Below are 72,089 nucleotides of genomic sequence, written 5' to 3'. Positions count from 1 at the left end.
TCAGTTGTTCCACTTTATTGCCTCATTTAGATTTGCTCAAGAAAACCATAGAATTTATTAATTGCCTTTTGTATCACAGACCAACAGTGAGACAAAGAAATATGGTTTTGATTTGATTGATCATTCAATTGTGAATTAAAATAAACGACTACTCGTGTTGGACAAGTTGTGAAATTAAATAAATAGATTCATGATGAACTAAATTAAATTATATAACAAAAGCACATGCTGAAAATTACAACCAAATGAAACAAAAATACACAATACAATAAAATAGTATGGCAAGCAAACAGAAGCCTGTGTGATACCACAGTGTTCTTAAAATAGATTAGCCACTTCACCGTGGGTGCTGGAGGAACGTCGACTTCTGTCTTTCAGGATACGACGGTTTAGTTCAGCTAATGCAGAAGCACCTTCTGTTAGCTTTGGCGAACCAACAATGGCAGCAATCTCTCACATAGGAAGAAAATTATAGACACAAGCAAACTGATTGTATAATTCTGGAAGGAAAAACTCTGTACCAAAACCAAGGGAGATGAGTCTCCTTTTATATACCATAGAGGAGAGAGAAGGAGCCTCCAGCCATGAAGGCTTGCAACTAATGCTCATGAAGGCTGGCAACTAATGGCATTATTCCTGCAAAACTACTGGAGTAATAGACCAAAACTGATGAGAAAAAATATATGAGATATATTTTCTGTATACACAAGGGTGTATATCTGCAGCAGACTTAGCCTAAAAAGATTAGGTTGGTGGACCACCAATTCGGCCCAGTCCAAACCTAACCTATTCCAGCAAGTCTCAAGCCTCAAGCCCAAGTCCCAAGATCTACGATCTATGATCCACGACCCACAGATCACGGATCACGAATCATGGACCACGGACTTGGACCCGGTCCGATTCGGGCGGGAGAAAGGCGAGCTCACGCGCGTGTGGTAATTTTAAACAATTTGGACAATAGTCTTGGCCCAAGCCCATCCTTGAAGCATCCATAACTTCATTCCTTTCGAAAATTTGGATACCCCAAAGGGCTCACACCCTTATCAAAATCTTGAGGTTTAAATACCTATCAAAGCTTTCCTCTACAATCAATGTGGGATTGGTAGTTATACACAATTCCCAATATCTTATTCATGAGGCCATCTTTATAGACAATTTTTCATTCAATTCTTAATAGTTTTTGGTCATTCTTTTGGTGGTGTAAAGATCTTGTTACAAAGAATTTGAACCCATTTAATCCCACATCAACTAATGGTTGGGACCTACTTTAATTTCACACTAAAGTCACCAAAAAATCATTTTTTCCAACAATCCCCCACATGAATAAAAATTGACCAAATAAAGAAAATGGACAACGTTTACAACAAAGACTCGAAGAGAGAGCGCACAGACTAACCTTGCATTAGAAAAGGTAGTTGTTGGCCTTGAACCTTGCGTAGTTAAAGCCTATCAGATTTACCAGCTGACCAGTGAACATGATGTCTTGAACTGTTCTGCCATTTGTGTAAACCAAGACAATAGACCTCACACAGGAGTTAGTCCAACCATTATTCTTGTTCTCACTGGTGTGTCCGATGTGGCCCTGGAATACTAGCTTGGTTTAGTGAGTGGCTTTAAAGAAATCGGCCTTACCAATTCTTAAAGAAGCGGCCCCACTTTGCACTTACATAGGTGACCTATATAAGGTATCTCATTATACCACGATTGATTATTCAAATCACTTAGGTCATTAAAAGCATTAACTTAACCTTCCACCCCCACAGGGTATCACTGTACAAAGAAATGGGCAAGAGGATTTACCTCTTCAGTGACTCACCCGTTACACAAAATTATGTTGTCCCTTTGAACCTAAATCTTGGGATCTCTAGTCAACTAGGTTGGGTTTTTTGTTTTGGTAACATTACTAAAGGCCTTAACCCCATTCCTCTTGACGACGTTCCTACTAACTCTCGAGTTAACCTTTTGGATAGCGAATCCGTAATGTTGTCCTTAGACTTTACATAGTCTAGAGAGACAACACCATTAGAAAGTAATTGCCATATCGAATTATGTCTACGACGTATATGTCTAGACTTTCCATTATACATATGACTCTATGCCCGTCCAATCGCCAATTGGCTATCACAATGAATATAAATAACAAGCACATGTTTTGGCCAACGTAGAATATCCTCAACGAACTGGCGAAACCATTCAGCTTCTTCAGTTGCTTTATCTAAAGCAATAAACTCAGATTCCATCGTTGATCTCGATATACACGTTTGCTTGGAAGACTTCTGCGGACTCGTCTTTTTCCATGCCCCGCCTTTCGGAAAGGGTTGAAAAGAAGGCCTCACAGTCCCGACTCCCACGGTTCTGAATCTAATATCACAAAGTGCAATATGAAACTGATAGTCACCAAAGAGTCCAAATCCGGCAAACCTTTTTGGAAAATCGATTTTAAATCAAATAATGCCAAAATTGGACTGCTTTGCCAGATACAGAGTCGCCACCTAAATATTTTATTTTTGGAGAAATTTAAGAAATCCTGACTCGTGCCAAAGGCCACGTGTCCGTCATCACCAAAGTTGCCTCAGCTTAGGAACTTAGGGACAAGAGGAGAAGGTCCTGAAATAAGCACCCCCGCTCGCCCGATCAAAGATCGGCCTCTACTAATCATGATATGATGTTTTATAAACATTATGTACTCTTGTTCCGGTTATTAAACTAACATTACTATGTGATGCGCACAAGCAAGTATAAACTAGTTTGTAAGACCTGGAACAATTCAACTCATGTTTGTTTGCGAAAATGGTTTGAAATTGCCAGCTCAAGTGGGCTTAAAGATGCAGATTTGTCACCAAACATAATGGGCTTAAAACATGATTTGCCACTTAACAAAGTGGGCTTAAAACGCGCATTTGTTGAATCCTTCCAATTCAAACAACAAGCCTTCATCCACAGGCATTCATGCAGTTTAGCATTTAAGCATATAGCCTCATGGCAAGCATGCTAATCATGGCATCATGGCAATCATACTTATGCAAGTATGCTAAAGCATAAATCTTACCGAGTACTCCAAGCAAAAACAAAAACTAGTTAGAAAGATGCATGGTCCTAACTATGTTAAGTGTCTAATGCAACGCATGCAAAGAATGCAATTAATAGGCTCGGCTACTAATATGACATATGGATCGATTTGAACAACATGTGATTAAACACGTATTCAAAGAAGTATTGAAATGACGATGCAGTTTGAATGATGTGCCGAGCCTCGGTACATGCAAGACAAATGAATAGATGCAAGCATGCAAGCATAAGGTATGCTAATTGAAAATGTCTCTAATCTAAGCATCATAAGCGATTAAATAAAAGAGAGAAAGATGTAGGGTTGGAAGACATACACACACGCACGCACACTTATTACAACATTATGCCCTCGCGAAGGAGGGTCCGAATGAATAAGCTATCCAACTAGCTACGCTAATTAGGGCTAAGCTAATTATTACAACAATTGAAACGAATTAACTGACTTATTCTAAGCTAATTAAATATTGCAAATCAAAGTAATTAGCTAAATACTAAGCTAATTAAGTACAAAGCAATTAAACTAATTAATTAGCTACCACTAATTAACTAATCAAAGAAATTAAATGGCCTCGGTAAGCGAGGGATGCACGCATGCTCGGTTTCTCCACCTGAAAAAAGCCACCGCCCTGCCACTAAACGCCTCTGTTTGCACATTTGAACACCAACAGTGCTGGTAATTCCCAGAATGCCTCTGCTCCAACTTACCAACACACTGTGCAGTTTTCATTGGTGGCCGACATGTGGCCGGTCGGCTACTGGTGGTGGCCGGTCGGCTACTGGTGACATGAACTCCTCTTTTTGCTACAACATAGAGCAAACAAAGCAAAACAGTGTATTTTCACAAGTTTGTGTGTACTATTTACACTCTTTATCATCAAACAAGCTCAAAGGAGTGAAACTCTTAGCTCTCAGACCATCAATCAAACAATTTTCATGCATAATGGCCAAAGAACCAAGTTTGTACAAGTTTAATGAGTGCAAAACAAGACTCAAAAAGACCACCACCCTATCATGCATGATCAAGGGTGATGGTGACCAAGGAAAGTGACACATTTTATCATTTTGAGTATGAAATGTCCCATTTTCCTCGTGTTCGAATTAACGTCCAATTCGAACACATGCAATGCAACACGAAAGATGCTTACCTTGCCTCTTTTACTTGTTCAACTTTGTTTACTCATTTTAATTACCGATTCATTCTTTAATCAATTAAGTCCATTAGTGAGTGTCCTCTAATGGAAAGATGGCTCAAACCATAAGTTACTTTGGGTATGAAAGAGGCATTACACTGTTGGTAATGAACCCCCTAAGGGATTAAACCCTTAGTTATAACACCTCAACTCCACACTTAGGAAAACAAGTGGTTTGAAACCACTTTCAAAGAAAACAAAAGAGTGAAGAATGGAGGGAGGTTGTAGAAATTTTAAGTGCTAAAATAAAGTGCAAAACAACACTAAAACATGCTTTCAACTCAAAATAATGGTGATCAAAACATTAAAACACTAAGCTAGTGAAGGAACTATAACTATGCAATACAAGCCTCAGCTGAATTAACCAGCCCAAAACGACACTAAAACAGGTCAAAACAGAGGCAAAAACATACTGGATTTAAGCTAAAGTAAGCTAGAAAAACATACTAACTCATGAAGCTAACTAGGCATGCAAACAAGACACAAGGAGGGGAGACTAACCCCTCCAAGTTTGGACTTCAAAACAAAGTTTTTACCACTGAAAAACCTTTGAGATTTAATGGTTAAAAGGCCCAAAAAAGTTATTTTGAAAGTGATGAAAAGATGCCACAATAGCTTAACAAGCAAAGAGACAAAAATGGTGGACCGCCCCCTAACTCAAGATAGCCTTAAACCACCATTTTTAGGTCATAAAAATAGAGTTTTTTACACTTCAAAACTAGCCTTAAAACAGTTTAAAAGGATGGAAAAATAGGTATACAAAACAAGTATAAGCGAGGTAAGTTCTATACCTTTGAAGCAAAGCACTAAACAGCCATAAATTCAAGCTCAAACCTCCTTCTAGAGCTTAAATTAGGTCCCAAGTTATCTTAGCCCAAAGGTAAGAGTATTTGGTTGAGGGTTAGTGTGCAAGAGCTAAGGACTTGTAAGCAAATATGCACAAAATATCAAAAGAGAGAGAGAGAATTCTAGAGAGAGAGAGAGAGAGAGATATTTTTGTTCTAAAAATGCTAACCCTAAAAATTGGGGCAGGAATCCCCCTATTTATAGAAAAACACCCCTTGAGCTTATATACATCCTACCATACATGTGTATGAAGATGCAGCTCAATGAGCAACAACTGGCACAATTGTCAAGAAATATCTGGAAAAAGAGACTGGTGGCCATCAGCCACCACTGATAGCTGACCGGACACATCCATGGCCAATAGACTCAATCCATGGCGGACAGCCCTGGGGAGTAGCCGACAGCCCTGGGGAGTGGCCGACAGGTCACCAAGAGGTCTAGACACCAAGTTTTGGTCTAAAACAAGGCAGAGAGAGAACAAGGTTCAAAGGCTCAAAGAAAGGCATTCCACTGAGGACTTCAGGCGCTCAAAACGAACACAAACACACAATCATCGAGTGCACAAACAATGACGTCTAAGTCTTGAGGACGGTCAAAAATGGGGTGTCTACAACTTCCAAGACACGGCTGCCCCTCCGAGGGTAAACACATAACCACTAGTGGATTTGGAGTCCTTTATATTAGATATCCAATTAGCATCACTATACCCTTCTAGTGCCGCTGGGTATCTGGAATAATGTAGCCCATAATCCCGAGTGTAGCGTAGATAACCTAACACCCGCGTAATACCTCTTCAATGAGTGGCATCCGAATTACTCGTGTATCTACTAAGCCTGCTAATTGGATGTTCAAAGAAACATGATGTTCTATTCTACCCATTATAAGCAAGTAAATAAAAGGGAAAAAAACGTCGGGTTGGAAGACATACACATTATTACATGTTTGCCCTTGCGCATGAGGGTTCGAATGAATGGACTAGCTAAGCTAATTACTTAATTAATTAACTATTACAAACCAAATTAAACAAACTAACTATGCTAGCTAAACCATTAATTAACTATTCTGGCTAATTATTACAAATTAACAATACGGATGCAACCAAAGAAATAACTAAGCTAAGTAATTAACTACTTTAACTAATTAGCCCCGGGAAGTAAGGAATGCTTATGCATGCATGCGGATTTCCACCCGAAAAAATCCAATGTTTTGCTGCTAGAATACCTATGTTACACAGTTGAAAAATTGCACTATTTTTCACCTCAACTTCTTCTCTGCTCTGCTAGAAAAAAGACACTACCTGCCTTGAAAAAGTGGCCGGCAACACAGAAGCAGTGGCCGACAGGCCACTATTAGTGGGTTGCCGTCTAGAAAAAGTGGCAAGCCGACCACTGATGTTGGTTCTTTCCTGCAGCAATAGAGGACAAACAGAGCATAAACCAGAGTATTTTCAAGGGATGTTTGCCCACCCTGCCTCTCCTTATTAGTAAATAGGTCAAAGGAGGGGTAGGTTTGGTTCGCAAACCATCAATCGACGCAATTTTATTGCGTGACGACTTATGAACCAAGGGACACAATTTCAATAACTGCATAACAAAAGACCAACAAAACCTCTTCCCTATCATGGATTGATCAAGGGAAGGGGTTGACATTGATTCTTGAACCGTTTACATCACTAACAAGTATAAAACGACTCAAGACTCAATGGGTTCAATTAACATCTGATTGAACCCCAAATTGCTTTATTATCTTGCATCACTTTTAGTCCCAATTTTATTACTTCATTCTAATTATCATCCATTCCTTAATTCATTAAGTCCAAAAATGAGCTTTAAGTCCTCTAATGGAAAGGAGCACCAAACAAAAAGTTGTTTTAGGCATGAGAGAGACACCGTGTTGTTGTTAATGAACCCCTAAAAGGATTAGACCATTAAGCACAATACCTTTATCTCAAGCTTTAAACAAGTAATTAGTTTGAAACAACTTTCAAAGCAAAGAAAAATCCAAGAAATGAGGGAGGTTACAGAGGTGATTAGAGATGAATACAAGTATGAAAAGTAAGAAATAGACACTATCAACTCAAATAAGTTGGTGGCTGTAGACACCCCATTTTTGACCGTCCTCAAGACTTGGATGTTCTTACAGATACATCCAGTGACGAGTTTGATTGCTCGTCGAGCGCTCGAAATCCGCGGCGGAACACCACATGTTTGAGCTTTCCAAACCCTGTATCATTTCTATCTCATTTTTGGACCATGTTTTTGTCCTTTTAGTATGGTATTTTTGATGCACTACCGGCCACGGATTTTGGCCTGCTGGCCATTGATGTGCCCTGCCGGCCATCAATAAGCCCCTGTCGGCCATCACTGATGGCCAGTCGGCCACCAATGTATCAGTAGATATTTTCTGATATTTTGTGTCAACTGTTTGCACAGGTTGAGCTATCTTCTTGCATGTGGATGGCTGGATCTCTTTGAGGGAATTTTGTATTTTCTATATATAGAAGCCTTCCTCTTGCACGTGGGGGGTTTGAAATTTTGAAGACAAAAAAATTTCTCTCTCTCTCTCTCTAGAATCCTCTCTCTCTTGATATTTTATGCCTTAAAGCTTAAATTCTCCACACTTTTGCATGTGAGCCCTTGATCAAACTTGATCACCATTGTGTGCTTGAGGTCCTATTTGAGCTCTAGAAGAGGATACTGGCTTGGTTTGACTTGCCTTTGTTGCCTAAATAGCATCTTGTCTTAGAGAGGTAGAACACTTGTATTTTAAGCCTACTTTAAATACTTGTTTGGCCATCTTTGCATGCTGTTTTGGGGCTGGTTTTGACCTCTGAAATCTCTGTTTTTATGGTTTAAAATGGTAGTTTGAGGTTTGATTAGAGTTAGGGGGAGTCTATTCTTCTTGTAGCTTGCTTGCTAAGTTGTTGTGCCATCTTTCAAAGCTTTCTAAAACAAATTTTTTTGGCTCTTTTAACCATTGAATTCTAGGGAATTTTCAGTGGTAAAAACTATGTTTTGAGGTCCAAAATAGAAGGGGGTAGCCTCCTCTCCTTGTGTCTTGTTTGTAAGTGTAGATAGCCTAACATGTGAGCATGTTTTTCTACCATTTTGTGACTTGATCTTAGCATGTTTTGCTACTTTTTTGACTAGCTTTAGCTCTGTTTTGAGCTGGTTTGGCCACTTAAGGCTTGCTTTGTATGCTTGTAGTGCAATTGTGCTTAATAGTCTAGTTTGTGCTATGTGTTGGCCTTTTATTCTAACTATTTTTAGCTTACTTCAAGCAGGTTTTAGGACTCATTTTAAGCTGTTCTAGGACTATTTTGGACTGTTTGTCCCTTTTGAGCTTTGTATTGCATGCCTATAGTGTAGTGCTCTTCACTAGTTTAGTATTTTTGGCTTTTGAACATGTTGTAGTATCATTTTGCATATTATTTTAGCACTGAAATATCTGCAACCTCCCTCATTTCTTCACTTTTTCATTTGCTTTGAGGGTTGGTTAGCCTTAAGGTTGTGTTTAAGCTTGAGATTGAGACTTGTGCTTAATGGTTTTAATCCTCTTTTGAGGATTTCTACTAACCAACGGCATGATCTCTCTCATGTTTTAAATCATCCTTTGGTTGACCCCTCTCTCATTAGAGGACATTCACCTTGGACAAACCGGTTAAAGAATGGATCGATAATTAAAATGTATAAATAAAAGATGACAAGTAAAACTTGAGCAAGTTAAGCATGTTGTGTTTGCATTGCATGTGTTCAATCGGACGTTATATTGAACACAAGGTAGATTGGAGCATTTCATACTCAAAGTGATGAAATGAGCCAATCTCCTTTGTCTCCATTGCCTTTGATCATCCATGATAAGGTAGGGGTCTAGAGTCTTGTTTTTGTGCATTTATTGAAATTGTGCAACTTGGATCTTTGGCCATCATGCATTGAAAATGCTTGATTGGTGATTTTGGATCCAAGAATGCCACTCCTTTGATGTTTTAAAATGATAAGGAGGGGCACAGTACAAACATATCCTTGGAAAACCCTCCATTTTTCTCTGTTTGTGCTCTGTTGCAATGTGGTGACTTAGAGCACCAGTGGCCGGCAGTGGCTCATTGGTGGCCGGTAATGCTTCATTATTGGCCGGTAGAGCACATTTTTGGCCGGCAGATGGCCGGCAACAAGCATTTATGGCCGGCAAGTCACTGGTGCAGTCCTTAGCATTGGTTTGGTAAGTTGGAGCAGAAGGTTCTGGAGTGTAGTCAACCCTGCAAACAGAGCCTCTTAAGAGTAAACCGGAAGGCTTTTCGGGGCGAAAACCGAATGCATGCATCCTACATTTCCTGAAGCAGAGCTGAGGCAGCGTAGTTTAGTGCTCTAAATATTTAATTAGTGTACATTTGTATTGTAATTTAATTAACTAGTTGCTAATTAGTTAAGTGTTGTAATAATTAGTAAGTAGTTTGCTAGTTATTCATTTGATTTGTAATAATTAGTCTAATTAGTTTAATTAGATTAGTTTGATTAGCTTAGCTTAGATTAGCTTAGCTCTTATTCATTTGGACCCTCCTTTGCGAGGGTGTAATGTTGTAATAAGTGTGCGTGCGTGTATGCATGTCTTCCAATCCCACATCTTTTTCCCTTTTATTTACCCGCTTTTGATGGTTAGATTGGGGATCACGTTTCAATTAGCATACCTTATGCTCGCATGTTTGCATCATTCATTTGTCTTGCGTGCACTGAGGCTCGGCGCATTATTCAAACTGCATTGTATTTCAATACTTATTTGAATACGTGTTTTAAGCATGTTATCAAATTGTATCATATGCCATCTTAGTAGCCGAGCCTATTAATTTCATGTTGCATGTGTTGCATTAGGCATCTTAACATAGTTAGGATTATGCATTGTTTTTAACTAGCTTTTGTTTTGGCTTGGAGTACTCGGTGAGTTTTACGCTTTAGCATACTTGCACGAGTGTGAGTGTTTCCATGATAACATGTTTGCCATGAGGCTATTTGCTTAAATGAGGATGGAGGCTTTGTTGCTTGGATTGGATCAATTCAACAAATGTGTGTTTTAAGCCCACTTTGCGAAGTGGCAAATCATGTTTAAACCCATCATGTTTGACGACAAATTCGCATTTTAGCTCACTTGAGGGTGGCAAATTTAAACCATTTTCGAAAGCAAACACAAGTTGAATTCGTTCCAAGTCTTGTGACTTAATCTATACTTGCTTGTGCGCGTCACATAGTAAAGTTAGCTACTAACCAGAATAAGAACACATGTGTTTATAAAACGACATATCATGATTAGTAGAGGCCGATCTTTTGATCAGGTGAGCAGGGGTGCTCATTTCAGGACCTTTCCCTCTTGTACCCAAGTTCCTGAGCCAAGGCAACTTTGGTGATGACGGACACGTGGCCTTTGGCATGAGTCAGAGTTTTCTAAATTTTTCAAAAATAAAATATTTTGGTGGCAACTCTGTAATCTATCAAAACAGTCTAATTTTGGCACTATTTGATTTAAAATCAATTTTCCAAAATGATTTACCGAATTGGACTCTGTGGTGCTTATCAGTTTCACATTGCACTTTGTGAAATTAGATTCAGAACTGTGACAGGAGTCCAAACTGTAGGACCAATTCGAGCTCTCCAAAAGGGAGCGCAAAGAAAGTCGAGCTATAGTGGCTAAGGCGTAAACCACTAAGCCTATGAGGACCGTTACACTACAAGCATACTATACAAAGGATGAATGAAGCTAACACATAAAAATAGTCCTAAAATAGTTCAAAAAAGTGTTGAAATTAAGACAAAAACTACTAAAACAACTAGCTAAAATATTGAAGTATTAAAACTAGCAAACAAGCACAAGGACGGGAGGCAAACCCTCTACTTTTGGGACTTCAAAACATGATTTTTGCCTTTAAAAGACCTCTAAAAATCAGTGGTAAAATGCTAAAAAAAAATTGATGAAAAGATAGGAAACACAAGGGCAAAGGCCTTAGAAGTAAGGTTCAAAGAAGGGTTATCAACCCCTCTACCTTTAATGGCCTTAAACCACAAGTTTCAGCCCAAAAACACAGGTAATAAACATCTCAAAAATAGCAAGAAATGATTGGAAACAAGTTGTGTAAAGATGGTACAAAAAGCATTAGAAGGTATACCTCTTGAAGAGGAATGAACCCTTGAGTTACAAACCATCAAATTCACACTCTCAAGTGCCTCAAGAGCTAAAATTCAAGCCCAAATCACCTCAGCAAGGAACTCTCTAGGTTTGGTTTAGAGTGTTTAGCAAAGGCTATGTAAATTGCAAGAGAGAGAGAGAATTTTGCTATTCCAAAAATATTTTCTCACTTCTCAATTTTTCCAACCTTGTAACCAAAAGGGGAGGTCATCTATATATAGAAAACAATGTGCCTATCTTGAAAATATCTGTATACATACAGCTGGAATTGTGCATGCACATGAGGGAACAGTTGGCAGAAAATATCTGATTTTTTGCACTAGTAGCCGGCAAGCCATTAATAGTAGGTGGCCTGCCACCAATAGTGGCCGGCAGTCCACAGTAGTGGGCGGCAAGCCACACTAGTGGACGGTAGGTCACTGGAGGCACATGCCTGAAAAACCACTGTTTTGGTCCAAAACAAGGCACAATGTTTGAAGGTTCAAAGTTGACGTTTCCAGTTGAGGAAGTCAAGCATTCGACAAGTGTACACATTCATCATTGAGTGATTAATCAGTGGTACCCAAGTCTTAAGGACGGTAAAAAATAAGGTGACTACAGTGATATATTAATTTAATTCACAATGAACATGTAAATAAATATAGACAAGGTACACAATTAAAATTTATAACTTCACAATTAAATTAAAATATGAGTAGGCAAGAGTTACAAAATAAACCTTTTAATTGGCAAGAGTTTTATATGACCTTATTACACATTGAACATGTACATAATTATACACAAGTTACAAATTTTATAACTCCAACACCTTCAATTAAAATTTTAAACACCAAGAGTTATGTAAAATTGTTACAAAACAATGATCATGTAATAATTCTAGCAATTAACATGTAAATAATTCTAGAGATTAAATCATGTAAGAAACATAAAAGCTAGAGAATAATTAACATGTCAAACTTGCATAATTTATAATCATTGAATTTCCAAGAAAGAAAAAAAAAAAACCAGTGGACTGAATAGATATAAAATTGAATATCTATAGGCATGCAAATTATATTGAAGATGAACAGGATATATAAAAATAAAAATAAAAAATGAAACAGTGGGCACAATGGAAAAAAGGAGCATGCAAATATGGTCCTTAGTTTATTTATTATTACATGTAACAGTGGGCTACAAATCCTAATCATGGATTTCATGTATGCAATTTGAAGAGAGAACTAGACATAAATAGCTTTGCATATATGAATCTATAATCATGCATTATACCCCACACCAAACAACAACATGCACAGCCTAAGACTACAACAGTGGAAAGAGCACCCAGAAACATGAGCATGAAACTGTTTTAACATTTATTTACAATAAATCAAAACAGTGATATATAATATTTTCCAGGTGATAGATCTACGCAATGTATACAATTGCAAATTATTATACATCTATTCATTCTAATTTAGGGGAGAACAAATATTAATCTGTTTTAAGATTGTTGGACAAGTTGTGAAATTAAATAAATAGATTCATGATGAACTAAATTAAATTATATAACAAGAGCACATGCTGAAAATTACAACCAAATTAAACAGAAATACATAATACAATAAAATGGTATGGCACGTAAATCGAAACCTGTGTGATACCGCATTGTCCTTAAAATAGATTAGTCACCTCACCGTGGGTGCTGGAGGAACGTCGACTTCTGTTTCCCAGGATATGACGATTTAGTCAGGCTAACGCAGAAGCACCTTTTGTTAGTTTTGGCGAACCGACAATGGCTGCACTCTCTCACACAGGAAGAAAATTATAGACACAAGCAAACTGACCGTATAATTTTGAAAGGCAAAACTCTATATTAAAACCAAGGGAGATGGGTCTCCTGTCATACACCATGAGGGAGCGAGAAGGAGCCTCTAGTCATGAAGGCTAGCAACTAATGCCCATAAAGGCTGGCAACTTATGGCCATTACTCCTGCAAAACTGCTGGAGTAATGGACCAAACTGATGGGAAAAAATATCTGAGATATGTTTATACACAAGAGTGTATATCTGTAGCAGACTGGGCCTAAAAAGATTAGGTTGGTGGACCACCAATCCGACCTAGCCCAAACCTAACCCATTTTCGCAAGCCTCAAACCTCAAGATCCACGACCCATGGATAACGGACCCCGAACCCGAACCTAGTCCGGTCTGATCCAAACCCGGCCTAGTCCGATCCGGGCGGGCGGATGGCGCGCGCGTGTGTGGCAATTTTGTCATAACCAACTTGGACCATAGTCTTGGCCCAACCAAACCCATCCTTGAAGCATCCATAACTTCCTTCATTTGGAAATTTGGATGCCCCCAAGGGCTCATAACCTTATCAAAATCTTGAGTTTTAAATACCCATCAAAACTTTCCTCTACAGTCAATGTGGGATTGGTAGTTATACACAATTCCCAATACCTCATTCATAAGGCCATATTTATGAGATAATTTCTCATTCAATTCTTAATGATTTTTTGTCATTCTTTTCGTGGTGTAAAGATCTTGTTACAAAGAATCTAAACCCATGTAATCCCACCTCAACCAATGGTGGGGACCTACTTTAATTTCACATTAAAGTCACCAAAAACCATTTTTTCAACAACTCGTTCCCAGAATATTGCCATGGTCAGACTATTACTAGCAATGGGATCTTAAGAGACTGGTAACCAAGATCTACATAAAATTTCATCTTCTATAATGGTGAACGCTTTACCACGAGAAGCACGACATGTTTCCGAAATAAAAATAACATCAGTGTTCTGCTCTAAAGTTTGTGATTCCTTAAACATTTCAAAATCTTCCATAGTTTAAAGGTAAAATTTGTACAAATAAACAAGTTAAAAAAATAAAATAGGATACAACATTCAACATACAGTGAAAAATATTGTAAAAGAAACAAGTAAAAATTAAAGAAAGAAATGAAAAATTAGAGAACTATTGCAGACTAAAGATCACACAATGAGAGGATTGTAAAAGAAATAACTGACAAATGAAATAGAAAGTGAAGATTGAAGCTAACAATGACAAAAACAAAAAAAAAATAATGATATTATGTAATTCAAAAATAAATTAGTCTTATTTTATAGACCATAACAATGGTTACTTTGTGAAATCTCTGCAAAACCAACGATAACCTTATTGGAGTTGCACCCTGCAAAATGAACGGCTAATTTGTGTACAAATTGGAATCGAGATGCAATGCATTTGCCTTTGCTATTCATGCATCAATGTTGAAAAGGCATTTAGTCTTGGTGCCACAAAAAGCAAATAACTTTTGAAGCCTGTTGACAGTCCAAACCAATGCTCCGTTTTGGGAATTCTTGAAGTAATCGGATGACTGGGGGGACAACCAGCCAGATGTCCGGCCGGTCATTTGGTGTGTCCCATCCCCAACGATTTTGCACAGTAAACTGGTGAAATGTGGCCCAGATCTTTAGTTTGGTGAAACATTTGTTATTTTCTCAATTTGATACATGTTTGGTGAAACCATTGGAACACAAAAGAGATACTTTTTCACCAAATTTGAATTTGATGATGGATTTACTGAAGTGTTGGAGATGGCCTAAAATATGAGAGGAGAGAGAAAAAATAATTAATTGATTTATTAATAAAATAAAAAAAGAGAAAGGAGAGAGAAAAATTAATAAATTAAATATATTTTAAAATTTTTTGATCAAAATATCAATTTAAAAACTAAACCGAATGATGCTTAGACCATCTTCAATTGTTCATCAATTTTTTCATCAAATTTAAATTTGATAAAAAAATAATATTTTTCTTATTCCAATGGTTTCATCATATTAGTATCAAATCGAGAATATCAATTTTTTTTTACCAAATTGAGGACTCTCGGAAGCTTTCATCAAATTACTATTCGTAACCGTTGGATTTTCACCATCGGATGTCCCCAGATAACCACCTCTAGGCAAAAATTTGTAAAAAAAATACACTATCCAGTTGACCGGCCGAACATCCATCCTGTCAATCGGTATTTTGATAAAAATTCAAAATCCTCTATTAAATTCTTAATATTGAATGAAGTTTTTATTCAATTTTTTTACTTAAATTTAATGAAAAAAAACCGTTGTAAATGTTGTGAGTGTTTAGAAAATTACTATTTTAATAGGTTATTTTAGTTTTTGACTATTTTAGTAGGTTAAAATTTTTGTGTTTAGAAAGATAGTTGATTTTTTTTGTAGTTGTATGTGATGCTTGTGAGAAAAAAAGTGAAATGATTATGAGTTTGATGTAATATTTTGCTTTATTGACTATTTTAACCTATTTTATAATTTTATAAATTTTAGCTTAAAAAACCAAAAAAAGTCTTTGCCAAACACCCCCGTTGTTAGTGTTTCGATATTGTGAGTGTTTGAGAAGTTGCTATTTCAGTAAGTTATTTTAATTTTTGACTATTTTAGTAAGTTAAAATTTTTATGTTTGAGAAGATAATTAAATTTTTTTATAATTAAATATTATATTTATGAGAAAAAAATAAAATAATTATACATTTAATGTGACTTTTTATTTTATTAATTATTTAAACCTACTTTATCATTTTATAAATTTTTACCCAAAAAACCAAAAAAACCTTCGCCACACACCCAATTGTGGTGCACTGTGGACAAAACTGCTAGCGAACAAAACAGCTAGAGGGGGATGGATTAGTTTTTGGCTGGTAGTTGAGATTTTTTTAGCGTGACTAAAATAAAAAAGAACCAATCACAAACGAGCGTCACAACGAGAAAAGTCAATATATCACGCAGCTCAGCTCAATGATAGTCATCCGAAATGCAAACCACAACTCTCTCCCTACCTAGATTGTGAAACTCGATCGATCCTATCGATTTGATTTGATTGGCACTTTTACTTGTCAGGAAGTTGGAAAAGAAGATGGAGTCTGAGGTGCTATTGTTGAGAGACTACGCTACTAGACAGATCAATGCGTTGCTGTGGGTATCTCTCATCGCCATCACCGTTCTCTTGCTCCGAAAAGTTATCACAATCTTCAGACTATGGTCCATCGCCAATCTCATCCCTGGCCCTCCTTGCCCCTCCTCCTTCTACGGCCACTCCACTCTCATTTCTGGACCTAATCTTACCGGTCAGTCACTTCTTTCAATCCATTCGTTTCTGTCATCCGTTTGGTTGGTGGGAAAATGATGAAAAATTTAATATATTTGAGTCCTTTCTCTGTGTTTCTGTTGTTTTTTTTACTATAGACAACAATTGAAAACTCTCAGATTGTTTTTATTTTTATATGCTGGTTATAAAAATTTTTCCCTCTGTATTGGGTTTCTTGCTGAGAAATTAGAAGAAAAGAAGAAAGGGACAAAGATTAGAGGGATTCTACTGTACCATATTGCATATATGCTGTTTTATGTAATTGATAAATCACTTTTCATCATGACCAAAGCAGCACTATATATCACAACCAAAATAATGACGTCGATAACAAACCCTACAACGGTTATAACTCAAGTCATAACTGTCGGACCGAGTTCCATCCCTCTTTCCTAAAACCAATTGGTGATAAGAAGGGCATCGGTTATGTCTTTTATGGCATTCTACATCGGGAATTGGGGTTCCTGGCACAGCAGGCTGCTGTGAGGCCCATTAAGGGCGTGTCTCGAGTTTTTTTATAATCCAAACCGTTCATATTATAAGGTTGGTCGAGTAGTCATCCATACAAAAAAATCAAATAATTTGGACATTTGTAGCCTTATGATAATAGCACACGTGTTTTTCAAAAAATAAATGGTTATCATGATTTTAATAATTTTTTAAAAACAATTAGGACTTAATCATGGGTTACAGATGTCCAATTAATTTGATTTTTTATATGAATGATATACTTAACAAATTTTACAATATAAACAGTTCAGATTATCAAAATACACTCGGTAAATATCTCTACAGACCCTCACAGTAGGGCTGTTGTGCCATAAGGCACAACAGCAACCCTCAACCCTCGACATTGTGGCCTATTTTTAGAGAAGCAGGAAGTGGCATTGTGTACCAACAATAACCAACACCACAATCGTGATAGCCAAAGATCACAAAAGGTGGGTCATATGCTACACCTTTTTTTTTGGGTGTGTATTATAGAGTTTTTTTGAAAATTAATGCCACCGTTTTCCTTGTTTTATTGTTTCATTTGTGATGAACATATTTTTTCTTGATTTCCTGCATTATTTAATGTATCTTTTGACTCATTTGTGATGAACATTTTTTTTCTCGATTTCCTTTATTATTTAATGTATCTTTGTTTTTTTGATATGTTGGACTCGAATTTGAGTATTGTTTTAGGGCTTTTGGTATTTGAAAACAGAAAAAAAGAACCTACCGAGTATTCTATTTCTGATTTTTTTGCTTTTTTCCCCTCTCTTCCTAAAAGCAACAAGTGTTTAGGAAAGGAAACACTTTTAAATTGTTCTATGAAATTTTTTCTAACTATTTTTGCAAAAAAATAAAAATATATGAAAAGGTTGGTAGTTTTTGACTTTTCATTGTTTTGTTTCTAAAAATACAAAAAACAAAAGCAAAAAAAAAAAAAAAACATAAAAAATGAAAACATACCAAACATTGTCTAGTTTTTGTGTGTGCACTTAGAATTTTTGAATTCTAAACTTTGTCTAGTTTCAGCTATCGAAAGGACTTTTTGTTTTATTTATTTTGTGGAAATATCGTTATCATCAAATCAACTACAGCCCGTTAGATGCATAATGTGCCAAATTTTGGATTTAACGAATGATATTGGTTTTAACATTTTCCTATATAGTCAAATGCTGAATTATAATGTGTTTAAGTGCTTGTTTGGGATCCTCTAAAAAAGCTAAAAAATCAAAAAATTACTAAAAAAGTAAAAAAGTCTATACTATTTGGAAGAAGTGTGTGGCGGAAGTTAGAGGGCAAAATCATAATTTTGCCCTTTGAATTGGTCAGACCAACCGTGCACTCAGTGTACTTGAAATCTACATTTCCCAAGTGGTGTTCCACGTGTCACAATGCAAGCCACCAATTCCCATTAAAAAAAAAAATAAAATTTGAAATGCAGTGTATTTGAAATGTAGTGTAATTAAAATGTGGTGTTCCACGTGGCACAATACAATATTTTAATACATATTTTTTCGTAAAAAATAAAAAAATTATTTCAAACAAACATCTTTTTTTCCTATACTTTTTTTTACTAAAAAGTGAAAAAGTGCACTTATATAGTTCATCCCAAACAACCCCCTAAATATCATTTGGTTTTCAGACCTTTTATCAAAATCACATGAGGAATATGGACCAGTCGTCAAGCTATGGTTAGGTCCTACTCAGCTTCTGGTGTCAATAAAGGATCCAGAACTCATCAAAGAGATGCTCTTGAAGGCTAAGGATAAGTTGCCATTGACAGGGAGGGCATTCCACTTAGCCTTTGGAAGATCAAGCCTTTTTGTGTCTTCTTTTAAAGAGGTACATTCTTACAACTCCTTCTCCTTTATGTGCTATTGATGTTTATTTGCAACTTAAGTGGCATGCTATTTTCGATTAGCACACTCACCAAAATTTTTAAAATTCTTTTAGATAATTGTTATCAGCTATCATGTAATTACGGGGTTGTAGCCTGTGTGGCTAGCCCTTTGGCCACCAAATCTCTCCTGTGGTGAGGTCTTGGGTTCCACTCTTAGGAGTAGAATCTAGGAAGCATGGATACGGATACAACGATACGACAAAACATATAAAAGTAGAATATGGGTATGTCTGTTTGTAAAAAAAAATATTTTAAAAATTATTAGTAGTGAGTTACACATAAGCTCAAGAATGTTGAAAAACTATATTGTAATTTATAATGCAAAATACTAATATTTAAAAAAATTAGGCATTAATTAAGCCATTAGCTAGTTTATTTCTTAAATTTCAATAGGTTTTACAAATATTTCATTTCAATAGCAAGTCCAATATGTTTATATTACAATTGCTAATCATGCCCATGTGTTTTTCCATTTTAAACTAGTGAGAAATGTTGTATGCAAGTTTATTTATAAATTATACAATAAGGATACGCCAATTTAACAAATTTTATTACTTTTAACTTACTATGTTCTTCTTATTAGAGAACTAAGCAAAGTATTGGAAAAATATTATTGTATTTATACTCACAATTAAGGTAATTATAATACTATGCAAGAAATATTACAATTCTAATTTCGTAAAACAAGTAATATGTGACTTGGAGTATCCGATACTTCAAAAATAAGTATCCGATACGTATTTGGGAGTATCCAAGGAGTATCAATATCCGATATGGATACGACACGGATACCTCTTCGTTTTATAAGTATCTGTGCTTCATAGAGTGCAATGAGAGGTAAGACTTAAGTGCTTGCAAGGAGTGACTGTGAGTTCAACTCCCTCTAAGTCCCAATCTAACAACTAACCATTGTCTTTCGCTGACCAAAAAAAGCTATCAAGGTTATGGCCTTTCATACTCTATATTATCAACTAAAACTGGGATCTGGATGACAAACTTAAGATCTGGTTGACGGGACTTGGTTGACATTCTTGGTTGACCAGAGTTGAGGTTAAATGCTGTTTCAATTTTTTCTATTCAACTTAAGCCAACTCCTCAAGTTTTAGGTGGGATTAATATGGTTTTCTTTTAATTTTTTGTTTTTGCCACCAAGTTAACAATTTCTAATGTTAATCTGTAGTTGTTAAATTAAATTTCTGTGCATACTCAAGATTAACAAGCATTCATTTCATACATTTGACATATATGTAGGAAGGATAAAGTGCCTGACATGTAAAGAGATAGAACACAAGGGGTTATAATGGTTTAACTACTTGCCTACCTCCACTCCTGGTTTCTCTAACCAGCATACTCCGGTAATCAAAATTATTTTCACTGGGAACACCCAAAACCTTTACAATCATGCCTTCAAGTGTTTGCCCTACGAGGCACTCTAAACCTTCTTCACATACAAATGGGTTTAGGCTCACCCTAAGAAGCACGGACACGGACACGCGACACGACACGGACACGACACGGACACGCAAAAACGCAAATTTTCAAAAAATAGGGGACACGACACGCCGGGGACACGTTCAATATATATAATTAATTTTATTTATTATATGTCATAAAATTATTAAAAAAAATCAAATAAAGGTAATAAAATATACAAAATAACACTATTAAAATTATAAAAAATAAACATTTAATTGATTTAACATCATATATATCGTTCACAATCAAGTATATCATTAGAACTACCACCCGTAGCCATTGTTTCAGAATTAATAATTGGTCCCTATAATAAAATTAATAAACATACATTATTAAAATTATATCCTCAAATAATAGAAAAGAAAAAATAAAATCAGAATATAAAAAAAATAAAAGAAAAAAAAATAAAATAAAACAAAATCAGAATTAAAGAAAAAGAAAAGAAAAAATTAAATTAATAAAAGAAAAAAAATAAAAGAAAAAAAAATCAAAATCAAAATCAAAATAAAAGGAAAAGGAAAAAAAAAATGAAATAAAAGAAAGAAAGAAGAGAAGAGGCTGAGACAGAGAGGGAGAGAGAGCTATCGAAGAGAGAGAAATAAAAGAAAGAAGAGGCTGAGACAGAGAGAGAGAGGGCTACGACAGACGAAGATCGCACGAAGAAATCGAAGAAGATCGAAGAGTCGTACCTGCAAATCGACTGAAGATCGCACGAAGAAATCGAAGACTGACGACAGACGGCCGACGACAGACGACCGACGACAGACGACCGACGTGGAGCAACGATCGACGAGAGACGACGTACGACGAAGTCAGGTCTTCTTTCTTTCTCTCTTTCTCAGCTGTTTATCTTCTATTCCATAGTCGATTCGAAGAGTTAGGGCTAAACAGATTAGGGCAAATTTGATCTGCTTTTGATTATTTTCAAATTGACCCCAAAATTTTTTATTAAACTGTGAAATTGGCCCCGCGCGTGTCCCAAACGTGTCTATAACGTGTCCAAAACGTGTCCGGATGTAAAAAAATTAAAAAAAAAATGGGACACTCTCCCATGCGTGTCGGACACGTGTCCACTGCGTGTCCGACGCGTGTCCGTGTCCGACACGTGTCTGACACTGGTACGGAGCCCTCGGAGAGGTGTCCGTGCTTCATAGGGCTCACCCAAACCATAACATAACCCTTCACTAGATTACACAAATCTGGAAAACAAGGACTTCAAAAACAAGGAAATACCATACCCCAAAAGTCCCAAATTTCTCTAAATGAGATTAGTGTGTTGTGTGTGGGACAATAATGTAAGATCTACAAGGGATGTGAAACTATCTCTTGCAAGTGGAAAAAACTCAGAAGACTCCTTGGAGTAAGTTCTTCACAATACATTTGCTTGAAGAGCACTCTCACTCCAACACTCGCCTCTTTTGGAAACATGCTATTTTAGTAGTTTTTTGGCTTTTTACTAAAAGATGTACAAAAAAATAGAGAGTGATGTGACAATTTATAGTAACTTTTTCGTTAAAATATGTAGTTGCCAAACGAGGCCAGTCAAGTGTAAAGTATTGAAAGGTCTATAGAACCCCAATGTCTTCCACTCATCAAAGATCAATGTAAAGTATTAAAAGGCGTCCCAGTACTTTAATGCAAAATACTAATAGTAAATTTATAATGCAAAATACTAATATTTAATATTGTACATAAGCTCAAGAATGTGGAATGATTTTTCGGATCATTTACTAATATTTACATTGATTTATGATTGTATACTTACATACATAGAAGACTTTGGCATTGATATCAAATACTTCTGAGTTTTTCCCAATGTTTATATAAGTTTAGGTACTTGAACTAATAGTTGCTGATAGTCTATTCCTAAAATATTAATAACAAAAGTATTTTCCCAATGTTTATACAAGTTTAGGTACTTGAACTAATAGTTGCCAATAGTCTATTCCTAAAATATTAATAACAAAATGTTCCAAAGTATCATAATCAATGCTACAATATCAAAATACTAATCTGAAAAAAAAAAATTGAAATAAACAACGGTGTATAGAAAAGTTTTTGTTTTTAATTTTCAAAATCTTTTTAACAAAAATCCTTTAGGAAAAAAATCCATTATGCTAGTCTCTTCCCTCTGTTCTTGGAGAATGAAGAGTTCCACCTCTTTGTTGAATGAAGCTAGAAATTGAGATTGTTGAGATTTCATTCGAGGCGTTGGATTAGAAAAACTAGCTAATGATGTGGAATTTTGACCATAAAATCTCGAACCACTTAAGATATCTTGATCTTGGGGTCTTTCATCTGATTGCTAGTGCTCTTATTGAGTATTGTCTTCCAAAGATTGCCCCACATCTCATAATCTCACATGGGTATCATCAATCATCATATCCTCTAGATCAACATCTCATTTTTGAATGGTCCTTCTCTGTAGTTGTCTTGAAATTGTGATAATAACCAAATGTTGGAATGAATAAAATCTAGCTTGTTAGCTCGTGATGCATATTGTATGTTTTATTTAAAAAAAAAAATCAAAAGAACAGATAAATAATAATTAATAAAATAAAAAATTAAATTAAAATAAAACTTATTTCTTTTAACATTGTGAATATATGAGTAAGCTATCTAATTTTTTTCCGTATATGATTAGTAATTGGTTGGGTTAAGACACAACTTTTGCTAGCTCTAGTGTTTTTGATCCATATGTTGCCCACATTCTATAACATCAACCAAACTGCAAATGATGTAGTGATTGGTTGGGCTAAGACCTTTTCGCGCAACTTCTGCTAGCTCTGGTGTTTCTGATCCATATGTTGGCTACATTGTATAACATCCATCGTAGAAGCATCAACAAAGGTAACAATTGTAAAAAAAAAAAAAAAAAAAAAAACCATTTTTGCATATGAAAACCAACAAATTGCTTGTTTAACATTATCATTTTTTCAAGGTGTGAGTCAATGTTTTCAAATGCTTTTAAAAGTTCAACTGTCATCTCTTTATCTTCATTAGGCCTCTTTCTAATGGTTCCTCTAGGGGAAGGATTACTTATGTAAGTAGAATCATAAAATTGAGGTGACAAAGCAAATCCAGGTCTGCATTGATTGGGACATTCATTCTTTCCCATCTACATTGCACTATTGCTTCAATCTGTGTATATGCCTCTCTGTACTTGTTATCGTTCAAACCGTCTTTAATTTCATCAAACATATTATCCATCCTCGTATATTTCACCCATAATTGGACCATTTTTTTCTCACAAAACTTAATTAATTTCTAAATTGGTTTTGTGATTGCCACACGCTATGCATCTAAAAATCATCTCTCCCTATATATTCACTAATTAGAGCACTCACATCTCTTGTATTTTCATCACCACTGTTCATCAATTCCTCCCATGAATTTAAAACCATCGTTCTTGCTAAGGCCTCTCTTACATTAACGAGTTGTTTACTTGGATGACATTAGAAGGGCCCACTTTATCAATTGCTTGCAATAATTTGCAATATCGACTCCCAATTTCTCAACTCTAGCATAGTCTTCAACATAAGAGAACATAGCACCACACCTAGATATTGCTAAAATATTTATTAATTGTATTTTTCTTCACATTTGACCACCCATTAGAAACAATTGATACTCCATCTGTGTACAACGTATCCTTTACAGGAATCAATTCTTTTTCTACACTTGTTTTTACTTCATCTAACAAAGTGGTCCGTGCCTTTTCGAAAGATGGTGCTTTGTAACCCAAAGGGTGCCCTATTGGTGGCTGTCACCATTTGACAAAATTGAGGATTCTAAGAACACTAAAAGGAATTCTATTTCCACATTATACACTTACAAAAGCGGCTAAAATATTTATACAAAGGTTGCACCTATTTTGGCATTTTTGACTTAGAATACTATTTTACTTGTCAAAAAATAAAAATAAATAAAAGTTAACTGTTACTCAATTTTTTATGTTTTTTTTTTTATAATATTTTGTGATTTTTGTGATTGTCACCTATGTATTGCATCCACTGTTTAGTCTCTTATAACTTTACTTAAAATATATCTTTCTCCAATAGTATTTAACTAATAATTATGACCGATACCACTTTCATATGATGTCAATATATTATTGCTATTTTCGATAAAATTATACTAGTTGTATTCATCTTTCTAGTGCCATAATGTAGTTCACTTTTTCTTTTTATTTTGTTATTGTTCAAGAAACTTTGTTTCTTATATTTAGTTATTGGATTCATACTTTTTAACTAGTTATACGTTAATGTTACTTCCATTGTTTCTTATATTATATGTTGTATTTACACTTTATTCACTAGTTATTATTGGCTCAACAATTACCTTGTACTGGTTTACTAGTTATTGTTGTTTCTTATATGCTTATATTATATGTTGTATTTACACTTTATTTACTAGTTATTATTGGCTCAAATATATGCTTAGACATTCTGCATACTATTAGATAACTTGCTATACATTGTTGGACCCATTTCCTAACAGCTTAGGCTTTTGGGAAAGTTGGTGACTTAACACAGATCGAATGTATGCTTCGATTACTCTAGATATTCTACATACAGAGATCAGGGATTTGCTCATTGGTTGTTTTGATAATAACTCTCATATGACCAATTGGGAACATTTTTTGTAGCATGACAACCATGACTTTGTTAATAACTTGAATGGAAACCAGATCGGTGCTATAATCCATAAAAGGAAGCTCTGTGGCATTGAAGGCTAACTTACAGTTGTTACACATGGTGCAGAATTTGGATGAACAGCCAAATTGAAAGCACCTGCCTGCTTAGTATGATTAGAATTAATTAAGAGATGGGAATATGATTCGTGGCATGCATCAAAGACCCATGTTATTGTTGTTATTATTATTTTAAAATTCACACGACACTATTGCAAAATATTAGTAGCTGTTCTAATTCAAATTTGTGTAAGTAATTTATTTTAAACAAAAGATAACAAAAAAAATATTACTGATGGTAAGATGCTGTTTCATGGAGTGGAATTTTTGGGACAACCATATGATCAGTGCGTAGAACTGACTAATGATTCAAAATGGGTTAAAAATGTGACAATTGAGCTTAAGATAGTTATCATTTACTTTTATAGGGACGGCTAATGATTTTAAAAAATTCACAACCACAATTTTCTGGGATCTAGACTCTGCATCTTCGTCATCTCTTTACAAATATCTTTTTTCCTTTAGATTCCAATATTTTTTCTCTATGCATTTTGAAGTCAATCTTGTACTGGTTTACTGTTCATCCTTACAATGAAATAAGAATATGTACAAAATGCATTTCTCGTATAACATTTAATGGTTTTTTTCTTCTCCTCTTTGTTTGTTTTGGGTTGGGGACTTAGTACAATTGATTTGTTCTTGGACCTCGTGAATTGGTATCCAAGGCGCAAATTCTCGATTTGAGTGCAAAATCCTTTTCAAATCATGCCTTTGACTGGTCAAAATTGCGCATTTGACTGTGTCAACATAAATTTGATCTTTTTTTTAAAGCAGAAATTTCATTTATTTGGGGTCCTTTATTTGACTCAAAATATTGATATTTCAATTCAAACCCCAAAATGAACTTGCCGCCCAATATTGCCTAATATACAAAATGACACATTATTATTATTATTATTAGTATTGTTGTTGTTAATATATATGGAGTTGAACTGTTGTTCATATTTTTCTGTTTTTATTTATTTTTTAATACGCAAGTCCGAGTGCCACTAAGCAACACTTTTTAGTTTACTTTCTTTTAATTTTTTTAATGCTTTTTTTTTTTATTTTATTCAAATACAAATATATACAATATATTTGTACTTGTATATATATTGCCACTTAGGATGCACACTGGACTCTAGGAATTCTTCAAAACATTTGTTTTGCGGATTGCGCTTCTGCTTTTATTCTCACACCTACACTATTCATTGGTATCCTTGGAAGGAACTTACATGTGTTTTGTGAACCAAGTGTTTGAAGCTTGAATGTGTTAGTGTTTATTTTTTTGATTTTGTTGATGTTTTTAAAAGAGTGCTGCTATTAGCACCTGCCAAAATTCTTTGGACCCCCCATTTTATAAATTTTTTTTATTACAATTATACCCTAAAGTAAAATTACATTAAAAGACATTATGAAATGGAACACCCACCTATCAATAATAACTAATACTCTATAATATTGGAAACCCACCCCCACCCCCACCCCCAACTCCAACTCCAACTCCAACTCCAACTCCAACTATACGTATTCCATATTTGTAAATTCTAAACCTATTACTTTTCATAACCAATTAACATAAACCCTAAATCTATTATTTTTCATAATCATCTTAAATCCTGAATGTGTCATCTTCATCACCATCATCAACACTATTGAACTTGAAAGCTTTGCTTCAAGTATAACGTATACTTCATCACTTATTTCATTGTGTAGAGCAATGGAAGACGAGGACAACATTCTCGGTCGTTTATCTGTCTTGTATTAACATTCTCGGTCGTTTTCGGCCGTTCTTGTTTCGTTTGAGCTGTTCGGTACTGGTTTGCTGACTGTTACAAGTATATTCGGTAATACAGTACTGAACATAATCCTTTCGTTCAATACATAAGTTCCGAACATTAATGCAGATAGTCAGTTATGTAATTTTCTTTGTTAAACTAACTTAGAATGGAAAAGAGTGAATTGGAATGGATTTAAGTTATGTATTTTGAATGGATTTAATTCATGTTATTTTAAGTTGTGAATTAGAATGGATTCAAGTTACACAGTGATGAACAAATTTTGTTCGGACATACAGTGCTGACAGGATCATTATTGTTCGACAAAACAGTTCTGAACAAAATACATTTTTTCGGCTACACAGTGGTGAACAAATTGGGTGGGTGTGCTTTTCATTGTGAAAATATGAAGATTAGTTTTCTATTCTGAAAATATTATGGAGATTAGTTTTCCATATATATACATTGTTTTCTATTCCTACAATTCGCATCAATGTTCACTTTCTCATCTGAATTTCCCAATCAATGGCAAATTCCAAAGAGACCCACGTCGTCGAAATCCTAATCGACGAAGAACACCAACCTCACAAGTAAATGCATTGTGTTTTCAGGAACCACTTTTTAGATGTGGTTAATGTTGGAGAGAGAAGAGAGAGAAAAAACTAGGGTTTTGAAGGGGTTTTGAGAGAGAGAGAGAGAGAGAGAGAGAGAGAGAAGATAGAGAAAAATCTTCAATTTCTCATATGAACAAAAGGGGTTTTGAGAGAGTGAAAGAAAAGAGAGAGAAGAGACATCACTGATGAGGAGAGAGAGAGAAGAGAGGGAATTGGAATGGATTCAGGTGGGTGTGCATTTCATTGTGAATATGGGTAGATTTGGTAATAAGTGGGGTGTCTAAAAAAATATTATTAAAATTTAGGGTTTAGGGTTGGGGTCCAAAGAAATGGGGGGTCCAAAGAATTTTGGTAGGTGCTAATAGCAGCACTCTTTTAAAAATGTATATTTTCATTCAATTTGGTGCACTTGCCCAAATCATATTTTTTTTCTTTCCAAATTTCCAACATTATGAAAAATTCCAAAAATGTAATTTTTTTTTTTATTTTTTATTTTGAAGTATTTTAATGTCTTCCCCAAATGTCCAACCGCCCAGAATTTCAACCACATTTCTAGAAATTTGGCTTTACAATGTAATTAATAAAATCTTCATTACTTTTTATTTTTTATTTTTATTTTAAATTTCAAATATATATATTTCCGAATTTTGCTGAATATTTCGACTAGTCTGCCAAAATTTTCCACTTGAATTTTGACCTATTCAAGTTCGGCCAATTGGTCTTAATCTAACTTCTCGTGGTGTTTCACGTAAAGTTGATGGATTTTAAAACAATTATTCTGATTATTTAGATACCCTTTGATAATTGGCTCATGATTGTCGTTGCTATATGTTTAGGATCTTTTCACTGTGATATCTTAAACTCTTGAAGTCACTTATCTAAACCAATTAATATATATATTAAAAATCTTTAAATCATAAATTCATCACCTAGCCTATTGATTATTATTGGTTCCTCTTTGGATTGTGTAAAGATTTTTTTTTTTGCTTCTCTCTTTTTCCTTTTCCTCTTTATTTTTTCTTTCTGTTTGCTATGTGAGTTTTACTTTATTTTATTCTATTGAAATGGATTGTATTTGCTTTCATTTCTCATCTTCAAGGACTAACATGCACGTGTTTTCATTGTCTGCAGGTGCAGAAGAGAAGGGACTTATTGGCAACAGAACTAAATGGGAAATTGCTCCAGAGAGCAAATTTGATTCCAACAAAAGTTGTGGACTCTGTGATGGAAAGAATCCAAGATATCATGTCAAAAGGGAGTTTAGACTGTAAAATGGTTTCTCAACATTTAGCTTGTACTGTCTTGGGAGCTACACTATTTGGGGATGCATTTTTGGGTTGGTCTGAGGCAACTATTTATGAAGAGCTTCTCATGATGATTGCTAAAGATGCTTGCTTTTGGGCCTCATATAGTGTTACTCCTATCTGGAATCAGGGATTTTGGAGGTACCAATATTTATGTACGAAGTTGAAATCATTGACTCAGGACATAATCCAACAGTGCAGACAAAATTACAAGCTATTTTGCCAAATGGATCAAAACCCTCATCATGAAACAAGAAATACAGTTGGTGGAGCTGCATCTGCTGCATCACATTCTGCTAATGTTGTGACGCCAGATAACATATTCTTACAGGAGTTTGATGATCATGTTAATGCAAGAGAACCATGTGGAAATATTATGAGTGTGATGTTTCATGGTTATCTAACTACCGCAGGTCTGATTGGTAACGTCTTAGCAAGGCTTGCAACAAACCCAGAAATACAAGATAAGGTAGCTGTCCTTTCTTTACCTAGTTCTTTAACATTTTGAAAGTTTTAAAATTATGTTATTTTGCATGATGTTTACATTTGTGATGTTAAATTGATGCCAAATATAAATGATTTACCATGGGAGTCCTAGAATGCTGCAAGTTAAAGCACTTCAGGTGGCAATCTTTTATTCTCTATATTTGAAGCTTTTTGTCAAGTCATGTTGGTACTATCATAGGGGTGACCATTGGTTCAATGGTAAAACCTTGGCCTAATAACCTTGAGGTTTGAGTTTAAGTCTCGGGGCAACCACTTTGTACATTATGCCAAAAATTAGGTGTGTACCCAATCTTTCCCCTCCCAAACACAGGTGTCGTTTTTTTATGTATTTTTATTTTTTATGTTGGTACTATCATGCTATCCTGTTACCCCTTTGTTCTTTTCCTTTTTTCATCTTTTTTTTTTAAAAAATGTTTGAAATTAGGGGTAGCTACCACATCCTCTACATAAATGGGTTCCAAATTCCCCATTCATTTTGAGAGACTTGAAAAGGCACTATCTCAATGGGTGTCATGATCCTGCCACCAAATGCAGATCTTTGTAAAAATCAGAAACCCTTAGCTAATGTTCTTCTCACCGGTGAAAGTGGCATCCCCAATCCTAATCTTCTGAATAATATTGTTATGCTGATGGGTAGCTTCCTTCTGCCACAACGATGATGTGGGTTTTTGGCTCCAATTGATTTCCTCTAATTTTCCTGTTGTTGTATCGGCATGTTGGTGTCTTGTCGCATATCTGTGTCCATGCTTCTTTGGTTTGGACATGTGAAAGAATTTATCAAAATCAGAAAAAGAGCAGAAGGGGGAGGACAGCTGTCTCAATTAATTATCCATGAAAAGGGACAACAATGAAACAACAGTATGTGGCTTTATTTTGTAAGTTCTTTTAGACTCTGGTATAGTCAAAGTTCACTTGAACTAACTAGACTTGAGGAGTCACTTGACGTATCTGTGACAAATTTCTTGTCTGAACATTGTGACTTTTGGACTCTTTTTGCTTGCTCTATATTTAAAAATCTGGAAAATTCTCCTGACTGAAGCACAAAATCCACAAGGCAGACTAACCTACAAGCAAGAATCCAGATGTAAGTGTTAAATGAACCACTTATGGAAGAAGGTCTATAATTTTTTCTGAGCAAAGGCACATGGAAATTAGAACATTACTTGTGTCAATACGAAAGCTGGTGTACTTGCATAAAAATAGGATCACCTTTTCTGAAATATATGAAAATGAAAACAAGATGTATTTAACGCTACAGTTGGAAGAGTGAATATCCAATAATAGGAGACATGTGGGATGGTTTCTAATTTGCGTAGCTACCTGAATGTTCAAACAGAATGTTCTATTTTTTAAGTTCTTATTGTATGACCCAGGAAGGTAATTTATGCTACCATACATGGAACAAATTCTCCTAATAATTGTGTCACACTTAATACAAAGATGATTGGTTTAGTTATCCTGGCTGTTATTGTTGAAGTTAAATAGAAAGAAACGAAAGCAACAAGGTGCTTGGTAAGATGCTCTAATCGGTGGGATGACCGAACTGCTGCAATCTGCGGCTTTATTTGATTGATATTTGACATTGCTCTAGGTTGCTCTATAATGTAGGTTCTCTTGCCAATGGCTTATTAGTGACATTCTATAACATTAATGAGTTCGAAATTTCAATTTTCGTGCTCATCTTGTCTTATGTTAATCATCTACAGATTCACTCTGAGATAATTATGGTGCGGAAAGGTTCACTAGGTCAAGACCAACAAAGTGTCAAGCAGATGCTCTTTTTATTGGCCACTCTATATGAATCTGCTCGGCTTCTTCCAGCTGGGCCGTTGCTACAAAGATGTTCTCTCAGACATGGTGAGAAGAAACTTATTTATTTTTATATCTTGTTTAAGCAATTATTTTCTGTCAATTGAATTCACATAAACAAGAAGTTTATGTACACCGACTAAAATGCTGCATAAACCACCGCCTTTCTCAAGGTGTGCATAAACCATTGCCTTTCTCAAAATGGTGGTGGGTCCCACAACATTCTTATGTTATGGGACCTAACACCTTTGTGAAGAGATGCATTTGTTTATGTGGTGCTTTAGTTGGTGTCTCATTGTTGTTACATAACTTACGTCAATAACTGTTCATGCGTTTGTTGTGAGTTATAGCGGCCAATGTTGGATTAAAATCCTTTTCTGAAATTCGCATATAACCCTAAGCCTGGCAAGTCCATTCCCCATCTACAATATTATGATTTTTAGATTTGTCTTGAGAGCCAAGAGTATTTTTTGTATAGGGTGCACGAATGTGCATTTATAAATCACTATATACTTTGATGTGAAAAAGAAAAGAGATCGATGTAGAGGTAAATGATCATTCGACACCCTAAAGATGCACCACATTACTACATTGTCTGATAAGTTAACGATTTTTTTGGGGTTTAATTTAAACTGCACAACTAAGGGGGACAAGTCTGTCTCTTTATAACATGTTGCAAGCACCGTTGTGCAAAAAAGTGGAAGAAGCAGCTCCTGCTTCTGCTTCTACTTCTACTTCATGTTATAGTCTCTCTCTCTCTGTGTTTGACACTCACTCAGCACAGACCACTTTCACTGCTACTTCTGCCATCTAAATTTAGTTCAAAGTATCTCAGTCAACTTTTCGATCTTCCGCTACATGCATTTATATATATGTACACATTTAGTGGTGTATGAATATGAGATTGATTTGCTCTCACATGCATTATACTGATTCTTCAATGAAGTTCTTGTGTTTTCTTTATCTCTTTTGCTTAATTTCTGGTGAATAAATTTGGGGTTAGAGAAATTTTAAGAGATTTCTATTGCAAATTTGCGATTTGTTATATATATATATATATTCTTCCTAAATCTGGGGAAGCTTTGTGGATTCACCTACAATTAAGTTTTTTCATTTTTTGAAAGTAAGACTTCCTCTATTTATGCTTCTTTATAGGGACTGATGAAAGGGTTAGAATTGTGTGGATTCATCTATTTGTGATTCTTTATATGGACCAATGAAAGAAATTGAATATGTATCCATTATTTTGAGGATTGAGAGGAAGCAGGAAGCATAAAACAAAAATCTCACTTGTAGCAACATTTGTATGGATTGACATTTAACATAGAAAAGAACTTCAAATGTCCACCCACCTACTAATTATTTTCTTGAACCTATGAATCTTTATCAATGGACAATTAATTAGGAAAACAACAATGACCCCCAAATCCAATACATTTTAGTGTCTTATTTACTTGGGTGCAAGCCTTAACTTCTTTATCCTCCTTGACTCCAACCTGAAACACTTGGCTAACACATTGGTGTTGAGGTTAAAAATGTCGTCGAAATGGCCTGGATATGGGGCAATTTGCTGTTGAAGGCGGCAAGTTACCATTGTTCTTCTGGAAATGAACTAGATTTGTAGGGAACACAAATATATCACCCTTCTTGATGGACTTGGAAAAGTGCAATGTTTATGGTGATAAAACCCACATTAAAATTCACCTTACAGCAGTAGCACTATCTAGGTGGTGCGTGGTGGGGTGTCTGGCAGTGGGTTTAGGCTACCATGCCAAGGGTGTATTTGATATTGGAGAGGCTGAGAGGGAGGGTGTTAAGCCATGGGAAATCAAAGAAGAAATCTAATGCATTGAAGGTTGGTTTGCATGCAAACCCATTCATCTTCACAAATACACACACATAGTTGAAATTTGCCAAATAGTTAGGATTAGGATATTTGATTTAATGAAACTGTTATTGTTAGGCTAAGGTATAGAGTAAACCGGCAGAGTCAATGCCCAAAGAAAATATTGATACAACAAACTGTTAATCTATTAGTGATTCTTTCTTTTTTTGAGCACAAAGAAAGAGGCATTTGTGTTTCTTTCATTTCGATAATGTTACAATGACCACATTTGGTTTATCATGTGAGTAGTCATTATTGCATGGAAAGTGATGGGACCCATTACACCAATGACAACTCACATGGTGCATCAAATGTGGTCATTGTAGCATTATTGCTTTTATTTTACTGGTAGATCATAATAACAAGGAGACATTTTGAAAAGATGTCACTTCTGACTTCATTCTCTTAAGATTGCAGTTGTGTACTTGTATTCGAATTTTGATTTGCAATCCAGTAGGTGTCTCATTTTGGTTAAAAGTTACATTTAAATATACCATTGATTGAGGGCTAATTTTGGAATTAGAAAATGTAGAAATTGCCCTCCAGGATTTGGAAAGGAAGTATGTATCTGGTAAACAAAAGTTTTGTTAAAATTTGCTATTAAAGTGTCTAAATTTGTCATTATTTGTCTGAAAAGGTGAGCCATAAGTTTGGAACCGTTCAGGTGCTATTTTTTTTTTTTTTTTTTTTTTTTTTTTTTTTTTTTTTTTCTGTGGGTGCTGCTAAACTTCATAACTAGCTAGAAGTACATGATTATTAATATCGGGATTGAATATTCTTTGGTGGTTAATGTGCAAAAGATTTGTTTGCAATAGGTGCTGGAAAATGATATAAAAGAGGATGATGCAACTAATGGAGATTACAAATGCATACAAAAAAAGTGTTTACTGCAGATTGAGGAAACAAAATTTGCAGATCAGAGAAAAATGATTCCATGAGATTTTACGTTTTTTCTTGCTTTGTGAATAGCTGAATTTCATTGTAGATTTCTAGAATCAATACTTCATTCTTGTTTTCTTGTGTAGTAGCGTCTTTCATATTTGTCTATGACTACTCATTTGTTCCTTAGCATGCTATACAGATGTTGTGCTCAGCTTATTGTCCTATGTCTGTTTATATTTTTGGTTTTCTCTATTTGTTTATATGGCAATTGATAATTTTTTTCCTTCTCTTTTCTTGTTGAAGACTTCAATCTTAAAACAGGTGTAATGATACCAGCTGGAGCAATACTAGTCGTGCCAGTACAGTTGGTGCAAATGGATGATTCCAGTTGGGGAAGTGATGCTAACCAGTTTAATCCATACCGTTTTCTCTCAAAGGCTGAAAAGAAATCTAATATCGTCAACGTAATGCCATTTGCAGGTTTTACTTCTGTCCATCACCTTTGTTATTTATTCACAATATGCTTTAGATATTCGTCGTATTGCGTTTCATCTGCCAAGTTTAAATTTATAGAAAGTAATTAATTTTCAGTATTAAAGGCCAGTTTGCTCTGTCCTATGTAAGTCATGCTGGCAGCAACAGGATTGTTTCGTTTTGTTTTTGTTTTTTAACATGGCATAATTGACTCCTTTTGTGGACTACATGGTGTAATGTGTGGCCTGTAAAAAGATGGGCAAACCAAACGACCTTGGTAATTTTTTAAATTTTTTTATAAAATTTTTAGATCTAGCTTGGCAGTTAAATGGATATGCATTAAGATTGTTTGGAAGTGATGCTTCTACATTTGGAGGTTTGTTCATGTTTGTCTGATTTGAATCATCACTTGGCAACTATACACAGGTACAACTTAGAAAGTTGGAAAAAGTAGGAAAATTTGCATGTTATAGCAGGGAGAACATGGCATTTGAGATCAAACCTTCCAAACCTACAAGCTGAGTAATGAGCCTTTGGTAATGTTTTTTCTTGGTGTTTGCAGAAGAACGTGTGGATGTGGGACAGGGCACATATGTTTTAAACGACCCAAATGAAAATGCTGCATTTCTTCCATTTGGATCTGGTACACGAGCCTGCCTTGGCCAGAAATTTGTAATCCTTGGAGTTGCCACATTATTTGCATCATTGCTCGAACACTATGAGGTTTGTACTTTCCAATATTGATTTCTCCTCCCATTATTTGCTACACTGTTATTTTTTTAGCTCCCAATATAAAAAATGTTGCCTCGACTTATTTTGGCTGTCTAGCTGAGGTGAGGCTCTGCTTGGGAACCATAATTGGTAGCCTTGAAGCAGGTTTGAGGCCCAACCGCCAATTAAGCATTGTCCAAATGTGATCCAAGTGTGGAAACCCACATTTTGGCATAAGCAGTTCCCAAGCTGCTTTTTGGTGGCAAACATGATTTTTCAAATTTGAATTTTTTCACTATGATACCAATTATTCCCTTTACCTTATTCCATATTATACTTCAACCCCGCATTAAATGGTAAAATGAGGAAGGATAAAGAGTTACCAAGACTTGAACTCTAGTCTCTAGCCAATATGTGGAATTAAGCTTCAACAACCAGTAAGCCCAATTTTAAGGGTTTTTTTTTTTTTTTTTATCAACTTAAACATTTAAACAAATCATTAATATACAATTTTTTTTAATGAAATGTATTTACATGAATGATATCTTATTTGTTTATTCAGTTAGTGTTTTTTTTTTTTTTTTGGGAACTTATGCAGAAAAAGCCTACACATATATGTTTGAAACCTATGCTTATTTAATCATGTTTGTACAGTGAAAGCACATGCATATTTTTTTAATTAAATTTTCTATTTGGTTCTTGTTTTTAATAATTATTTTATATTTACCAATAGATATCAATGATTCATAAATCAATGTTAAATTGACCCAAGGGTGAAGTTGGCATTTTGGCATCTACATAATTGAAGGATTTTAGCCAAATGGTCAAATAATCGCTTTTTATAATTTTAATGCTTTTAGAATTCCACATCCAAACACTAAATTGATTATGAACATATATGCCTTTACCAATGCTTAACAATCAATTTTGCATAACCATAAGCCTATCCCCCAATGGGCCCTGAATACCTAATGGAATATTGGTTAAGATGACTAGAATAGCTCTTTCTGTTCAAAACAAAGGACTCCTATCTATAATAGGGTAATAGGAATATAATTGGATTTGAATATTTACAGAAAAATGCCAAGACCAATGGCAGAACCAATTTAAAGTTCTCTGCAGTGATGAAGGCTTTCCACTTGATGAATGTTTTTCACAGGCGTGTTTCTTAAAATAGTTTGCAAGACTGACCTAAATAGAGTTATAACTTGTGTGGATCAGTATTTACCGACATATAGATAAATTACGATTAGTAAAATTCCCTTACAACTAATGTTAAGAAATATTTCAGGTTCTCTTTCACCTTTGTCGGTGCCCTAGAGTCCCAATTTTCACTTAGTCACCTTCTGTCAATTGAGCTTGGAGGCAGTTGTTAAAGATCATGACAAAAAGAGCAGACGATAAAAACTATCTTATTTACTGTGGCTTGATCTAAAAATACTAATTCGAAATCGTGCTGCATAGTCTTCCTTATTTGGAAGCTTCCTCTATCTCTATTTTTGTACAGAACCAAAATTGCATTCCAAAAGATGTGTTACCCAAATTCTAGTGTTGAAAAGTGCCTACTTGTTGTCTCTCTCTCTCTCGCATTCCAAAAGACGTATTACCCAAATTCTAGTGTTGAAAAGTGCCTACTTCTTCTCTCTCTCTCTCTCTCTCTCTCTCGTTGTGCAAAGGCCAAAGATGATGAAAAACCACAAAACTAGTCACTATATATAGATGTTTCCACTGGCATTACTTGATCTGCTACTAGCTATTTTTTCTCGATCGCGGAACCTTAACACATCTCAACAGACCACACGCTTTTCCGGGTGCTACTCCGGAAGGAATGCGGAACCTCTGTCAAGCGGCACACGTTACCGGTCACAAGCCGGAAGGAAACGGACCCTTATTTCAATATCACAATCCATCAATTCATCATGTTATTCGTTCTTACAACTCATGGATAACCACCAACATTGTTCATTGATTACGTTATACAATTCACCAACAACGCATTACATAACAAACACAGGAGTTATTTTTAGAAACAATTACAATTTGTTTTTCCACAATATTCTTTACTTCTCTACAATTAACACCAATTCGTTATATTCACTTATAAAACACAATTAGAATCCTACACTTCCCCTAACATTATTAATTCAATTTCTAACAATCAATTCTTCCCAAACATAACCCTCACATACGAATATTATTTTCACAACAATTAAGTCTCATTACTTATACTCGTCTTTTCCAATCACACACTTGATTTCAAGAAATTGAAGTCAATTATAACAAATACTCATTTTTAAAGTGAGTCCATAATTAGGGTTAGACCAAAGTTAGGGCTTTTTACCTTGAGGCACAAAATCATATTTTAACAACCCAACACTTCCATAACCCATCTCAATTTTACATTTAATTCCATTATTTTGAAAACCCTAACTCCCTTTTCATGCTTTTGAGAAAATATCCTTAATAAGAGGTTTTTATGCAATAGTATACACAAACTACCACCTATCTATCTATAAGAAAATATTGTAAAGAAGTAAGGAAATCCCTACCTGTAGCAAGAGAGAAGAAACCCGAAATTCCAACTTCGATGAAAATGCGATCCACTTGGATGGATGGATAGCCCTCGACATGCTCTACATTTTTATAAAAGGAACATGGGGTAAAAAATGAATAAAAAGAGATGAAAATCAATCTTGAAAGCTTGAAACCCTAAAAAATGGCGGAATGGAGGAAGAGGGGAGAGAAAGAACATGAAAGAATGAAGAAAAGTGGACCAAAAGGGCTTTTATAGATGCTGAATCCCGAACAGGCCGCTCGAGCGACCACTCTTGCACTCGAGTGTTAGAGACATCACACTGCTTGAGCGATCAACCCTGCGCTCGAGCGAAAATCAACAGCTTCCAGAATTTTAGACTTGCAAAAATACTGGAAGCTTCGCAAAACCGCTCGAGCGATCATTCCATTGCTCGAGTGATGAGAAGGAATTTTTATTTTTATTTTTATTTATTTATTTATTCCAGAGTGCTACACTTACTGCCCAACTTGAGAGCAGACAGCTAATGCGTTCAACTTATTGAGCATGTTTCTATGGTCGGCCCGTGACCCCTAGATGCCAAAGGCATCCTTGGGGTGATTTCTCTTTTTAATAAAAAGGTAAGCTTTGAAGCCGTAGCTTGCTGGTTTTTCCATCGTCCAATCCACAACAAATCGAATGAAACTTGGCAAAAAAGAAGTGAATACTATGATAAGGAACGAAGCTTTGTGTTTGTTTCTCTTCAAACACCCAACCCACTCTCGCTCGATGCTACTAATGGGGTCTTGGTTGATTTCCTTTTTCAAGTTGAACTTCTCTAATAGTAAAAAAATAATTCCATTATATTTTACTAGTTAATTATTATATTCATATTTTTAGTTTGGCACCGCCAAACCGCCAAAATATTTGAAGGCTTTAGACTACAAAGGTGGTAGAGCATCCTCCTCAAGTGCGGGGAACACACAAAGCACACCATCTATATTTTGGAGAACACCTTCATTTTCTCCAAGATCGGTCAATGCTCAAGTTTGTCAAGGGAGAGTGGGGGTGATTAACCCTCAACCCAAACCACAAAGCCACATTACCTAAGAGATCTCACATGATGCTCATAAGTTATTCCTCGGGCGCCCCATGAGCGAGGCAACAACCCCAAGGTGGTCCCTAGCCTTATGCCTTGCCCTAGGATGGCTTGGAAGCATTGGGTGCCATTGTACTGTGAGGCAATGGAAAGACCCATTTAAGCGGAGGGTTACTCATCCCATGGGGAGGAAAAAATGTATTTAGGTGGAGAATTGCACAGTTTGGTCCTAGGAGAATCTGAGTGCATTTGGGTGAGCTTATCTATGGTGTTTCTTGGAGATTGTTCCTATAAATTCCAAAGGTCAAGACTAAGGCATAGCGCGTGTTAGTCTCGACCCACATAGCTAAACAATGGAGGGAGTGCGAAGACATATATGGCAGTGTATCATTGGTGCACGTGACACCTCATGAGGCTAACATGTGGTACCAATATTCATGGAGGTGGTGATGTGGCAATGTATGTGGCTTGTCACATGGAAAATGTAAAAATAAATTGATGTATATTATTGATTGATTTATATTACAAGCTTGATAGATATTGTGTTATGTATTACAACTCCTATATATAGAAGAGAAGGTGGTAGTAGGTGTAGTGTAGTGGAGGTGGTAGGTGTAGTGGAGGTGGTAGGTGAAGTGGGTGCTAGTGGAGATGGTAGGTGGAGGAGTAAATTGGTAAATTCTAACAGCCCCCCGCAAACTCAAGGAGGATAGAAACTAACCAACTTGAGTTTGAAGAGAGGAACAAAACAAGAAAATACATAAAAAATAAAATAAAGATAGGAGACACTGTATGGTCGTGTCAGACCGTTGGTGAAGACACTGAAAGGTGGTGCCATAACGTGGTAGAGGACACTGTATGGTGGTGTCATAACGTTGTAGAAGACACTGTATGGGGGTGTCATAACGTTGTAGAGGACACTGTATGGTGGTGTCATAACGTTGTAGAAGACACTGTATGGGGGTGTCATAACGTTGTAGAGGACAATGTTGTGACAGACAGTTTACAGAGTCTTGTCGGACCCTTGTAGAAACTAACCGGAATCTATGTCGGGACAGTTTACAGAGTCTTGTCGGACCCATAAAAGAGCTAACCGGAATCAATGTCGGGACAGTTTACAGAGTCTTGTCGGACCCATAAAAGAGCTAACCGGAATCAATGTCGAGACAGTTTACAGAGTCTTGTCGGACCCATAAAGGAGCTAACCGGAATCAATGTCGGGACAGTTTACAGAGTCTTGTCGGACCCATTAAAAAGTCGCACCCTTAAAAGGTGTGCCCAATCTTTCAAAAGGCGTGCCATCAAAAGGCGTGCCCAATCATCAAAAGGTGTGCCATCAAAAGGCGTGCCATCAAAAGGCGTGTCCACTTTATCAAAAGATGTGCCATGAAAAGGCGTGCCAGTTTGTCGGGCGGCAAGAGGCGCGCGATACGCGTGGCTGCCTCGGCTATTTAACCAAGACGAAGGCTGAGGCTGAGGCATACCATTCTGAAACCTCTGAAACCAACCCTTCGCTGAAAAACTCTGCCTCTGCGGAGAGAGAAACTGTGGAACACTTTGTTGCCATTCTGTCACCAACCCTTCTGAACATTACCAGTCTGAAATTGCTATTTCGCTGAAACACTTAGCAACCCAAAAAACATGGCCTCTTCTTCCCGTCCAGCTACCCAGAACCTGCTCACGCTCTTTCCAGAACTGAACGAGCCCACAAGAGAAATAACTGGTGCGGTGGCCAGTGAACCTCAACCAAACACCTCTGGTTTTGCTCCATTGAACTTTCCGATGCGGTCGGTGGAGCAAAAAATGGCGGTGCAAACTGATATTGAGGCTAATCAGTATACTCTGAAGTCATGCGTGGAAACCATGACGGCGGTCACAAATTTGTCGAACCGGCTGCAGAGTAGGACAAATGAGGTGCAGCATTTAAATTCCCAGCTGGCTCTGCTCCAACGCATGTATAAGGATGCGCGAGCAGAGATCAGTGTGCTAAAGGCAGAAAATAAGGAACTGAAGCGGAAGGCCACCGTGATGTTCCGATTTGGAGGGCCGCCATATGCTGCAGTGGAGGAGCAGGGAGTAGTTATCATGCCCAGTGGAGTGGGAAATATGGAGACAACACCGGCAAGGGCTGCACAGGACGGAGGCAAGAAGAAGAGACCTGCAGTAGAGTAGAGAGAAAAAATCCCACTGTTCCGATATGTGTTGGTTTTGATTGTTTGTTTGTTTTTTTTTTTTTTTTTTGTTTTTTTTTTTTTTGTGGGAAAATTGTGATCGGGGTTGATCCCTGAGATGAATAAAATATGGTTTGGTGTGCAAAGTTATATGGTATGAATGAAATTTGAAAAAAAGTAAAAATAATGTGAAAGAAAAATAAAGAAAGAAATAATAAGAATAAAGTTGAAATCAAAACGAAAGATAGGGGAAATAAGGAAAGTGGTTCACGGGGTTTATTGGCCCAGTTTTTTTTTTTTTTTTATTTTTTTTTATTTATTTATTTTTTTTTTTAATAAAATAAAATAAAATAATAAAATAAAGAAAGTTTCATAAAAGGGATGCACATGGTTCTGAGGTGGTTCATAATAAGAATAAGAATAAACGGAAGTGGGAATAAAAGGGAAATATCGTGGGGGGCATGTGGGGGCATATGGGTTGATTATTAGAGAGAGAGAGAGAGACCAGAGAAGACTTCTGCTTCATGAGAACAAGCCTAGAGAATAATGAGAACAAGCCTGTATCTAACAGTAGGGACACTCAAGAGGTTAAATTGGAGCAGGGGCTTCAACTGCTCAAAATATTCAAGGATCACTCAAGTAAGACATGCATCCTGGATGATTTTGGTTTTTACGAGGGTCGCCAGAAGACAATTCAAGAGAAGAAGGCCAAGCAACAGCATTTCCAGAAGCAGGTATGGGAAGGAAAACCAACTGATGAAAAGAACAAAGAAGGGGCAAATGGGGAACTGAAATCACAGCAGAAGTCTTCAGAAGCTGCCTCTGATTTTGTCAAGGAGCCTACTACCCCTGCTGTTCAGACGAACAGGGATGTAAAGCTTTCAGAAAATGGATCGGCAGTTACAAAGTCTCAATCTGGAGACGGGCCGAATGGTGCTAAAACAGCTGCAGTGCCAGAGAAAAAAGATTGCGGTCTTTCCTGTTGCTGTGGCGCATACAATTGGGCATGTGGCTGCGACAGTGAGTATTCCAAAAGGTGCAGTGTCGTTTACTCACATCATCAAGAGTGGTGAGCCTGCTTTCAGTGTGTTGGTGTCGAGGTTTCTCTTGGGGGAGATTGTGCATCCAGAGGTACATGAAGACAGTGATGAGACCTAGGCCTCTCTGATTTCGATGTTGATGATTGGATCGGATCGGATCGGATCGGAATGAAAGATCAGACTTTAGGACAGAGAAGAGTGAAGGTATGTGTAGAAAATTTTAGTGGATTAGGTTGAGGTCCGGCGGGCGGCCAAGGTGAGGTTGCCGCCCGCCGGGAAGCGAAAATAGTAGGTTCTAAACTTGCTCTGATACCATGTAAAAATAAATTGATGTATATTATTGATTGATTTATATTACAAGCTTGATAGATATTGTGTTATGTATTACAACTCCTATATATAGAAGAGAAGGTGGTAGTAGGTGTAGTGTAGTGGAGGTGGTAGGTGTAGTGGAGGTGGTAGGTGAAGTGGGTGCTAGTGGAGATGGTAGGTGGAGGAGTAAATTGGTAAATTCTAACAGAAAATATACCTTGTACCTGCAGTAGGCGTTGTTTATCAACTTGTCAAGCATTCAATAAGGCTCTACCTTCTACCAACTCAACTTGTACATGCCTGGAGGAATTTGCTAATGTCATAGGTATTGCACAACAAGGCCTCCTACATCGAAAGATTGTTGTCTTTTTAATGCTCAACTATGACAATTGTGGAATAGTAGTTGTCAAATTAAGAATCATTTCATAAATCAAAATCCTAATTTTGCAAATCCATGAATTGAATCGAATCGAGAACCATAGGATTCAACATGAAGTATAAAATTGAAGTTAAACAATCATATATATAAAACTAGAATAAAATAAATTGATTTTGGCACATGTTACATATAGTTCTTTTATAATTATACCATCTATTGGAAAAATCATTACCTTCATAGAGAGAGATGTATGTCCAAATCCCACCAATCTTAAAATTGTTTAAAAACCATAATATATTCTCTTGTCACATTCAAAAAAAGGATTTAGAAGCCCTAAAAGAGTATAATGAGAAGAAAGGGTAAGTGGCGACATTTTATTTAACAACCTAGAACACTTAAAATGGTGTGGATGCTTATTGCTAACAAAAAAAAACTAAAAAACAGTTGTGCAACTGTCCTGATTGATCAGACCCATGTCATATTAAAGCATATTTATTTCCCCAAAAGTAACAATAGACAAATTCATGGGTGCATGTTCCTTTTGCTTTAAACATTGTTAGAAGATGTTTTTTTACATTTTTATTTTTTTTTGAGGAAAAAAATGAGAAACATAGGTTAAGGAGCTCTTGGGTCTAATTAGATCATATCAAATCATTTTATCATCAAAATAATAACGAATCATGTTTTAGTTATTGATTATTTTCGTATTAAACACCCCTAGAAGTCATATTATGACATTTGTACCCAAAAAATGGGGTTAGAATACGTCAGACCTGGTTGTTTAAAAAATTGCATGAATCGTAAAATGTAAATTGAATAGTGAATTGAATGATTACCATCATTTCTATTCCAAAATATATTTACATTGATGTAGACATAAATCGTGAATCATAAGATTGTGATAATGGAGAATTGTGGTGCTAGGGGTGCAACCTGTTTGTAAGTAGGTTTAAAGGAAAACTAGATGGTGTTTCTTCATTTGACTTGTTATTGTTTTTTCTTTAATAGATTATGTAGAATTATAGATTTTTAATTAACGATTCCTGTTAGCTGCAAGAAAGGGAAGAAGTATTTTGCTTTTTCACTGATATTTTGTATGGCAGGGGTTGTGAGTTTTTGTTGAACTATTTTTTTGAGAATTATGCTGTAGAATTACCTCAGTCTAAGTTTCCAAGTGGTTAACCAGAAATTTTTATTGGCGACATTGCTGGTTTACACTTTCATAACAAATATTGGGGTTTGAGTTTCTCAGTTTTTGTGACAAATCAAATTTCTGATGATTTTCGTTACTTTATTGCTCCTGGGGATATATCTGCTTTGATTTCTACTTTCATTTTTGACCAAAACAGAAGAAAAGAAAAGAAATAACACAGTGCAGACGTTTCAGGGTCTAATTGTTCTTTGTTATATGATTGAAATATCTGCAGATAAGGCTTCAATCAGGTTCTGAGAATGACCCAAAGCCGATGTTGAATCAGCTTCTCCCCAACCCGAAGATAGTTTTTGTGAAGAGGGACAGTTGAATAAATAAGCCCCTCAAGGAGTCCCGTGTTCATAGGAATATTTATGTTCCATTTTTATACTGGGAAAGACTACAAAATATATATATTAAAGAAAAAAATTCCTTCGTTAATGGGGAATGCAAACTTTTTTTTTGGTTTGGGTTCATCCACTAGTCAAAATGGAGGAGTACATGAGTATGAATAAGCTCATGTTTTATTTTTTTTTTTGGTCCTCCCTGATATGATGGCCCAAGTGACGTGTTTTTCTACACCACAATAGGTTTTAATGTGTGGAGGAGTAGGTGACATGAGGATGGTTCACACAACTCATGTTTATTCCACAATGACTTGAATGCCCCACAGAAGGGTTTGTGATTAATTTTTGAAGCTTTGGGCTGTTCTATTGCAAATGGAGCCCTGTGGTTTTCTTCCCCACCTTTGAATTTGAGATGGTGTGTTTTCTCTCTTCCACCTTTTTTTTCTCTCCCAAGGGAGTTAATGTAAGCTTGTAATGCTATGGGGGTGTACATTTAACTCTACCAAATTGTTATTTTTATGATATATTGAATCTGTGTGTCCAAATGTTAAACTATGTTACAAAGCCTGAAAAAGTTATCTCAGGATCTGTCAAAAAATAAAGTGTGGCTCCTGTAACTTTAAATTTGAATTTATAATATATGTTTCATTTTTTCACTACTTTATTGTTGAGGCTACTTTTTTTTTTTTGGCCTTTTGTGTGTTATGGTGCTTTGTGAGTGAAGGAATTGTTTTTGCATATGATATTTTGATTAGTTAAAGGTATTCAAGAGGCTGGCTCCTTTCAATTTTCTTCAACAAACCCATTTCTACCTCATGACCCAATGGTCTTCTTTAGATGATAATCCTTTATTAATTCTGTTAGTAACGAAGAAATTTATTATGCTAATATTGGTTTCACTTTTAAATATTAGTAGTGTGTGCACACCTGATGCGGATATTGTTAAATCTGTAAAATACAATTATTTTTAACTTGAATTTGAATATGAAATTGGCGAGTTTTATGATGCGTATGCTGTTCAATTTGTGAAATACAATTATTTTTAACTTGAATTTGAATATGAAATTGACGAGTTTTAGGAAGCAAGACGGTTAGTCAATTATATGAGGGTATTTTGGGTAATTTAGAAATATATAAAAATTCATTTGGCAAAGGGTCGGGAGCTTCTATTTGCACACAAACATTTCACTCTGTGTACACGTTTAATGATAATTATTTTTACTACAATTTATTCCCAAGTGAAATTACTATTATGGACATCACACACATAATTCAAATAAATACATTCGGAAGTTGAATGTCGAAAAAATAAAAAAAATTCAAAATTTTGTTGTCAAAAGAAATGATAATTTTTAGAATGCTACTTCCGAATAAGTTATTTATTGAGAAGGATGTGTATAGAGTATAATGAGTGTGTGCAAATAGAAACTCCCAAAGGGTCTCAAGGTACCAGTAGAGTGTTGCCTTTATATATAGCATAGATTATTAAAAAAATTTCATTCATTTTCTTGAAACTGTGTTTCCCATTGCAAATTCCAACAAATAGTACTGCTTTAATCATTTTATTTATTTTATTTTATTTAATTTATTTTTTTAAATATCCTACACGTTCACTAAGATCACCTTCTATAGATACACTCTTTATCTGCCTGATATCTTTTGTACTAGTATCTACGTCTTCTTAAACTTGCCGTACTATAAGTAAACTTGTGCCTTTAAACTAACGAGCAATAATAGAGACCCCTTTTTGGAATACCCTTACAACTTCTATAGTGATCCACACTATTCATGATGTGGAATCCACACATACATGAGTGTGCTCCACACATCATGAATGGTGTGAATCACTATGGGGATTGTGGAGGTCTTCTAAAAAGAGAGTCTCACTCATTTTCCTAAACTAAATTAGTATGCATTTTTGTGTGCAAGATAAATTACCCCAACAGATTCCGATCTTCTTCATTTTATAAGTTAAGTAGTATGGAGATCCATTTCATGATCAATCCCTTCTACAAGATCCACATCAATAAATACGACTAAATAGAAAAATCAAAAAATGACAAATCGGTTTGATCTAGACCAAATCATATGGTTTGGTTTGTTTTTTCCAATTGATTTTTTAAATAGGCAAATTGTATTTCATAGTTCAATTCATAATTTTATAATTATGATTTCAGTTTAAAATCAAATTGAACAATTCTTATATATATATATATATATATATATCTTAATTTGTTATTGTAGACACTCGAGTATCTTATTAGTATTCCATATATATTCATTTGTTCTTTAACCTCTTCTCCTGCTAGTGGGCTATTGTACAATGACAGAACTAGTTTTAAACCAAATTTTGCTCACCCCTATCAATAAATATAGAGAACTAATTTTGAGTTTTTACTATGTGTTGCAACCCTATGAAATGAAATGGAGAGTTTTAAAAAACCTGCGCAACATAAAGTTATATATTTATAAATATTTGACTAGGGATTTGGTATAGTGATTGTACAGCATGTTTTGTGATGAGGTTTTCGGTTTAATTCCTATGAAGAAGAATTTGATACACTTTGTGGTGGTTAGTTTATTTCTCCTCCATTATGGAGGTTGGACTTCGCTTGATTGGCAGCTGAGTTAGAACTCTTAGGCTTTGTTGATTTTCTAACTATTGTGGTTTAGTGGTGTGTTTGATGATGTAAACATTTTCTCATAATATAATTACTTTCCTATATATATTTTTACATATTTGTGATTATCTTGGATTGTTGTGCACAAATAATAATAATAATTTTTATACATAAAATCCTCTGAATTACATTTATGTAAAATTAAATTTTAAATACAATATATACATAATACGGTTAAAAAACTAGTTTAATACTTATTTGGAGCGCATAAACACTAATTATGTTGAGTTTCTCCACTTTTCCTAATAATCTTTCTAATAGAAAATATTTGAAACTTCTAAAAAAGTCTCTTAATTTAACCCACAATGTGATATGACATGTGTCAATTTTTTATTTGTCACATATATATAGGGCAACTCACTTACTAGTGAATTTAAAGATTTAAAATTATGAATTTCTAAAATTTTTCCATTTATAACATTAGTCTATCTCATTTTTTATTAACCTCTACCATTTCTACTTTTAAAAAATCATTTCTAAGCATATTAATTTTATTCATTTCCTATTTTGGCTAAGACTTCATTTGGGATGCTAAATACATTTTTAGTCTGACTTTTTAAAATTTCTCTTTGGAATAAATTTTTGATATATATATATATATATATATATATATTTTATAATTGATTTGATAGTTCTGAGAAAAAAAGTAAAATGATTATACTTTAAATATGACATTTTATTTTATTGATTAAATTATCCTATTTTATTTTTATTAGTTAATTTAACTCCGAATTCACATTCTATAGGAAGCCTAAAATGTCAAAAACTATTAAAAAAATCACTTCCCAAATCAGGCGCAAAAAATGATACTGTTTGTATGAGATCTGATAGTTAGGCCAAGTTTGACTACAAAGAAAAAAGTACACTTATTTCATCTTTTTATCTTTTTTGGGTCACATCAATCAACATCTGCTCTCTACTTTTTCTACACATAATACAAAAAAAGTCAAAAAGTGCACTTATTTAATCTTTCCAAACTAAGCCTTAGACTTGAGGGCGCCACGTGACATGGCTAAGAGAGGGTTCGCAGTGACTAGCGCATGGATATGCTGGCTGGATTTGGAGAGGCGATAAAGTGTCTGGGGGTGTTTGGTTCATACATCTTTGAAGCAAGTAGATAAGCAAATAATAGAAATAGTGCAATAAACGAGAACAAGAAAATGTACAATTAGCATTATAAATTAGAAATACAAGAGCATCATTTAAAAGGTATTTAAAATGATCTAAATAAATATATTTTTTAATTTTTAACAAAAATATGTACACAAAAATAAAGAGATAATATAACTAAAAAACGACAAAGATAAAAAAAATCCACTTCGATAAATTATGCCAAATAGTGCCTTAATTGACAAAGGAGTGTATTACAATGCTTTAACAATGTACAAACATGCTACATAAGTAGAGGCCTAAAACAACTTTAAAAGTTGGGGTACACCAAGGCACAACTAATTTGATTCATCACCTGAACACCTCCTCATAATAGCATATTACCTTCACATAGTGGTAAGAAGAAACGTTTCTTATGCTTGAGGAATTATAATGGCTGTTACAAAATTAATAAAGATTACATGGAAAGCCTTTTTATTATTATTTTTTTTATTTTTGGTGAATAAGTCATAAAATAAAAATAGAAAAATTATAAGATTACAAAGGAGATGCCCCAGGCCATGCAGAATTATACAAAGCAAAAGACGAATAGCTAAAACCAAAAGAAAAGGCTAAGACAAAAGGCTAGCATCTAGACACAAAGCAATCTTAAACTATCTAACCCATACTTTTGTTCAAAAACCATGTCTAACATAAAATAGGCACCCTGAACAAAAAACAAGATACAGATGAAAAAGAGCACAGCTAGACAACACAACAACACAATAGATTGCAGCGTATCAGCACAACAGCAAACCAAACCAAAAGAGCACAACATATCAGCACCACGGCAAACCAAAAGAACCCAGCAACCCAAAACAAGACAGCACATCAGCATGCAGGATAGCAACAAATCAACAGAGCAGTAAGATATTGCATTGCAGCAGAGATCCTGCTCTGTTTAAAAGTTACACTTTTTGGTAAATCGAGTAAGGGCAAAGAGAAAATAAATGGAAGAGAGGTGAACTCTTTGAAAAATCTTTAAAACCTCTTATATATAGGTTTGGAGTTGAAGAAAACTGGAGAAGAGAGAAGAAAACTAGTTGGGGAAATAGTTGAGCATGGAACCGTTAAGAGAGAACTGATCAGCCTTCACTAAATCAGGCTTATCTCTTTGTACGCTTAGACTTTAGTTGTGGGGTCACCACCATTGGAAAGTGGACTTTTGGGGCTTCAATTTAGACTTAAGAATCTCCTAAAGCCGAGTCCAGATGAGGGAGATATGGCTGTTTGAAGTTAGGCATCAATCCGATTAAGATAGAAACGAGCAACCTTCACTAAAATATGCATATCTCTTTACACACTTAGAATTTAGATGTGAGGCTGCCACCATTGGAAAGTAGACTTCAGGGCTTCAATTTAGACTTAAGAATCACCTAAAACCAAGTCCGGATGAGGGAGATATGCCTATTTAAAGTCGGGCCTGGAAGCAGATTTTCTGTGGCTGGCAGACCACTTTTTGTGACCGGCAATTCACACCTCTGGCCTGCTAGCCACTGGTGAAAAACACAGATATTTTTGGCTAGCTTTTCCCCAAAAGCTCAAGCTATTCCAGGCATGATATTTTCGACCTGAGGGGCTGTTTTTCTATATATACCAGGCTTTCCTTCTTGATTTAAGGTTACAAAAATTGTCAAAAGTTCCAAAACTTGAAATTCTATCCCTATCTCTATCTTGCAACCTATACACCCTCTCTCTACACTTCCTAAACCAATATTGGAGCTCTCCTTGTTGAGATTATTGAGTCCAAATTTTAGTCATTGAGATTGAGAACTTGTTGGTTTGTGAACAAAAATGTTATTCCTCTTCAAGAGGTATAACTATTAGCTCCTTTGCACTATTTTTTTCCTATATTTTCTTGCTGCTTTTCAACTGTTTTTATGGGCTGAAACTTGTGGTTTAAAGCTACCAAAGGTGGAGGGGTTAACAACCATTCTTTGGACTTTGTTCTATAAGCTTTTGCCCTTGTGTTTTCCATTCTTTTCTCAACTTTTTTTGGACTTTTTACCATTGAATTTCAGAGTTTTTCAAAGGCTAAAAATCATGTTTTGAAGTCCCAAAAATGGAGGGGTTGGCCACCCCTCCTTTGGCTTGGTTACTAGCTTAAATTTCCCGTTATTTTAGCTTACTCTTTTAGCTATTTTTACTTCAATTCCAGCACTGTTTTAGTGTATACTAGGATTGTTTTTATGTGTTAGTGTCATTTGAGCTTTGTATTGCATGCTTATAGTGCAATTGTCCTCATAGGGTTGGTGGTTTAGACCTTAGCTACCATCCTATTTGAGTTGATAGCATTTATTTCATTCTTTCCTTACTTGTGATCATCTTTAATCACCTCTACAACCTCTCTCATTTCTTGGCTTTTGCTTTGCTTTGAGAGTTGTTTCAAACCTATTGTTCTTTTAAGTCTGAGATTGAGGTTGTCATGCTTAATGGTTTAATCCCTTTTAGGGGTTCATTATCAACAGCATGACATCTCTCTCATGCCTTAAGCCTACTCTTGGTTTGACACTTCTCTCCATTAAAGGACTTAAAGCTCACCTTTGGACTTAATGAATTAAAGAATGGAAAGGTAATTAAAATGGAATAAAAAAACTTGGACTAAAATGATGCGAAATAATAACTTGGTTTGGGTTCAATCCCATGTTAATTGAACTCTTGAGTCTTGAGTCGTTTCATACTCATTAGTGATGAAAACGGTTCAAGAGTCATTATCAACCACTTCCCTTGATCAATCCATGATGGGGAGGAGGTTTGAGAGTCTTTATTTGTTGCATTTATTGAACTTGCACCGTTTGGTTCATAGGCCATCATTCAACGAAATTGCATCAATTGATGGTTTATGAATCAAGTTTACTACTCTTTTAAGCTATTCAAATGATAAGGAGGGGTGAATTATGCAAACAACCCTTGAGAATACCCTGTTTCTGCTTTGTTTGCTCTCTGTTGCAGAAGGAAAATCCAGTCATCAGTGGTCGACAAGCCATCACTTTTAGCCCGCCGGCCACCTTTGCAAAATCTAGCAGTGTCTTTTTCTAGCAAAATAGAGTTGGTTTTGAGGTGAAAAATAGTACAAGTGTTCTACTGTGCAACAGAGGCATTTAGCAGCATAAACAGTGACTTTTTCGAGTGAAAAGTTCGCGCATGCATGAGCATTTCCCGTTTTCCGAGGATGAGTGATTAGAATAGTTAATTTGGTTACTTCATGTTGTAATTAATTAGTTAGCTAAACTAGTTATTTAATTTTGTCTTGTAATAATTAGTTAATTAGCTAGAATAGTTTATTAATTTGTTGTTGTAATAATTAGTTAAGTAGCTTAGCTAATTTATTCATTTCATTTTGTAATAGCTAGTTAATTAGTTAGCTAGTTAGTTTATTCGGATCCTCCTGCGTGAGGGCGCAATGTTGTAATAATGTGTATGTCTTCCAACCCCACGTCTTTCTCCCTTTTATTTACATGCTTATGATGGTTATATTACGGCATCATGTTTTGTTTAGCATTCTCCATGTTTGCATCCACTTGTTTTGCATGCACCGAGACTCGGTTCATTATTCTAACTTGCATTGTTAGGTAAACATTCTTTGAATACGTGCTTAGATTGCATGCTATCGAATTGATCCATATGCCATATTAGTAGCCGAGCTTAGTAATTGCATATTGCATGTGTTGCATTAGTCATATTGTATAAGTTAGGATCATGCATTGTTCTAACTCTTTCATCTTTTTGGCTTGGAGTACTAGGTGAGCATTTTTGTGCTTTAGCATATCGCATGTGTGTGATTGTTGCCATGTCTAGCATGCTTGTCATGAGGCTAAATGCTTAAATGATAAACTGTTTGAATGCCTATGAATGAAGGCTAGCTGCTTGACTTGGAATAATTTGATTAATGTCCATTTTAGCCCACTTTTTCAAGTGGCAAATTCACAAACTCTTTTCAAAATAAACATGAAATCAAGTGTTCCAATTTTTGCAAGTTAGTCTATACTTGTGTGTGTGCGCATCACATAGTAACACTAGTCTAATAATCGAAACAAGAGTATATAATGTAGATAAGAATCACATCATGATTAATAGAGGCCGATCTTCGATCGGGCGAGCGGGGGTGCTCAATTCATGACCTTCCCCTCTCGTACCTAAGTTTCTGAGTCGAGATAATCTTCGTGATGACGGACACGTGGCCTTTGGCACCAGTTATGGGTTTTCTAAATTTTTCAAAAATATTTAGATGGAGACTCTGTATCTGGCAAAGCAGTCTATTTTTGGCAATTTGATTCAAAATTGATTTTCCAAAAGATTTGCCGAATTTGGACTCTTTGGTGTTTATCTATTTCACATTGCACTTGTGAGATCAGATTCAGAGCCATGGGAGTTTGATACTGCAGGGTTTATTCATCTTCCAAAAGGGGGCACGAAAAGTCGAGCTACACCCCTAGAAAACAAGAACCAGACATGCTTAGCAATAGCAACCCTATTCTACACCTCTATAGATTTGAGGCCTAAGCCCCCTTCCTTCTTGGGGGAACAAACCTTCTCCTAAGAGACCCTAGCCCCATGCTTCTTAAGTTCACACCCAGACCAAAGAAAGGATCTAAACAGACTCTGAATCTCTTTCACAACCTTTTTGGGAAGTATAAAGAGAGAGGCCCAATAAACTTGCACAGAGAAAAGGATGGATTGGATTAGTTGCAGTCTACCAGCATATGAGAGACATTTGTTGGTCCAGCTCTTAATCCATTTGGTAATTCTCTCAACAAGTTGCTTACAATCACATGCCTTAAGCTTAGATGCAATGAGAGGGACCCCAAGGTATCTAACAGGAAGGAAACCCTTAAGGAATTGCAAAATATTCATAATATCACCCCTTAACTTTTTCTCACACCCAAAGAAGAAGACATGGCTCTTGTTAGGGCTAGGAGAGAGACTTGAGAGGGCTTTGAATTCAATATGGCCCTCCTTAATAGCTTGGACTGTGAGGGTATCCCCTTTGTAGAAGATCATAAGATCATCCGCAAAACATAGGTTAACAATTTTAGTCTTCTTACATCTCCAATGAAATCTAAAGTTAGGGTGAGAAGACTTTTCATGCATGATCCTACAGAGGATCTCCATAGGTAACACAAAAAGGTAAGGGGACATAGGATCCCCTTGTCTAAGACCCCTAGCCCCCTTAAAATACCCCTGCAGACTCCCGTTAATATAGATGGAAAAAGAAGGGCTGGTCATACAAGCCCTAATCCAGTGGATAAAGCAAGGTGGGAAGCCCATAGCCCTCAGAACATTAATCATAAAATCCCACCTCACATTGTCATAAGCCTTCATGAGATCCACTTTCATGGTACACCTAGGAGTAGAAGAATTCCTATGGTAACCTCTCATCAACTCTCGGGACAAAAAAATATTGTCTGAGATTCTCCTCCCTTGGACAAAGGCAGACTGGACAGGGTCAACAAGATCCGGTAGGACCATTTTATGTCTATTAGCTATGATCTTAGCAATACACTTATAGATGGTATTGCAACAGGATATGGGCCAATAGTCCCCAACTTTTGACGGGTTAGGAACTTTAGGCACCAAAGCAATAATGGTGTCGTTAATTTCTTGGAGAAGTTCCCTAGAGGTGAAGAAAGATTTAATAGCAGTGACAACATCCTTACCCACCATATCCCAAGCTTTCTTGAAGAAACTGGCTGGGAACCCATCAGGACACGGGCCCTTAATCGCCTTAAGAGACCAAAAAGGATCTTTGATCTCCTGGTCAGTAACCTCTTTAGATAACATCTCAAACTGGGAGGGAGTAACTCTCCTATCAACAAGGGATTGTAACTTATCCAGCCCATTATAATCATCACTGAAAGGAGTGCCAAACAGATTAGAGAAATTCGCCAAAAAAAGCAGCATTAACATCCACAGACTTAGAAAGCTTCTCCCAAGAATTAAAAGTAACCCTATTAATTCTATTCCTATTAGCATTACCTTTCACATTCCTGAAGAAAAATCTAGTATTCCTATCCCCAAGACCAAGTCACTGAATTCTAGATTTTTGGTGAATGAGACCCTCCTCAACTCTACTCAAGTCAACATATTTACTGTAAGCATCCCTCTCAAGGTTTTGAAGGACATTATTCAGAGGGTCCTTATCAAGCTTGATTTGAGCATTCTCCAAAGTAGACTTAACATGGTTGACCTGAGTAGATATCTCACTATACTCTCTCTTATTAAGAGCCTTCAAAATAGGTTTGATGGCTTCAACTTTTGGCAAATTCTAAACATAGGAGAGCCCCTCAAATACTTACACCACACCAGAAACACTAGGAATAAAGTCCTCATGATCCCCCAAAAAATCGAAGAATTTAAATGGTTTAACAAAACTACTAGCTAGGGGGTTTAGATCAACAACACAGGGGGAGTGGTCAGAGATACCAGATGGCAGAAAATTAGCGGAGGAGTGAGGGAAACTTGTGAGCCAAGATTCATTCACAAGGGCCTTATCCAGCTTTGAAGCAATAAAGGCACTATCCCCTCTTTTATTGGTCCAAGTAAATTGGCAAACTGTATATGATAGATCAGTGAGCTTAGCAGTCAAAATACAACTGTTAAACTCCTCTTTAGGACCAATCTAGGAAGGGGAACCCCTAACTTTCTCAGCTGGGCATCTAATGGCATTAAAATTCCCCAAACACGCAACAGGTGAACAAGAAAATTTAGAGGAAAAATCAAGAACATCTTTGAACAAAGGAACCCTCAAAACATGTTTATTTTCAGCATACACAAAAAGACCATAGAGTTTGTTATCCCCATCTAAAACAATAATTTTGCAAAAGATATACTGACTAGACATTTTAATGCATAGGATTTCACAAAAAGTTGGGTCCTAGTAAACCCACACTCTAGCTTTTACATCAGTTAGTGAATTAGACAAAAAACCCCAATTTGATAAAATTTTTTCAAAAACTGTCTTCTCTCTAGAGGGTTTAATTTTTATTTCCAAATGACCCAAGACTTTGATATCATTTTTCAGCACAAAATTTGTCACTTCATTTATTTTAGAGGATTCATTGAATCCTTTAATATTCTAGGAAGCTATTTTAGAAGTCATGGTAAATAAAAATAAAACACTAACTGATGAACTTATAGTACTTACCTCATCTTCTTCCTTTGGTTGCTGGATTTACCAGAGGATTGGCCACTTAAAATATCACCTTTCTACCTAGCTTTCTTACGGGATGAGTTCAATTTGTCAACCATAGATGCCAGTAATTCCTTCTCTGTTTCCAATACGTTCTCTATTTCCTCTGACTCCTCTTGTACAATATCCATCTTCACATTAGGGTCACTGATTAGGCACTGGATTTTCTCTTGTAGCACTTGCAGAGGATTATCGGGAACCATAGTAACAACGACACTCTGCTCTTTAACTAGGATTTAGTCTCCCAGTGTGTCTGGTGGATATGTATGTTCCACAGGTTGGCTGCATATAGTTTCATTAGATTCTGCAATCTTATGCTTCCCTTTTGCCTTTACAAGCGTCCATTCATCATCAGGTTGATGGTCTGTTTCTTTTTGCATTTGGACTAATTTCTCCACATGAGCTGCCACACAATTCTTGCTATTATGGCCAAAGACTTTACAGTGTTCGCACTATAACGCCCCAAATTTTTAGCCCAAATGATAATATAACAATCATGGCTCTTTCATGGAAAATCGAATATAAATCTCCAAACTTACATTACATGATACAATAGTTCTTCATGCAACAATACATTGATCCAATAACAAGTAAATAAAAAAATAATACCCCCAAGGGTTTACAAGTTTCCAAGGCTTGAGCCTGGTTACACAAAATGGTTATTCAAACCCACACACATACAGCCCTTGGCTTACACACAGTCACAGCAAAATGAGAGTCTCGTACTCTCAACACACATTTCCTCGCCTTTAGTTAGGCGACATCACCACATCTTTTCCTGCACAAAAATCCCGCAGGGTGAGCATAGAGCCCAGTATGAAATCCTTAACAAAGTATATACATTTTATACAAGTCTCAAGAGATGAAATGAATATGCCATGCTATGCCCTTTTGAAAGAAAAGCACATCTTCATCTTTGAAAACCATCATGCTCAATGATGTCATGCAATTTCAATTCTTCAAAACTTAACAATTCATTTCAAGAGCGGTAAATACGACTTTGGTAATTCTTAGATCGGTGTCTGCAAGTAGACTATACAAGTACTATCAACTTGTCATTTTTACCGGTATTAACCGGAAGGCTTGACACCTATCCGCGCGGGTATTCGGTCTTTCATCCCGAACTCTCAGGCTAACTTATTCAATATCATCTATACCACCTATCAAGACTTACCAACGTATTTACCCCAAAATCATTCCATGAAAACTTGTTTCTGAACATTCTTTTCTCAATGTAAGTTTTCAAATCAACTTTCAAAGTTTAATGTAGTCAAATGAATTGATATGCCAATAACACAAGATGAATATAAATATTTTTATTCTAATTCATCACCCAAGGAATAACACAATTCCCTTTTCATAAATATCCTCAACAATTAGTCATTTCAAGACTATTTCAACGTTTTGAACAATAATTTCCAAAATGAACAGCAATTCTCATATTCCCTAAAATTCATCATTTATATAAATATAAATAAGAAATTTTCCAAACATCCATTTATTTTGACGCACAAAATAAATATAACAATATCATTTATGAATTTTCAGTCTCTTTAAAAAAAAATCCCCAAATTCTAAGTTTTCTCACCAAAACTATACAACTCAAATCTTTTGAAGAAAAACTTTCCAAAATCATCTTTTCTTCAATCAATGAAGATCAAAACCCATAAGATCATTTTAAAAGAACAAGAGACAAACCCACTTTCAAAATCGCTCAACTTCTTGAATCAACAGTAAATTTTCAAAGCTATCAAAAGATGATTTTGAAAATCATATAGATCTTGCAAAAATATATATATAACTCTAAGAAAATCCCTACCTCAAGTTTTGAAGAAGAAATGAGATGAAACCCCCAAAATCAACAGTGTCGAAACTCGAGCTTCACCGCACACAACGAAGCCCTCGAGAAGTTAACCAACTTTGATGAAGAAACTACGGCAGAACACTAATGGATCTTGAGAAATCAAGGTTTTGATCCAATTTGGCATAGGGAAATGTAGAGAGAAGTGAGAGGAAAGGGTTTTTAGAGAGAGAGAGGGAGAGAGAGAGAGACCTAACAAGAGTGAGATACACTCAGCCTAAAGAGAGAAAAGACCAAAATTTGGGACTCACCTACCACCGCACGTGCGATGCTTCTCCCACACTTGCACTCTCGCACCTGCATTTATTGCAGTAGCCAAACAAGCCCTCCCTTGTTTTCCACATGTGCAGCTTAAGCAATTTCAAATGCATTTTGTATTTTTTTTTTTGCGAGCTGACTAGGTCAAAATCGGGATCGCTACAAACTTTGTTGGGATCCCCTGATATTCTACTTTGATTTCAACTACTTCCTCCTCACATCTAACAAAGAAATGCTGTGGCAATTCAAAGTTTACATTAATTTCTACACATACCCTAGCAAAAGAAATCCTATTACCAGAGGAGCTCAGATGATCCATAAACAGTGGAACACCTATCTTACTAGCAATTCTACTTAACCCCTCATCATCCCAATATTCCATTGGGACATTGAACAGTTTAACCCATACAGGAATCTGAGATACCTGTTCCTTAGTTAATCTCATCATTCTCTTCCATTTCTTGAGTATAAGTAGTTGATTGCCTATATACCACGGCCCTCCTTCTAACACTTTGCTACAAGAGTCAGAATTTTCAAAGAAGAAGAACATAAAGCCCTCCCCATTAGCTTGAACTTCCTTGAGACCCATATTTTTCCACAAATTATGAGCACTAACAAAACTAAGCTGGAATTAATCAAGATTAATAGGAAGAGGAGTTAGCTAGAAATCTATTGACAAAGTTCAGGGATCTTAGGTTGTGTGAAAAAATGTCCAAATTTTCCTATGTATATTGGTGGCAAGCTAGTTGCACAGTGCTACTCTCATGGGCGCTACATGAGCACTTGACAAGTGCATTGAGGCTCTTGTGTGGGACATCATGGGGCGCTTTGGGGTGGCCCATGACATCCTTCCTCACTTGAACAGTTTGCTATCCTCAGTGACTTCTGGGCTAGATAGGCTCTGATTTCCTTCACAAAACTCGTCAAGTTCGATGCATTCTCGTAATTGGTATATTCATCACCAAGTCCCTTCCACTTGACAAGAAACTCTCTGAAGATCTTCTTAGAAGTGGTTGCCATTTGATCTGCAAGAATGGCTTCGATACTCCTCTTTTTGGCTTTGGTCGTGATGGTGTCTTGTGTTGGCTTATTGTAGGAAAGGTCTTTTATGAGGAAGCTAACTTGAAGGACTGGGTGAATCTTCATCCATACTGGAGGGCCAATCTTGTAGGCTCTCTTGTCAATCTTCTTTACAATTGTGACCAGCGCCTCATACTTATGAATAAGTCTCTTATCTCATCCTCGCATAAGCTTGAGTAGTTGTGGTACGAATTTGACAAGCACTTGGTCTTCCGCTTTGAACTCTAATGGCCTTATCTTCTTGTTTTTCCACTTAATCATCTAGCTAGCTACTTTATTGAAGTAGACACGGACAAGGTTGACATGTTTCTACCAACCTTTAGCAAATTGAAAGATTCATGGTGACTTCCTAGTGTAGAGTTCCTCCATTGTGTGGGGCAACAATGGTTGTTGGCCATTGACTATCTCAAAAGCACTCTTGCTTATTGAGCTGCTCTTTTGGGTGTTGAGGCACAATTGGGCGACGTTAATGAGTTGCACCCATTTGCATTGGTTTCTATTGACAAAATGGCGCAAGTACTCTTCTAATAAACAATTGAACTGCTCAGTTTGGCTATTCGTTTGCGGGTGATGACTTGAAGACATATCAAGTTATGAACCAAGAAGATTGAAAAGTTTAGTCTGAAAGGCCCCAATGAAGTGTGTCTCGGTCAATCACAATGCTCTTTGGCATGCCCTAATACTTGATAACATAATTGAAGAAAAATTGAGATGTCTTCTCCATTGAAACGTACTTGGGTGCAAGCGTAAAGTAGCGTACTAGGAGAATATATCAACAATACAAAGAATTGTCCTGATCTTCCCCACCTTGGGCATGTTGGTGATGAAGTCTAAGAAACACTCTCTCACGACTTTGGTGGAACTAGAAAAGGCTCAAGCAATCCTCCTATTTTGTTGTGCTTTTGGCTTATCTTGTCGAGATGTGAGGTAAGTGTGCATACAGTGTTTAACATCATCATGCATTTGGAGTCAATAATACCCTTGCTCGGACAAAGCTAAGGTCCTCTAGCACCTTAGATGTCTTGCCCACTCAGTGTCATCGCACTTTGTTAAGAGCGTCCTTTTCAATAGTCCAGCCTTAGGCACAAAATGCATGTTAGATTTATACTCAGCAACGTTCAAAATTAATTTAATATTTTGGAGCAAATAGATTTTAAATCAATTTTAAGATTTTTAAATTTTTTTAAATTTTAATCTAATCAATGCATGTTAGATATATACTTAGCAACGTTCAAAATTAATTTATTATTTTGAAGCAAATAGATTCTAAAATCAATTTTAAAGTCTCATTTATTTGATTTTATATTATATATATAAACACCTCATTTTGACTAATCCTAAAACTTAGGCACTTGGATACTTCCCAATGATAAAACTGCTATGTTTCAATGCACTGGTGTGTTTGCGCCACTGTTGGGCCTATTGGACCACTTTTTACTGGTCAACTTCGAATTGTCAATTTTTCAAAAGATAGCTCAATTTATTATAAAAAATTATCAATTTCAGATTAATTGGGCCTCTTTACGTAATAAAATAGTCCAAAAGTCAAAAAATGTTGACTAAGGCATTGTGGGCCTATTGGCTAGCTATAGGCACCCCATTTTGGTTGGCTATAATACTTGGTCTCGTTGTGAAAACGCAATCCAATGATGAATATAAAAAATGGTTTGGAACTTCCAATTTGTCAATTTTTACCCTTAACTAGATGCACCCAAATGGACTTTATCCTAGCCAAACATCCTAACCAACCTTTCTAGACTTGTTTTAGACATATTGGATCCCCCAGGGTTCATTCATTTCTATCTTGCTTGACCTTGCACAAGTTCGGAAAAAAGGTATTGTCTTCTGCGCATTATTTTATGTAAGAAAAACTTTATATTTTTCAAAAATGGTTCATGCTAATCTTTATAATTTTCAAAGAGCTTTCCAATGATATACTATTCACTTGAATCCGATTTAAAATGAAAAGTTGGTAGCGATTTTATGATTACTTGTCGATATTTGACAAATGATGGCAAAATGATTTTTTACAAAATCTATAGACCAAACTTGGATTGGGCTTTTTTTATTTTATTTTGGACCTATTTTATTATTTTAATTGGACTAACTTTCAGAAAAATGAGAGGCGAAGCCCAAAACCCATTTAGAAAAACATTTTCCATTGCCTAGGATTATAAAAAACACAAAAAAGGCGCATGCCATCCAACATGGCTGGACTGGCCTTGGGCCCAATTTCCCCGGCCAAAGGAGGGTCAGACTGGCCCTCTCCTTTGGCCAGATTGGCTGTGCTTCCTGATTTTTAGCAGTGGTTTCTCTTTTCCTTTTTTGCGCTCTAACTACGCAGTTCTTATGTAGTCCAATTTTGTGCAATCCTACATCATTTTTGAGAAGAAAAAAAAATCACTCCTCCAAAGGCCTATATAAACCCCTTATTCCCTTCCATTATTTTCGATCCAATTCTTGAGTTTAGAATTCAAGTCATTCAAGACTTGAGTCAAGGAGGCTCATTCTAGAGAGAATCCAAAGGTTGTTTTGCACTCTTGTGTGAGACTTGGCCATTTTAGTTCAGGGTTTCTTTGTTGAGTTCATCTTAGGTGCATTCATTTGAAGGCGTGTCAGGAGTTCCTATTTGACTAAGGAGTTTCTGAGGGCAGTAAGGCGTTTCTCGCGGTGGTTTCGTTTTGGAGTCAGTAAATTTTGTTATTTTTCTATTTTCTATTTTATTTCTTAGTTAAGGTTTTCATCTTAGTTTAATATCTCATTCTTATTTTTATTCTCATATGTAATCAAGCCATTGTTGGCTTGGTTGCATATGGGTTAGCCAATTAGTTGCTTAAGAGTTTTGATTATCTACTTGTTATAATGCTGGGAAATCTATCCACTGTTGGTTTTGTAGTCATCCATTATATTGAGTTAAATTGGTAATAAGATTACATCATTATTTTACGTTTTGTCCTTAAACAAACAAGCATAGTATGATTATTGTTTTATTTAGTTAGCAACTATTTTATCTTCATTATATGAACTGGTTTCCCCCTATTTTTTCTCTTTCTTAAACTTTTTTTTTTTTTTTTTTTTTCGTGGATGCATATTTTTATTTATTTATTATAGATGGATGCTTTGCCCCCCCTTTTTTTCACTATTCTTCTTTCCCTCAGTCTGTGAATGAATTTTTCACTTTATATGTGTTTTGTGGTGAACATCGAGACAATTGCTTAAACAAAAATTTGATTGGAGTTCTTGACCAAAATTTTCTAATTGAATTAAACTCCTCATTTTTTAAAAAATTGGACTCTTTTTTCATAAAATTCGGATTTTCACTTTTAAACCATTTTTCATAAATAATTACAAAGTTTCCGTTTCGAACAAGGTATCATTTTAGATTGACCTATTCCATTCTTCAAGCTATCTCAGTATTGTAGAATATACTATCATCATGCATAATGCTTAAATATTTTAAAACTAAGAATCAAGGCGATGATGACTAGAGGCTGACATTGTGTCAGGTGAGATGGGTGCGTAAAACCTTCCCATCTGGTACCTAAGTCCTAAGCCAAGTTCTTTAGTTATGAGGAACTAATTTTTTAAGGGTTGGAGTCAGTATGGGTTCTTAGACCTTAAAAGCAAGTGGCGGCTCTGGTTTTGCGACCATTGATTTTTGGTCTCTTAGTCTATGTTCGAAAATGATAAAAAATCCATGCAGGCCATATGGTGGATCTAAGTAGGCTTCAATTAAAGGCTATTTGACTATTAATAATTAGTTTGTCCATTCGATTTGTGTGTTAATGAAATATGAAAGTTATAATTCGATTGCGTTTAGCCCAAAGCTGATTGCATCTTCATTAGCCCAATTACAGTCGCACATCCTAAGTCAACTTGCAGGTCCGCACATTATGCAGCCACACGTGATGACGTGCATCTGCATATGTATCTCAATATTAAATCTCAACCACACAATACACCACTTTAGGAAACTTTAGGAAAAAAACACTCTAGAGGATCCTTGGTGACATAATACATTAGACTTTTGACTTAATGTGTACATACTTTCCACCCTAGCCTCTTAAACCTCTATAGACCCCTTCCTCTTCTCCTTTTAGAGGATAACTAATAATTTTTAATTGATCTCTCATATATACACACCCCTATCTTTATAGTTCTGAAAATACACTCAAATATAACAAGAAATAGCGCCTAATATACACCTTAAGGCGCTGTTTGGGAATGGTGGGTTGAGGTTATTATAGCCTGAAATGAGAAATAAGCTAAAAAGCAAAATTGTTCAAAGTTTTTCAAAAAAAAAAAAAAAATAGGCTCAGCGCCGGACAGTGTGGGTTGTGCCTACACTGTCACAGCCTCAAAAGTCATCATCAATGGCTAAATTACCATTTTACCCCTTTACATCAATTTAAAAAATTATAATTAGGGACAAATTTGTCATTTTAAATTCAAACATCATTTCAACACACTTTTCAATACAACAACTCAACTAAAAATTCATCTCATCTTCCCAAACACAAAAACTAAAATAGCCAAAAAGCCAAAAAACCTCTAAAATAGCCACTTCCCAAACGAGGCCTAAGTCAAAGAAAATAAAATCAAACAAACCTCAATACTTGAGAGAAGCATTCAAGCCATTCCCCTCCCTTCATTTTTCTTATTTTTCTACCAGTTTGATTACCAAACCAGATGTACATACCTCTTTGCCTTTATTTTCAATTTGTTTTGATCATGTTTTAAGTGTTTAACAATGGTTAGAATAGCTTGTATGCTTATTTCATCATATAAAGTAGATTTTATCATTTTGATTGCTTACTTGCATTGTGCAATTAGTTTAGGTTGCATAGTACCTATATTCATGCATACTGGTAAGGATAGATGATGTCACGCCCCACTTTTTATTACTCGAAGTACTACCAATTTCATTTACTTAATTCCATTTCAAAGATAACATGCTGAAATAAACTCGTATATTCAACTCATAGAAGTGAATAATATTACTCTCATTCGTATGCAAGTAAATACAACATGGGTATAATAAATAAATTACCCTCAGGCTTACAACATTAAATAATCAAATGAAGGGTGCAACCCTTTTACATATATGGCGTTCCGCCTACAACAAAGAGGCCCCGTGGCCAACAAATAAGAAGATCCAAATCTTGTAGTACATCCTGCTAAATACCTGAAAAAGATTCAACAACGTGGGATGAACATATAGTCCAGTAGGGATCTCAACATGGCCCTCAACAATAACAACATACAGATAGCTATGATCATGAATGCTCAGTCTCATACTAGAATAGTAATGTGACAGTTTATATAATATATATATATATATATATGTATGAACTTTTCTTGAAAACAACCATTTCAATCAACGCCATAGGCGATTCAATTTTCTTTTCTTTTCATTAACCCCCGTTCCCAATCTCTCATAACATTAACAATTTCATAGGGATTAAATTCACTAAGCCCATTACTCTCTTTCATTTTCCACACATACTATAGATGTGCCTTCTCAAAACATGTTTCTAAAGTGTTCGATCTTCTTCTCGTTACCAAAAGACAAAAGGCATTTTGGTTCATTCCCAATTCAATCATAACTATACATGCATACTTTTATAAAAAGGGAGATAACGACTCACCAACATGCATAGGATAAACCAATGTGGCAACTCGGCCCTCTAAGACTGTAACCAACACAAATCATGATGTTCCCAGATACACTGAAACTACGACAACAACTAAACTTTGCTCTACTAGCTATGTGCGTAGTAAGCCAAAGATACACCTTCTACAACAACAAGCCAGTTTACCAGGCGCTAGCTGGAGGGGTATGGTACCTTCGATTATTAGCGCAGACAGTTCTCCAGGCGCTAGCTGGAAGGTCACGGTACCTCTGATTATTAGCGCAGGGTATAACACCACCAACCAAATGCAACAAGGCACAACCAACATACATCACACAAATACATAAACCACTCAGATACAAACAATGTGTTAAAGTATATGAACACATAACTACCTCTTCCCGAGCAAGCATACATATATAATGTATCTCAACACTTCATCACATACGATGTTCCATCAATAATGGTATAATGTATGCACGACAATTCAACACAACCGTGTCATCCTCCACCGATGACCAAGGACAAAACCTCTAGATGCAAATATTTAGTACATCTATTAAGGACTCAACTACTATGAGACCACAAACCCAACAACGACATTGACATGGCAGTTAAAGCTACGATTCCCCACAAGTGTGTGTTCAACACTCAAGATACAACATTTCAATGTTTATACTTATTTCAGAAAATACCTTTCCTATTTCACAAAACGAGTTTCCACTCCCTTTTGCTTTCACAAAACTAACTTCATTCCTTTTGGTTCCACAAAACCGATCCCATTCCTTTTTGTTTTTCAAAAAAAAAACAATTCCATGGACGATAACGCCATAACTTATTTTAATCCACTACATTCTTTCCAAAGCCATTCCAAATTTATTATGCAAATTAAGTCGTAATCCTCAAATTAGGGTTTTCCTCCCTCTTTCCCAATATTGACCAAAAAGGCTCAATCAACGATGATTCACAACCACGACCTCATTTAACACCCAAAATACATAAGTGTTTGCCCAAAGATCAAAACCCCTCTTATTAATTTATTAGGTCTAATAAAAATAAGGGTTCCCTCTCCTTTCAACAACAACATGCTAATTAACACTCCAATTAGCCCAATCCACAACTAATGATAATAAACCCAAATTCAACAACCAACCCAAGGTACAACCTCATGATTTTCAACAAATCCAACATGATTTCATTTTCATGCAATACAAAAACTACCACATGTCTATCTATAGACGGAGTATTGAAAAGGTACAAGGAGAATCCCTACCTCAAGTTCGGAGCTCAAATGGAGAAGATGAAGACTCTCGAAGTTGCTCCAAATCTCAAAATTCCTGGATCAAAACGAAGCCCTCAACGATCAACACACTTTTTACAAAGGCTCAAGGTGAGGAAAACACTCCTACTAGATCAAACCCTAGAGAGAAGTTAGGTTTTAGAGTGAGGAGCTCTCAAAATCGGTTTTGGGAAAGTAAGAGAGAGAAAGGAAATGTAAAAAGTGATTTAAAATAGCCTAGCTGTCAACTGATATACGACTCTCCCGCTTGAGCGGAGAACACAACGCTCGAGCGTCAAGGGCAAAAAGCTAGGTACGCTCGAGCGCAAGAAGGCCTGCTCGAGCGCCAAGACACAAGAATAAAGTACATTTGCTCGAGCGCGAAAACCAGTCCGCTCAAGCGCAGATTTCTCCCTCCCAGAACTTACAACAAATAGTACAACCCGCTCGAGCGCTAACAAGCCCGCTTGAGCGTGACCCACTCGAGCACAAGAAATCAGCTCGAGCGTAGAAAACACATCTGCAGTAGTTTTGCAGAGGTACGAAATACTGAAACTGTGAAAACCCCGCTCGAGCACAAGAAGACCCGCTCGAGCGGACAGTTCAAAAACTGGGCAACTACAATGGGAGCTAAAGCTCTACCAACCTGAAACAACCGAACCCAACACATTCTAAAACTCAAACAAAAGAGTTTAAAGGTTGACAACACGATAGGTACAACTACCAACTCCACGGAACCGCGTCCGGAAACAACAGAACAGTAAAGGGATAACCGGGATCGCTACAACCTCCTCCCCTTAAAGAATTTCGTCCCCGAAATTAAAGATATGCCAAAACACAAGGCCAACAGATTGCACAACACCAACACCCGAGTACTAGGAGAGGAATTATTCTCCCTACGAACCTTCGATTCACTCTTACCAAGGAAGAGACTAACCAAGGGAACACGCCCCAAACGACAACACTCGGGCACAAACGCTACAACAAAACCAAACCCTTCCCGAAACAATTTACCAACAACCGACTAGCGCTTCGAGCTAAGTCACTACTCAACAACCACAATTTCCAATAAAAGGATAATCAAGGCAAATCTTTTACATTAATATAAGGAAAACATTTTCTTGCTCATGAGACATTTCAAAATAAACCTTGCATTTTCAACGCAAAACTCAAAAGTTTTGTAAACATTTTTCACAAATACGGTGTTATCCAAAACACATAGCCATCCACAGTTTATTTTCTAAAAAGATTCATTTGGAATTCCTCAAAACCCTTGAATTAAATCAAATTCTCAACAACGCCTTTAGATGGCCCAACCACTAGAAAAAATTTTGTTTTCCATTTCTTTCCCAAGAAAAACACTATCAACAACCATCACTCACACAGTGAGGCCAAAACCAACACAAAACATAACATTTCTATAATGATAGTTAATAGAAATAACAATTGTGCTATTAACACACAAGGCATAAGAAATTCATGATTTTGCAATTTCGTTCCACCTCCCTTCACTTAATCAATTTAAAATCATAAACATGGCTCAGAACCTGGCCAACAATTAAAAGAGACCACATCTCACATCAACAATGCTTCCTTAATACACAAATGATACACATTTTGGTGCTGTATCAATATAACATAGAAACACTTCTATACTCCACAATTGATAACGATATACATTTAGTGCTATATCAAATCAAACAAATCTAGTTTAGAAATCATTTTTCCCCCACACAATACAATGTATATAAACAATTATCATATACAAGTTCAATCAATCAATACAAAACTTGATGTACTATTCTAATCGTCAGATTCAATGACGTAACATGTTCGATTAGTTTCAGTTTTTCCTAATCAACATACAGTCTACAACGAATGAGACTAATCCTCAAGGTGACAGATGCCAACCCAAAACCCCATATCAAAAACTGACTAATCAACTCAACAAACCACCACTCTTAGTAAACCACACACTGAAGTGCCACTAACCCCAAATACGGAGTTCCCTACACAAACCCCAAATTTTGGAATCTCAACGGATCTCCTAACATCAAACCACATCAACACTGTGTCTAAGGAAATTACTATCCCCCTCTCTCTCATGGCTACATAGCAAGCCTGCTCATCTCCTCGACTGAAGATCGACATGGTAAACCTCAATTACAACAACCCAACCACGAAGGACAATTTTGACCAACGCTGTTCTCATCACCCTAGAACACAACCTGTTCTTCCCCTCAAGAACGCTGCCAGAATCCACTCACAAACCATAACCAACAATTTATAGCCAATCACAATACAAACACTACCCCTACACAACCGATGGGGTCGCCACGGACTCATTAATTAGCAAAGTCCAAAACACAAATCAACATACAGGTACCAAGCAAGCAATAACGTCGGGATCATTGACCCCTTTAACAACTTCTCAATAGATATTATAGGGGTTTCGAAATTCCATACATACTCCCCAATACATGAGGGTTAAACAAACAACAATATGCATACATATGCGATACATAAACATGGTGCCTCAGCATCCAACAGTACACCGGTCAACAACAAGATGATTCACATAATACATCACCGGTCAATAACACAAAAATCCCCTCCAGGGTAATACTATAGGACTAACTAATAAGTCGCCCCTCGCGAGGCTCTCGAAGCCTGACCTGCCCGTTTCTGGTACCGATAACGCCCTTGACTGGACGGGTACAACTGAGTCTGACTGGGTTTCGAAACACCTGAAGAATTTACACGCAAAGGACAAAGACGTCTACCATGGCCCAATTGACCACAAACAAAACAACCACCAGACCCCCTACTCTGAGACTGTTCTGAAACTTGCATCTCCCCGGACCCCTCAACAGTAGAGTCTGAAACCCCCGGCGAAGGAAAGAAATTAGCCCCTGACTGAGCATGTTTCCGCCTCCACCCTTACTGAGCCTAGAGCGCTTAGAATTCGTAGGACTTACCGAGATGGTCCCTTCCCTATCCCGACCATCACTTACCACCATGGCCTCCACATGGGCCGCTGCCTCGACTAAATTATAATAATTCTTCCAAAAGGATCCAGCTACCTTCTCCCGAATATCGAAACACAATCGCCTTTCAAACTCATAACAACGACGCTCCTCTGTTGCCACCAATTCTGGAGCAAACCTCGACAAACTAGTAAACTGCATCTCAAACTGTGCCACAGGAGTATCATCCTGACGCAACTCCAAAAATTGATCCCTCAACCTTTCTCGAGCAGAAGGAGGGAACCCAAAAGGCCTCGGTAAAAGCAACCCACGTGCTACCTACGGTATTCTTAGCACACTTCCACCAATAACTCGTATCGCCCTTCAATTGAAAAGTCGCCAAAGAAACCCTCAACTCCTCCTCTTCGACTCTGAGCATATCAAGAGTCTTGGTGATCTATTCCAACCAACTCTCTGCCTCCAACGGTTTAGCCTCCCCCACAAACTCTGGTGGACCGGAGCGGAAGAACTCCTTAGTAAGTTTGAGAGCATGCCCGCTGCCGCCCTCAGTGCGAGCTAGGGTGTCTTGCATTGCTCTCACAATCTCACGTGCGACGTCCTCGCCGACAGCCGATGCTGCAACAACGGGTGCTAAAGGAGCTGCAGTGCCCCTACCGACACTCCTACTACCCAACCGTCCTCTACTTCCTCGTGTAGACATCCTATAAAGCACAAAAGCAAACACCACGCTTAGTGCACAACACAATAGCCTTCTCCGAGGCACACTCCACTACTAAGTCACAAGACTCACTTAGTCACAAAATATACATCTCTATTGCATATAATCATCCAAACATGTAAACACATAATCGAATCAAGTCCAGAGAGATAGCCACTCATCTCGGAACTCTCAAGGAATTCCTATCAGAAACCACGTTGATCAGGCATGTTTCCGAAAGGACCTCAAAGCAAGTTCACCGGCCATGAATACTACCCGAGAGATTGAATCCCATGCTCACATAAATGAAACACATAAGTCCTAATTTACATGATATCTATATGCAACGTCCTCACTATACGTAGCAAACCCACTGTGGTAAAAACCACTTCCCACGAGCCCAAAGTATTCAAACCCGGTTCGCTCTGATACCAAGTTGTCACGCCCCACTTTTTATTACTCGAAGTATTACCAATTTCATTTACTTAATTCCATTTCAGAGATAACATGCTGAAATAAACTCGTATATTCAACTCATAGAAGTGAATAATATTACTCTCATTCGTATGCAAGTAAATATAACATGGGTATAATAAATAAATTGCCCTCAGGCTTACAACATTAAATAATCAAATGAAGGGTGCAACCCTTTTACATATATGGTGTTCCGCCTACAATAAAGAGGCCCCGTGGCCAACAAATAAGAAGATCCAAATCTTGTAGTACATCCTGCTAAACACCTGAAAAAGATTCAACAACGTGGGATGAACATATAGTCCAGTAGGGATCTCAACATGGCCCTCAACAATAACAACATACAGATAGCTATGATCATGAATGCTCAGTCTCATACTAGAATAGTAATGTGACAGTTTATATAAAATATATATATATGTATGAACTTTTCTTGAAAACAACCATTTCAATCAACGCCATAGGCGATTCAATTCTCTTTTCTTTTCATTAACCCCCGTTCCCAATCTCTCATAACATTAACAATTTCTTAGGGATTAAATTCACTAAGCCCACTACTCTCTTCCATTTTCCACACATACTATAGATGTGCCTTCTCAAAACATGTTTCTAAAGTGTTCGATCTTCTTCTCGTTACCAAAAGACAAAAGGCATTTTGGTTCATTCCAATTCAATCATAACTATACATGCATACTTTTATAAAAAGGGAGATAACGACTCACCAACATGCATAGGATAAACCAATAAGGCAACTCGGCCCTCTAAGACTGTAACCAACACAAATCATGATGTTCCCAGATACACTGAAACTACGACAACAACTAAACTTTGCTCTACTAGCTATGTGTGTAGTAAGCCAAAGATACACCTTCGACAACAACAAGCCAGTTTACCGGGCGTTAGCTGGAGGGGTATGGTACCTTCGATTATTAGCGCAGACAGTTCTTCAGGCGCTAGCTGGAAGGTTACGGTACCTCTGATTATTAGCGCAGGGTATAACACCACCAACCAAATGCAACAAGGCACAACCAACATGTATCACACAAATACATAAACCACTCAGATACAAACAATGTGTTAAAGTATATGAACACATAACTACCTCTTCCCGAGCAAGCATACATATATAATGTATCTCAACACTTCATCACATACGATGTTCCATCAATAATGGTATAATGCATGCACGACAATTCAACACAACCGTGTCATCCTCCATTGATGACCAAGGACAAAACCTCTAGATGCAAATATTTAGTACATCTATTAAGGACTCAACTACTATGAGACCACAAACCCAACAACGACATTGACATGGCAGTTAAAGCTACGATTCCCCACAAGTGTGTGTTCAACACTCAAGATACAACATTTCAATGTTTATACTTATTTTAGAAAATACCTTTCCCATTTCACAAAACGAGTTTCCACTCCTTTTTGCTTTCACAAAACTAACTTCATCCCTTTTGTTTCCACAAAATCGATCCCATTCCTTTTTGTTTTTCAAAAAAAACAATTCCATGGACGATAACGCCATAACTTATTTTAATCCACTACATTCTTTCCAAAGCCTCAAAAGTCATTATCAATGGCTAAATTACCATTTTACCCCTTTACATCAATTTAAAAAATTATAATTTAGGGACAAATTTGTCATTTTAAATTCAAACATCATTTCAACACACTTTTCAATACAACAACTCAACTAAAAATTCATCTCATCTTCCCAAACACAAAAACTAAAATAGCCAAAAAGCCAAAAAGCCTCTAAAATAGCCACTTCCCAAACGAGGCCTAAGTCAAAGAAAATAAAATCAAACAAACCTCAATACTACAGAGAAGCATTCAAGCCATTTCCCTCCCTTCATTTTTCTTATTTTTCTACCAGTTTGATTACCAAACCAGATGTACATACCTCTTTGCCTTTATTTTCAATTTGTTTTGATCATGTTTTAAGTGTTTAACAATGGTTAGAATAGCTTGTATGCATATTTCATCATATAAAGTAGATTTTATCATTTTGATTGCTTACTTGCATTGTGCAATTAGTTTAGGTTGCATAGTACATATATTCATGCATACTGGTAAGGATAGATGATGTTTATTCATATGCTTTCATCAGTGCATTTTTTGTTTTAAGTGCTTCACATGTTTAATCCATAAATATGATGCATATATGTCATAATTAGACACATAAGCCAGGCCTTAAGTTCATGTTTTGTGTTTGTTGCATTAGAAACCATGCTTTAGGTCATGTATATTGTACACTGACATGTTTGTCATGGTGTGGTGCCATGCGTGCCATGTGAGTTTTTCCATCATTCTTCTACATATTGTTTTGATTAGTTGCATTGTATTTCAATTGTAGCATGATCAGATGCCTATTTTCTATATCTATGCTTGTTTTGGGTGTTTTGGTGATATTACCCAAGTTGGTGATTTTCCATACTTCTTTGTAAATGTCACAACCTGAACCTGCTCCTAGATGTTGAGGTCGTGGCTGGCCAGTAGTCTTAGTTATTTTCGGCCTTAAAGACAAATCAAATAATTAATAATAATAACGGGGCACTACAGAAGCAATAATAAAATATAGTCATGTCTATTGAGCGGTGTATACATGAAAATCCATAAGTAATTAAAACCTCTACTTTCTCATAGATATGAACACATAGTTACTTCAAACATCTTAGACACGTATACAAAATATCCATACATAACAAGTTTCAAAAACAAAATAAAACTGAGAAAAATAACTTGATCC

At 36.1% G+C, this 72,089-nt stretch overlaps 1 protein-coding gene across 1 annotated transcript; it reads left to right on the top strand.

Annotated features, from left to right (window-relative positions):
• Positions 1 to 15,917: 15,917 nt before the first annotated feature.
• On the top strand, positions 15,918 to 44,699 carry LOC114269161 (cytokinin hydroxylase). Its single transcript, XM_028210418.2, has 7 exons — positions 15,918 to 16,404; positions 18,559 to 18,758; positions 28,548 to 29,189; positions 30,934 to 31,084; positions 34,107 to 34,283; positions 34,840 to 35,000; positions 43,929 to 44,699. Exons 1-7 carry the CDS (start codon positions 16,194 to 16,196, stop codon positions 44,022 to 44,024), a joined length of 1,638 nt encoding a protein of 545 aa, XP_028066219.2. The 5' UTR covers positions 15,918 to 16,193; the 3' UTR covers positions 44,025 to 44,699.
• The last annotated feature ends 27,390 nt before the right edge of the window (positions 44,700 to 72,089 follow it).

Source organism: Camellia sinensis, chromosome 2, assembly GCF_055761805.1.
Source record: "Camellia sinensis isolate YWXY chromosome 2, ASM5576180v1, whole genome shotgun sequence".
NCBI lineage: Eukaryota > Viridiplantae > Streptophyta > Magnoliopsida > Ericales > Theaceae > Camellia > Camellia sinensis.
Note: the sequence above shows the minus strand (reverse complement) of the source record. Positions and strands in the feature narration are given on the sequence as shown.

Coding starts and splice junctions, on each gene's coding strand:
- LOC114269161 (XM_028210418.2), top strand. CDS start 16,194: ATGGAGTCTGAGGTGCTATTGTTGAGAGACTACGCTACTAGACAGATC. Junction 16,405..18,558: donor TTCTGGACCTAATCTTACCG/GTCAGTCACTTC, acceptor TTTGGTTTTCAG/ACCTTTTATCAAAATCACAT. Junction 31,085..34,106: donor AAGATGTTCTCTCAGACATG/GTGAGAAGAAAC, acceptor TTCTTGTTGAAG/ACTTCAATCTTAAAACAGGT.